At 43.4% G+C, this 72,089-nt stretch overlaps 1 protein-coding gene across 1 annotated transcript; it reads left to right on the top strand.

Annotated features, from left to right (window-relative positions):
- The first annotated feature begins 9,106 nt into the window (after positions 1–9,106).
- Positions 9,107–50,703, top strand: LOC147900230 (uncharacterized). Its single transcript, XM_087376955.1, has 4 exons — positions 9,107–9,704; positions 48,607–48,729; positions 49,767–49,886; positions 49,976–50,703. The coding sequence occupies exons 1-4, from the start codon at positions 9,668–9,670 to the stop codon at positions 50,038–50,040; spliced, it is 345 nt and encodes a 114-aa protein (XP_087233081.1). The 5' UTR covers positions 9,107–9,667; the 3' UTR covers positions 50,041–50,703.
- Positions 50,704–72,089: the final 21,386 nt, after the last annotated feature.

Consider the following 72,089-nt stretch of genomic DNA (forward strand, 5'->3'; position numbering starts at 1 on the left):
ACATTTCCCAAAAAAGACCCCAAAATGCAAAATGCCTTGCTGTTGGCAAGCCAAAATGAACATATTCTAACTACCAAGAAGTTGTGATCAAAGTATTTGTGCATAGTACACAAATATTGTCAAGTTTTATCAAACATTTTGGCAATATTTTATTTTAAAACACAAGTGTCATTACTAAGTGATCAAAAGGTTCACTATAGTTTTCTTTGATAAGTTATAATTGCTTAAAAACCTTTAACTAGGAAAGAACGCATACAACATGGAGAGCTTAGGTCTATTTGTGAAAGGACTATCTACGTCATGCATCTTCATGTATTATGTGGGCCAAATTTATACCCTCACCATAATGTAGGCCCCCTAAACTATCCCATAAACATTTCTTTTCCTCACTCAAGTGGTAGCCCCCCTTCCCATTAGCATGCTATTTGAAAATTTGTCTGGCTCACATCCCAAAGAAAAAGTATTTTAAGGAAGGTGAGCTCCTTTTAGAACTTTGAATATGCAAGAACAAAGGACCTTTCCCATCCTTTATAGCATGGCGGAAGCATCCCACCATAGAAGGGCTTAGATATTCAAACTTGCTAGAATCAATAAAGGTTATTCCTTTGGAACTGAGGCATGAGCGGTGTTAAATTGCAGCTTTGCATGTGCTAACATAGCAAGCTTGTTCAACTTATTTTAAGTACGTAAGGAATATATTTGATGGTTATTTGAAATAAAACCAAGGAGCTTTGCATGTGCTAACATAACAAGCTTGTTCAACTTATTTTAAGTATGTAAGGAGAATATTTGATTGTTATTTGAAATAAAACCAAGGAGATGTGTAATGTTGAATGCTATTTGCATTAAACAAAGGCTTTAAAAGGAATATTTATAGCTGAATGGTCTCCAACTTCAGATCTTGAGGTGCTAGCCCGGTGCGTGGTTGACACGCAGCCTCATAGTGGGGATTAGGGATTGCCGGCTCCCTCAAGTGACCTTGCAAAGATGACCCTTTTTGGTTGGGGCTATGAAGACCACTGCCATAGCCCAATGTGATCCCTCAAAAGAGGTGTCGAAGCAGAGAGCTCGTTATGATAAGACAGAGGTTCCAGATCATCCATCCTATGTGAATATCATCTCGAAAAAACTGTGTGCAAGTTTCATGCCTTTGGATGATGAGGAGGTCAATAGGATCTTGGAGGTCCTTGGCATGCAATGGAGGTGGGCAGAAAATATTGGTTTGAATCTAGTCGTAAGAATATATCATCATGTGAGCCTCAGGTCGAGGAAATCAAACCAAATCTAGAACATTTGGCCAGGGGGCCTGTGTATTTATTTTTAACCAGGTGCATCCCCTCAATGGATGAGCTTTGTCAGCTTCTTGTTTTTTAGTGCTAGCTTCCAGCGAACGCTTATTCAACCAAATACATGGGGAAAGGATTCTTCCTAGTGTGCTATCTGTTGAAAGCCCTACACAATGTCATTTTGGATAGACCTTATATCTTCGTTGAAGCATCAATGTCGGTCATCCCATGGAGCCCTTTGTTCTCGGTGGATGAATTCAACTGCCTGGTATTGGTAGAGTTTCCTAATCTTCCACCCTGGCTAGGTGAGTTGCAAGAGTAGCTAGCAACGTCGTTGGGTAAAATATTTGCTTATCCCTCCCTTAGCACGTTCATTGGCTAGCAAGAAATGAGTATGGATTCTTTGCGACAGCAGAGCCCAAGCTTTTAACCCAACTACAGCGAGATTGTTTTTCCAAGTGGACACACACCGGCTCAATAAGTCAAGTTTGGCTACTTCTCCAAAGCCTAGTTTGTTTGCAAGAAAATAGGCCACTTTGCCATGTCTTGCCCAAAGAATGCTGTGAACTTAGCGCTGGCACAAGGGGAAGGATGTCGATCATGGAGGGTCAATTAGAGGAAGTGTTGATGGATGTTCTAGTTCCTACATGCGACATGCAACAAGCACCTTCCCTATAAATGGCAAAAGTCATTGGGACATCCGAAGTGATTTGTGTAAAGTGTAGTGTGCGAAGAACACTGGTGCACCGTCGAAAAAAAAGGTAGGACCACTATTGCGAATAGTGTTGATGTTTTAATGTGAGCCTGACTGCCATTAGATAATCTGTGTCGGGAGGCCCTCGAGCAAAAGGATCATGTACTCACAACCAGTGTTCACAAAAACCTATAAACTATGAGGATCACTCCTATTTTGGTTGATCTTTGAAGATGTACAAAAATGTTTTAATTTAATATAATCCTTTTTTTTCTCCCCCCCCAAAAAAAATCCTATTAACTATTAAAAAAACCCTATAAACCATATACAATGAACCTGCAACATTTTCATTCTCACCTGTAAAAACTATTTTCTCAATTTTGTAAAATATGCAAAATTTTAGGTAATATAGTTATATTTTATTTTAAAAACAGCAAATTCTCAAGAAAAACCTTCAAATTTTGGAAACCCAAGTTTTTTAATTTGTTGAGAAAAATGTTTTCTATGAACATTGCTCACGACCTTAATTATAAAGCCAAAGACTATGCTTTAGGCATGCGAAATAAAGGAGGGTGAAATTGCCAAGATTCGAAGTCATCAATCATGGTTTACTATAGGCGACTATCCCTAAAAAAACATTTCTAGGCTATGAGGAGAAATCAAGAATGAGTGAAAGGCTGGATGCAAACCAGCTGTGTACTAGCTCCGATTTTGAGGGGGCATGAAATGGAGTAATATAGTTCACACGAGGTTGTACAAGGTGCGAAATAGTCACCGGCTCTTATGTCTGTCATACCCTCTGCAGAGGATCTGCAACTCCCCAAACCTCCAAGTTCCATTTGTTGGATGTGGTGGCCTCACCCTCATGTGTATGTAGAGTGGCTCATGGAAAATGGTGAAGGGCCGTGCTATTGACACATGTACAAAGGGGGGTGTGGCATCCCATAAGTCATTGCTACCTCAAGAGGACCTTTGATATATTAACCTCTTTAGCCCTCCATAGTCATCCCCTCTTGGGGCTTTTTGGGAGGCTATGGAGAATTTACGTGTGGCTATGGGGTCGGCTTGGGGACCCTATACCTGATGCGATTCCTGAGCCACGTGATCCTTGCTGCATGACCCAACTCCTGTAATCCTTCCTGCATGACTGGCTATTTTGCCAGTAAATGTTGATCTATCCATGGGTGCTACTTTCTACACCCTCAAAATTGAAGGTTCATTTTTGAGCATCTGAGGGCCCTCAAATGCACCCTCCTCTTCTTGCATGTGGCCAAACGTGCAACACCATCAATGGCACTCTGCATGCTACATGAGCACTAAGCCTAATTAATAGAGTCCAAAATTCTCAAGATGTCTAGTCTCCATGATGACTCACGTGTCGTGGGGATCTTGAGGAAATGCCGATGGAGCCTCCACTCAAAGCTACTCCTTGCGAGAGCAATGCGAAGCACGAGCCGTCCGCCAGTGTCACTCAACGGCTCCCATATTCTTGCAATGTGTTTCCACGAGAGGAGGGAAAGGGGAGAGGGGTGAAGAGAGGGAGAAGGGGAGGAGAAGTGGAGAATGAATGCGGATGGAGTGGCAAAGGCACCACAAAGGAAACAAGAGAACACCCAAAAACACTCTTGGAAGAGAAGAGAGAGCTTGTATTCCAAACTTGTGCATCCAATAATGAAGACCAAAGTCAACCACTTGGCCTTTTATACATGTTACCTTTTGAAGGGAGGGTCAACCCTATTCCTTGTACCTCTCTCTCTTTCTCTCTCTCTCTCTCTCTCTCTCTCTCTCTCTCTCTCTCTCTCTCTCTCTCTCTTGTTACAACCACTTGGGCCCATATGGCTCCAAGGCACAATCCTAGATCTATGGACTTGCCAATATCCACCATCAAATGGCATTGCCACCTAATGTAGTTAACACAAGATAACCTGGTGTCTGACTTTTGGCACATGGTAGATATCTTTCGTAATGAGTTGAGTGCAATTGTAGGCGATGAAACTACACAAGACGGCGAATGGGTGGCTTGCATGGATGAATTGCTTGTAGGTGTGGATGCACGGGTTTTTTATTACCAATAGCAAGTGCTGGGTAGAATTTTTCAAACTTTGGGACTAATGGGACAAGCATAGCCAACTACACTATTCATGCAGGTAGAATTTTTCAAACTTTGGGACTAATGGGACAAGCATAGCCAACTACACTATTCATGCAGGTTCTCTCTCGCCGGATGTAAACGCAACTCTTCTCAAGCTTTTTTTCCAAAACACAAACATGCTTAAAAGTTCGTGATTAGAGACCTATCATATGCTAAACACTTTCTAAAAGGTCATTGCAAAGGCCCTGGTGCTCTGCATTTGTGAGGTGTGCATGGAAGTGGACGACCAAGAGCAGTGCCAGTTCATTAAGGGGCGAGACATATAAGAGAATATTCTTAATGTCTCACCAGCCTTGGATTTTTCCTGCAACTCAAGCCAAAGTGTCATGCTGATTGGCTTCGATCTTGATAAGGCTAGTAGTTAGTGCTTACGAGACTAGGTTTTAAAGAAAACATTATGTGAATGGTATCTACTCTTTTTTGTAATGCCTCTGCGGTCCTATGTCTAAATGGTGGAACATTTGGCTGCTTTGAGCTGAGGCACTCAGCTCACCAAGGGTGTCCTCTCGTGCCCCTTCTGGTTCACTATTGGCTCAATGCCCTTGCTTTTTTGTGTCAAAAAGCATGAAGTTCGTTCAATTCATGGAGTCAACCTCCCCTCAAGTAAACATTTCTCAACTCAGATGTTTGTAGATGACACGGTGTCTTTCTTGGTTGAAGATAGGTAGACTGTCTTGAAGCTGTTCATGATCGTGCAACTATTTTGTTTAGCATCAGGTCTAAGATGTAGCTAGCCCAAAGAATCAACATGGGGCTGCCGCCGCCTAGTTGGCTTACTATTTTACAGGTTCAGGTAATTTAGACAGGGAAAGTGATAAGGTATCTCAAGGGCCCATTGGGTCTGGGGATCACCTAGCGGCAATGATTTGATTGGTTATTGGATAGAATCAAAACCAAACTAAGGGCATGGCATTGACTTGCGCTCAAATGGAATGCTAGAATTCTAGTAATCAAACACGTCCTTTCTGCTACTATTACATATGTTTCATCAATGTGGCAAGAGCTTTTCTCTAGGTGGAGGAAGAATCTAAATGAAGGATGCATCATATCCCATGGGAGCCATTGAAGGCTTTTGAAGGCTCAAGGTGGCCTGGGCATCCTTGATGCCTGACTGTGCAATGTATCACTCCTTAGTAAGTGGCTTCCATAAGTGTTTGAGAATAAGTCTCCTTGGTTTGAGATACTAGTATGGTTTATTGAAAATGTCAAGAGTGAAGGTGCTGGCACCTTCTGTCCAGAGGATTCCCTCTCTGAGTGATTGGGTCCCACTTGATCTCTAGGTTGATTTTTACATGAAAGGAAGAAAGGAAGGCATGTGTTGTGAGCCTCTCCAAATCCATTTGGCAGAGTGTTTCCTTCAAAAAGAAACATTTCGCCCTTCATGACTTACCCAAAGCCCACAAGCTATACAGGAAAGCCTCAAAACATAAGTAGCTATTTGGGATGTACGTATATTAGACTGGCATACCACAGATAACTTGGTAGATTTAATCTAAATCAAGGGGAAGCTAGTTTGCTCAATGCCGTTCTTGTGTGGATCTCAGAATTATGACCATCCAACTACATATCGTCATCAGCTTGGAGGCTAGGAAATACTAGGTTGAGTAAGATCTCTATTAAACTTGTCTATTGTCATCGAATCCAAGATATGTCCTTAGTTTCGGACCCAAATCGCAAATGGGCTCTAAGACAAGGGACGAAGTGGTGGAGTACAAGATTCCAGGAGATATGGAGCATGGGTGTGCCAGGCACTCTCTGGAAGGTGATTCACCAATGGCTATCGGTAAGAGGGAAGCTGTCAAAGTTTATGTAAGTGTCACCAGTTTGCTTGTTGTGTGATCAGGTAATAGAGGTGGTCGGCCATCTAATGTGGAATTGTTGTATTGCAAGGGGTGTGTGGGCAAGAGTTGAAGCGCCCATCTGTCGTTCAAGCCTCATGGCCAGGTTTCAGATTAGAGCAAGATGGGCGTTTATCCTAACAAGGGAAACTACCCTCCTCCCTTCCTATTTAGCTACATGTTGGCCTTTCATTAGAGCTGTTGTGATGATGGTGCTATGGGAAACTCATAATTCAATTGCTCTTAGGTCTGCACTGGGAATTGGGTTCAAAGCATCAATTGTCATCTTTTAGGTTCTAACCGTAGGGATTACTAGGTGGCAGAAATCCATTACCAATAGGAACCTTTTAGTGGTTGGGGCCAACGTATGAGTTGGCTCACCTTGGGCTCCTTGTAGCATGGCAAAAACTTCGAAATTTAGGCCAAATTTTGTACAGGTCTCTCTATTTTGGGCATGACCATCCCCTTTAATATATGAAAACCACTTTTTGGGAAAAAAAGCAATATTCACACACAAAATGGTATTGCATTTCTAGTACAAGTTGTAACAATTTGCGGCCATGTCAATTGAGTTATGTGTGTTAAAATACCTTGAAGCAATGAGAACAAAGTATAAGCTTGTAATATGTTAACGCTTTAAATCAACTCCATAGAGTAGTTACAAGTATTTTGAGGATCAATATCTGTTAGTGTGATGATAACTTAGAAAGGATTAGCCATATTTATTATGATATCTATTAGTGCGATGATAACTTAGAAATGATTATCCATATTTATATTAGTCTTTAAAAATCCACAGAATATTGACATTGTCCCTTTGTTTCTGTGCTCAACAAAAAATGGAAATCTAATTAACATTAGTTGAGCTAGAGGCAAAGCGAGGAAGCTACTAAGCAAGGGGTAGCATTAATGAAGGGGGAGTTCAAAACAAATCCGTTCCTTGTCTGTAACTTGGCTTTGCGTACCTTCCCTCCCTCCATCCCTCTCTCTCTCTCTCTCTCTCTCTCTCTCTCTCTCTCTCTCTCTCTCTCTCTCTCTCCTCCTTCGCTTAACCCCTCACCGCATTGCGATGCTCTTCCACTCAGCTTGCCTTGTCCTCCCTTTGCCCCCCTCTTTTGCTTATCCTTATTTGCCTCTCTTTGCCTCATCCTCCCCCACCACACCCTGATCCCCCCCATCTTCTTAGCCTCTCAACAGCTTGCCCTACTCTCTCACTCAGCCTCTACCCTTATCACCTCTTCCTTCCCACCTTTGTTGCTTTTGCTTAGCTTCATTTACCTCTTGTCCCTCTAGTAAGGCTCCCTCCCTTTTTTGTCCCTTTGCCCCATCATGCCTCTTCCAAGGTTGGATGCATCTATAGACATGCATCCCTTGTCCCGAGATGTTTTTGCCCTCTCCACACAATGGCATTTTGCTTCACCTTTCGTGTCATAGCCACTACCACATTATATGTGAGGTTATATTAGGGTTGGTTTGGTTAGCCATAGGTTAGGTATTGTAATCACATGATTCTTTAGTGGGAAATTAAAAAGTAGAGCCATTATATAGCGAGAATTCAGCCATAGACTTGGCTAGGTTAGTAGTTGCAATGCACAAGATTCTTCAATAGGAAATTAGAAAGTAGAGCCATTATGTACCATTATATATTGATAATTTGTTCTTCATGCCAACATACATGGATTTTGGCTAGGCACATCATAACACTACTTATAGTGCACAACATCTCAAAGTCTGTAAAATGAGAACTAGACAATTTATTGTCTCTTGGATAATGTATTGCCTAAGCATCACTTTCAGCACACATATTTAGCAAACCCTTTCATTATTTATAATCTTAACATTTTACTTTTTGAAGGTCACTTAGCCATGGCACACTAACAATTTATACTCTTAACACATTACTTTAAGAAGGTCACACATTCAAGGCACACTAATGTTAAAAAAGGGCTCGAATCATAAGCATGAGACTTGAATTATAAGCATAAGGCATGAGGCTTGAAAAGCCTTTCTTTTGGAGACTAGATTGTATAGTTTCTTGGACATTGATCAACAATGGGGGCGTGATGAAGGTGATGATTATTTCGGTGATAATTTTATAAAGTTGAGTGTTGATGGTGAAAGGGTTTTCCTTAACGATGACATATATGACAAGTATTGTTTGTAGGGCTTAAAGACATGGGCTCTAGTCAATTTTGAGGTTAGTGCTTGTTGGGCCTTGGAGGTAGCACTAAGGAAGAAGAGAGGAATATGAGTCATGGGTTTTAGGCAAGGGAATAAAATATTGTGTGCTCTTTAAAGAGTACCTAGAGCTTGGCCAACTTTATGACATTGTGTAGGAATCCTTTGGTAAACTTTATGACATTGTGTAGGAATCCTTTTACCAATTGCTATCAACAAGAATGCTAGCCTTGTTTTTGTTTGCTATCCTTTTTTTGCAAAACATCCTATACCCTTACCTCGCACCCACTTCCCAAATCAGCACATGTCATCTATGAATATAGCTCTTTTAATTCACCTTTAACATCTGCAAACGTGCATCACACACCTTAATTTCACTCAGAGCATTCCATTTGTAGTATACTTGATAAAAAAGTCATCTAGCCCACCAACCTTTAATCATATGTAATGGGTGTGGGACTACAAAATTGCCTTGAGGATTGTATCTTGACTCATGTTGAGGGGTATGATGAGTGTGATCTAGACGACGACGTCATGGGAGGTCTATTATGGGTGGGTGCAGGGGATGCCAAGAATCGGTGGGTCAAACCCACCACTCCTAGGAAAGAACCCAGGAAGGAGTAGGGAAGGGCCATGGGGAGGACCTTCTGGGGAGGAAGTCGGCGGTCGGGAGCCAAAATCCGACCGGATTTTGATCAAGAAGGGCCGACACATGGCCTTTCCCGATCGTCAAGGGTGATGTGGAGGCGACTGGTGGCATTGAAATTTGGGAGGGGCGTTGTGATTTTCGAGGGCAGATTCTACAGTTTAGGGGCGTATGATACGATAGGTGAGAGAACCCAGAAAAGGAAGTGCAGACACTGAACTGCAGAGTGCACACCTGTGTGGAGAGGGGGGAACCATGGTTAAAGGGGGGGGGGGTTTGCTATACTGGGAGGTAAAGCCTGGAAACGGATAACAGAGGCTGCAAAATGCAGGCTTCTTCTGGCTCGTCTTCTTCCTTTGTCTTCCTTCCATTTTCCAAGTACATCTTTTCATCCTTATTCTCCTCGAATTCTGCATTTCCTTGATCCTCTCTGCTCCTCGATTCGATCGCTCCGCAGTTGCACTGGATCCATCGATCCTTCCCCGACCTTCACTCCTGCTTATCCCTTCAATTTGCGTCGGATTCGGATTCATCTGTGCACTGCCCTGGCTTTGGCAACCCTGTGGATACAGAGAGCTGTTGAAGACTCCTTGATAGAGCCTCTTTCCAGCGCGCCGACACCGAAATGATCTCCACCGGTGGAGATTCGTGAGCACCTGGTGGGCTGAAAACTTTTTGAGCTATTTAAGAGCTATTGTCGCCTCTACAATTGACACTATTACCTCATCGCCCATCTTAGCGCTCGCTGCTTCATTCCTTCTCTGTTCTTCTGTCTACACGAAGCTCTTCCGCGTCTCCTTGCGAGGGACTGGCAGCAGCTGACTTCGGTGCAGTATGTGAAGAGGTGTACCGCAAGATCTGCCAAGGTGGAGAATGGGCTGCATTTTTTCATCCGACAAGGGTGTTGACGGTGAGCTTTACGTTTTCCCTCGCGCTTTATTGTTTCGCCCTAATTCTTGATCGCTTCTTTAGAGCCTCAGAACAGCATTGATGGGGGTTAGGTGACTAAGGAATTCTGGAGACTGTATGGCGGTGGAATGTCAACGAGTTTACAAGGGATAAGGACAATCTCAACTCTGGCTGCCAAACCGTTTGCGGAACGATCATCCTTGTTCCGGTTGCAAACCTTCCTAAAAGACTTTTACCAATGACTTGGGCATCATCTTAGCTTAGTAGACTCCTGGGGACGCACGTTTTTTAACCTACCTAACGGCTGCACATGATCCCTTCGTACTGCGTCTGCATTAGCTTGATGCCGAACTTAAATAATCAGGCGATTGGGTTAGATATGTGGTACGTTGAAGTAGACGTGTCTGGTGTTGAGATGCTATCTTCAGAACAGCGTCTTTTTTTGATGGTGGGGTATTCGGTGATCCATGAGTTTTAGGTGACTGCATTTACAACAAAAAGATGGAAATAACATGGCCCAAAGCATTCGTATGACATGTAAGTAAACCAACATATCCAGCTTGAATCACATAACATGAGTGCAGTGTAGAGACTTCCGTTTGACAAGGCTTTAAATCTTTGGAGCAAGGATATTAATGATGATCCAAAAATATATCATAACCAAAACGTAACCTAAAAATTGATAACTCCCTGATATTGGATTTTTGAAGCTACCTCAGCCTGAGGAAAAATCACAATCAGAATTAAAATGCAAGCTGAAATTCATATTTAAAATCCAATTGAGAAGGGAAGACCTGCTGTTCCAGGAATTTTATTTTCTTCAGACAAAGGGCATCCCCATCCTGGAATGCTTTTATTCAGACAAAGGGCATCCCATCCTGGAATGAACCGCCTTTGACGAAGGCAGCTGACTGGTCACTGGACCTGTATCCAGAACAGGCAGACCAGTCTGCCTTGAATCATCAGCCACAGCAGCTTTCCAGAGCCTTCGTCCATCAGCAAGCAGCCCAGCTGTCTGCCTCTTTACGAGGGGGTCTAGTTGCACAGAGTATCGAGTCAGCACACTCACTCGCACTATTCTCCCTCCATTCCAGTCAGTCTTTTACACTTCGACACTTTTTTTTTCAAAGATACACTTCGACACTTGGTCAGTTATGTCCAGGCTTATGCAAGATCTTAGCATACATCAGTATTAGAGCTTTAAACTTTTCCTTCCCTAAGATTGTGAGTAGCAGTGAGGTTCTAGAGTGGCAGTGAGACACACTGGATGTTCGCTAAGGGTAGCATCTTCTCCCTCTCTCTAGTCTCAATGATAAAGCTAACAAATCTAGTGGGACCTAGAGGTCTATGGTATCAACATGCTCTTGCAAGACTGTTAGAAGTTGCCCCATCTGTGAGCCCCCGTATGAGGACATCGGCAATAGACTTGTGTAATGTAGGAATGGGGAAGGGACAGATTTAGAAAAGGGGATAGAACTAGCGGAAGGAGAGAGAGGAAGGGGAAGGGAATGGGAGATGAAGGAATGAGGTAGGAGGGAAAAAAGAAAGAAAGAAAGATATATTAACGTCTAGGAAGGCCTCGCGGGCCTATGGGACAAAGTGACACCAAAAGGGAAAAACTCATACAAGCCACAAAGGGCTGAGGCAAAGGGCGCGCTAAGACCCTTTGCTGAGTACTGTGCTGAAATAAAAAGAGCTCAATGAGAAGAAGTGTGTGTGTATGAGAGAGAGAGAGAGAGAGAGAGAGAGAGAGAGAGAGAGAAAGATGTATTAACATCCGCGGGAGACCTCTATTAGAAATCGACCAACAAAGGGTACACACAGCGGAAGACTGATAGAATAGCCCAGGAGCTCACATAGTATGTGTGAGGTGTGGAATCACAAACTTTTTAACTTAAAGTGCATCACATAGATGTGCAGACTCATCAATAGACAGTGAACCAGCCAGATATAGAAACCATCAAAATAATATATTTCCATCCAAAGCTATGGACACAATACAAAAGAGAGAGATCGAGAGTCCCACCGATGGTGTGGTCCTCTGATCTTACCACAAGGTACTTCTACTATCTGCCGGATATCTCTAGATTCGAGCCCGCGTGCTCCACATTGAGCATCTGTAGACTTTCTGTCCAGAATGTTCTTCTCTGCCTTACTGCCTGGATACATAGGTGGGCAGCCTCCTGTGAGCTAGGTCTGCAGCTTCAAGGTCTCCTTCTCCTCCTAACTATAGGCCCAAAGGTAGCCCTGCTGCTGCTCCTGCTGCTGGTGGACTGGCTGCTCCACAAGATGATTAATGAGGGCCTGGAGGCCCACCTTTTATAGGCCCCCAAGGGCTGCTGCAAAAAACCGACCAGGCAGCCTCATTCTGGCTGACCAGTCAGCTGCTGGTCCAGCCCTTTAAGCGCTCTCAAACCGGGGTCCTTTGACCCACTCTTCTAGGGCTTTAGCCCTCCTTTCAAGGCAGGGTCCCAGCCCCCTTTGTCTGCATATATAAGGCCTGGTTGGCTGGCTCTGACCAGCCCAACCAGCCCCTCCATGTGGCCGACCCCACTGCTGGTCTGTCACGTTCTTTCGGGCACCATGTTCTACCCACTCGTGTGCGCCTCAGCTCTGTACTGTTCCGTACTACTGCTGACATCATCTGTTAACCTCATAGCCACTTCTCTTGGGTCCTTGCTGCTGTCTTCTGCTCCGCCTTATGCTCCTGCAGATGAGCCAGGTACCCTCCTCTCTTCTTTTGATGTGAGGTGCTGCCCATGTGGCAGCCCCTTCTCTTTCTTTTCTCTTGGGCACATGCCCTAGGTCTCCGTCCCCCATGCTCTCATATGGGGGCTTACAGATGGGGAGGTGACCTTTCTAACAGCCTCGCGGCCTATGGGACAAAGTGCACAGAAAAAGAAAACTCATACAAGCCTCAATGGGCTGAAGCAAAGGGTGTGCTAGGGCCCTTGCTGAGTAGTAATCTATGCTAGCAAAATCACATTAAAAGTAGGGGATAAGATTAGAGATTACATTAAAAGTGAATACAAGAGTGGTGGATTTGGACTTATTTAGTCCCCCCCACAATCGCCTCTACTCTCACTAGAGTACTCCATTGGTCCCCTTAGCCCCCCTTCATTACAGCCATCCCTTCCCATAGGATTTCCCCCTCAAAATTACATGTTTCGATTGTCACACAAGGGTTTTTAGACAACAAATTGATGCTGATCAGCCTGTAAAAAGATAGGGGTGCTCTTGGACGATGCTCTGTGGCTGCCATGATTGTTCATCCTCTGGTGGTTCTTCATATGATGAGGTACTAATGTATACCTTGTTGCAAAGTACTCTATCTCTGAAAACTACAATGCGCTTGGAGACATAGAGGATATGACCCTCCTCATCCATATGTTAGAAAGGTCACCTCCCCATCTGTAAGCCCCCAATGAGGAGAGCGTAGGGGAGTGAGACCGAAGGGCATCTGCCAAGAGAAAAGAGAGGAGACGTGGCTGCCATGTGGGCAGCACATCAAGAGATCCACCCGGAGCTTCAGAGGCTGCATCGAAGGAGCTGATGTGCAGGGGAGATGGCGGGGCATCTTGCCTTGGATCTGGCCTGGCAGGAAGCGACTAAAGAGCAGCGAGATGGCGCAGGACTGGAGCTGGAAAGAGACCCTGGCAGGGCCAGCTATGGAGCCCTTTTATAAGGGCTGGTTGGGCTGAGCCAACCGGTTGGTTGGGCCAGCTAACCTGGTCGGCTCACAGTCCAAGTGGTCAGCCTGCATAGGGGCTAGACCCCTGCGTGGAAATAAGGGCACATGGCCCTAGTTTTGAAGGCCCCAGAGGGGGTGGTTTTATGGCAGACAAGTCGGCCAGCAAGGGGTTCTATGCCCCCTGCTGGGTCGGTTCATTTGGGGCAGGATTGCCCTATAAAAGGGAGGCCCTTGGCCTCACTTCAGCCATCCAGCACAGAAGCAAACAGTGGAGCATAAGGAGCAGCAAGAGCCTCACCTTTGGGCCTACATCTAGGAGGCAAAGCAGGGCCAGAGTTGCTGCAGAATGAGCTGATTTGGGGCCGTAGCCTAGGCTGTCTACTAGGGCAGCAAGGTGCTGAGATCTATGAATGGCATACCACCAGGTGGCGCTGTGAAGCTTGGGATCTGCTGCTGGGCCTTGGGCTACGCTATGATGCAGGCGCGCGTCTGCGACTCAATCCAGGATCAGACCTAGCACCTGGGAACGAAACTTGCTCCCATCGGCTCCCTCAGAACTGAACCCCTGGGCCCCTTATATAGACTCGGGCCCCAAGAGCCAAAAATAGCGAAGACCTCCAACTAGTTCGTGCCCTTGCCACTCAACCCGAGAATCAAGCCTGCCTAACTCTAAGCCTCCCCAGGCTACCTGTAACCTGAGCTAGTCTCGTGTACCGAGTACACGTCAGATACCAATCCGTGCACATGACATACTTCCCCTCCTCTAAGAACTCACTCTTGAGTTCGCTAAAAATCCCGGGAATGTTCTCTGGAGGTTCTGTAATGTCTCCCATGTTGCATCCTCCTCAACACGATCCTTCCACTTGATCTTGTATTCCGTGATAGTTCTATTACGAATCTGTTTTTCACGAAATTCAAGAATACACTCAGGTTCGTGGGGAATAAAAGTCAAATCTGTAACTTCTATTATTTCTTGAGGAGAAACAAGTTGATCATCCGCACCCAATACTTCTTTCAGTCTATTGACATGAAAGATTGGATGTACTTTAACATCAGGAAGCAATTCTAGTCGATATGCAACTGGCCCAATTCTTTTAATAACCTTGAATGGACCACAGTCTCTGGGGGAATTTCGGAACCAAACCAGTACTTAGGCTCTTGGATTCCTTGGGAATTCGCAAATATACCATCGTTTCTTCATAGAACTCTCTCGGTGAACGATGTCTATTAGCATTAAATCTGTCTCGATCTTGGGCACTTCTAATAGACTCCTTGGCAAACTGCAACATTTCTTGCATGTCTTGCAAGAAGGTCTTTGTAGCATCATTTTGGATTCCCTTTAACCCAACCATAACTGGTGACTTAGGTTGAAACCCATACATAAGCATAAAAGGACTGTAACCAGTACTTGAATGCTTTGCACTGTTATAAGCAAATTCTATCATAGGTAGATAATCTTCCCATGAAGATTGTCTCTTAGAAACATATGCCCGAAGCATATCTTCAACCAATTGGTTAACCTTCTCTGTACTGCCATTGGATTGTGCATGATCTGAGGAACTCATACTTAGAGTAGTTTCTAACTTCTCAAAAACAAGTGTCCAAAAGTTACTTGTAAACTTTGAGTCCTTGTCACTGACTATGTTAGAGGGCAAACCATACAGCTTAAACAAGTGGTCCACAAACTCGTGAGCCAGCTGAACAGCTGAAAAGCTAAAAAACAGGGCATGCCATTAGCATCATCTAGACTCACAAGGGATGCAGTCACAAAAGTATCTATGATTGATTGTTGTAAACAAAATTGTTGTCAATTTGCCGATCGTCAAATGATATCCAAATTACACAGAGAGCATTGGGGCCAAAGTTTGGAGGCTCGCAACAATTATGTATATGACACTCTTGGGGTTGCTTGTCGAAAAGATGACAATGGTTAGTTCAAATATCTCTTTTCATTGAATGGTATTCAAGTTTGTTATAGAGCATGGTATGAAATGCATGGTATTCCAAAAACAACATTTTATCGATACAGGGACCAATTTGAAATTGGTATACGAAGGTGCATGCATGGTAATAAAGGAATTGTGCGGAGAGGTTGGGACCAAGCAAAATTGGGTAGAGCCATAATCCAAGATTTTGTGGATAACCCATCCGCACAGGGATATCTTTTATGTCTTCCATAGGTGGAGGGGGATTTGCTAATTCAATCCATCCTTTGAAACTCTCCCATAGATTGGGACAATTTTGTAAGAGGATTCCACTGGGAATGGACACAGGGCAACTTAGAGCTAGAGAGTGTCGCACCTTCAAGTTGGCATGGTGGTACATTATGTTGTCGATCTTGTTGCTGGAACAAAGGCTCGAGTACAGTGTTGATACTTGGTGGATCTAAGTTAGGGATTGGATCTTGTGCTTGCTTCTCAGCCTCGAATTGAGCTTGTTATTTTTGCACCCATTGTTGAAGTGCCTTAAATCGAGCCTTCTCCACTTCTGCATTAAGGTATGAAACTTCTTTTATGTTAGGATCTGGAGCTGTGTTGATGTGCTTGGCTACTCATTGCTTGGCGGAGGTATATTGTTCTTTCTTTTGGAGAGGTCTTCTTGATTGAATTGGAATCGTAGGTTCCTTGGTTTCCTCTTTTTGTCGGCGTGTAATTACATTCATAGATTGTGATAATACGGTTGCGAGCCCTACACTTTGATGCTCCACCCCAATAATGCCAATTGGGATATCAGGCTTAGCCTCATTTTGTTGTGGGACCTTATTTTTCATGAGACAATCCATACAAGCATGGCCAATACCACAATCTCTGAAGAGTGGTTGGAAAGTAGCAGGGTGACCATGATGAGGGAATTCTACGATCCGGTGATTCTCTTCACAAACCATAGCACTTGATTGGCACTGGATATGTGTTGGTCCGAGCTTGATTCGCATTGACTTGGATTAAACCTTCTACTCCTTCCACATGAGTACTCGAATTGTGAATCCTCTTCCTCGGCTTAAAGTTGTTGTAAACGGTCTATTAGATCATCGGAACGAGGTAAAGGATATCGATTCTTAATTGTCACTTTATTCAATCGTTTATAGTCTATATACATTCTCCATGTAGAATCTTTCTTCTTTCTTAAGAGAACAGGTGCTCCCCAAGGTGATTTACGTGGGTGAATATAGCCCATATTCAAGTAATCCTGTAGCTGTGAAGCTAACTCATCCTTCTCGAACTGGCTCATCCTATAAGGTGGAACACTAATAGGTTGAGCCCCATGTACTAAGTCTATGCGATGATCTACTGCCCGTTCTGGAGGTAAACCTTCCGGCAGTTGAGCAGGGAATACATCCATGAAATCATCTAACAACGTTCTTGATTCACGGTGTTCAAACACACTTAAATCATTCTTGTTACTAACAGAGACAACAAATGAAGAAAGCGGAATCAAAACACACTGATAGACATCATAATGAGAAGTATTTAATATATTTCAAAGCTGCATCACAGATACAATAGGTCCCTGAGAAGAGGGAATATTATCACACTGAATACAAAATTGGGTGTCCTTATCCAAAAAAGAAAGTGTATGTTCCTTCCATCCAATCCGAATATCGTGGGTTTTAAACCACTCTATTCCGATTAACAAATCCACATGCTCGAAGTGCACGACATAGCACGTAAGAGCCGCTGTGTATTCTTGAATCCAGATAGAAAGGGCTTCAATCTTGCGATCCCAAAACTGCTTCCCAGCTGGAAGCTGCACCTCATAGGTGTGATCGCTAGGTATCGTGGACAGCCCGATCTTCTGCACAAGTTTGTAATTAACAAAGTTGTGAGAGCTGCCCGGGTCAAAGAGAATGTGAACTCTTTGGTCCCTAACTTCTCCATAAACTCGGAAAAGATCATGGGAACCAAATAACGAAGTATTAAAAGTGCCATTATAAGAAAGTGGGCAGGTAATGACATTTACAGAAATACCTGTCATCGCAACTTGATTAGCTCCCTTGGCTTTGGTACCCGGACCCGCTTGGAGCTTCGATCCCGGTGCTTGCGCTTAGGTCAATCATTCTTAGTGTGGCCCCGCTCCTCGCAGAAGAAGCAACGTCCCTCCTCCTTGAGCTTCAAGGTACGAAGGAAACGGGCACGACTATTCTTCGCCTGAGTCAAATGTTTCTTGGAGGCGTTGTCTATAGACTTTGTCTCCCTGGTACCAGTGGTAGACTGGAAGAACTTCCGCTTGTTCTTCCCACCCGTGTCGGCAACTAGGGTTCCCTTTGCACTGGCCATGGTATCATCATAAATACGCGTGTAATTCATGGCCTCTTGCAACGTGGTACACTTGTTGTTCTTGATTTGTAACTTGTACGAGTCAGGCCAACCATCCACAAAGAAACCTAACAAGGTCATTGGATCCATCTTTGTAGCTCTGGTCTGCAAATCCCGAAACCTTTGAAGATAAACCTTAAAAGTCAAATTCAGCTTGGACATATCGAGGGCTTTGAGCTTGCCTACGATATCGTAATCTTCCTCCTCCTTCAGAAACTCTTTCCTGAAGACCCCTTCGAAATCTATCCATGTTGCAGGCTTGGGTTGGAGTTACAATAAAGCCTTTCCTGACATAAACCCGGTTGCAAGGTGTATTTTCTTGTCATCTGGATAAGGGTGAAACTGGAAGTGTACTTGCCACTTGTGCAACCAAGTGTCAACAACCTCCTTGGTACGAGACTTTTGATCTTCGAGAAAAGGATTTGGAGTGATGTTCGGGCCTAACACTGAAGCCATGGCATCCACATGCGTGAGCGCCTGAACAGTGCTAGTCAAAAGTGTGAATGTAGTTTGAATCCCTTGGAGTTGCTGCGTCAACCCCGTTTGATTCGTATGAACTTGCTTAAACTTTCCATCAAGAGTAGTGGTGAATTCACTGAAGGCTTTCTTCGTAATCAGATCATTGTAGAGACCCTGGTCATCCTCCGCATGGTAGTTCATACCCTTGCCACTCAACCCGAAAATCAAGCCTGCCTAACTCTAAGCCTCCCCAGGCTACCTGAGCTAGTCTCGTGTACCCAGTACACGTCAGATACCAATCCGTGCACATGACAAACAGTTATCCACGTAGACCACAAAAGTAGATCCATGCAAACACTGTCTCTACTTTTTCAACATAGTGTACAACTCTTTTTAATGCATTGTCCACTTACAGTATGGTTTGATACTAGTCACTGACATTTGTTTCAGCCACAAATGGTTTACCCAGATCCATGATTTGCAACATATGAGTTGAGGTAACCACATGCTTGAAATACACATCAAGATCCTTAGTCCATATAGTGGGACGGTACTTATTCTTTCACTCCTTTAGATGAGTCTAATAGGAGAATATCTCCAAATGAAGGTGTGAAAGAAATTCATTAATTCGAGAAAGGATTTCACCTCGACAATCGTTCTCAAAATAGGCAACTCATATACCTTCTTAGCTTTCTCATAGTCAAGTAGGACACCATTTAGCGAAATGGCATATCCAAGGTAAGTTCTTGTTTCAAGAATTCATATTTGCTAGAGCTGCTCTTTCTAAAAGGCTGGACAGCGCTATCCATCAATGGGAGTCTTAATTCACGATGTCATCCAAAAAGACCACAATAATCTTTCCCACGTATGGATGAAACAAATTGTTCATTATCTAGCAGTTGAGGAGCGCTCAATTGATCTACACATTAGCACTGGCCCTCCCTCTATATAGAAGGAAACCTGCTATAGATAGCACAATGCTATGAATAGCTCCCTCCATATAAAGCGAGGACTATATATGAATCAATCTCTATATATAGCAATCTTGGCTAAAAATAGCCATCCAGTCCTATGCTATCCCGTAACCCACGTGAACATGCTATCCAACCCTAGGTACACCATGCACATGACGTACAACCAGAATCATAGCACAGGTGCCTCGATCCTCCCGACCACCCTCGAGCATGTGGGCTATAGCTCAACTCATCCATAGCGTCCCATACCACCTGAGCCCGTCCAAAGGACCTTTGATACACCACCTATGATCCGCCATGTAGATGGCGAGAGTCCCGGCCTGGGTACAAGTTCCATCCATCAGTTGAGGAGCGCTCAACTGATCTACACAATAGCACTGGCCCTCCTTCTATATAGAAGGAAACCTGCTATAGATAGCACAATGCTATGAATAGCTCCCTCCATATAAAGCGAGCACTATATATGAATCAATCTCTATATATAGCAATCTCGGCTAAAAATAGCCATCTAGCCCTATGCTATCCCGTAACCCACGTTAACCTGCTATCCAACCCTAGGTACACCATGCACATGACATACTCCCCTTCCTCTAAGAACTCACTCCTGAGTTCACTAGAAAGCCCGAAAACTCTCTGTGAAGATGAGTCAATGCCAATAACTATACTCTGACTATCAGTTTGAGTGTGCTATACTTTCCATGAGATTCAAATCAAAGAAAATCTAAGGCCAAAGCCACAATCTTTGATAACTAACCCAAGGAAAGTAAATCTCTCAATCTAAACAAGGTTACGTATCGTCGAGCATTCTCCTCGAGAAATCCAATAACGCCTGAGTCCACAGAGTTAATTCCGTTGACATATCCGTACCCAAGCATGGTAAAATCTGTACCTGAAGGTAAATGATCCTATCAACCTTATCTATTGAGTATCCTTGAACTCAAAATCTTAGGTTGAGATCGAGGAATCATTGTTTGAACAACCCCATCAATTGAACCCCTCGAGGCCAATTTTTGGGTTGCAATTTCTATCAACCCTAATTCTTGAATTACTTAGTATTCAGAAAATCCCTCAACGGAATACCCTTGTAATTCAAATTCTTGGGTTGAAATACATGACAGACTTTCCATCGCAGAACAATTAGGTGTCCGTTCATAACTCATGATGGAAGAATCTTCATGGAAGTATCAATGGGCAAAATCCTGACCAAAGGTATGGTAAATGCCCCTACATGAGGATAATCAGTTAATTCAGTTGGCTATATCCAGTCAATGGTACTGTTCTAGACATGTATATAGTCAACCATCATAGGAATAGCATCCTATGTGATCCAAAGACTACGGAAATATACAATGCAAAATTGTTAGAAACTCACTGTGCCCACCTGTGAGCCCCCGATTTGAGGGGACAAGGGGCAGTGAGAGGTAGGAGGGCTGGGGAAAGAGAGAGACTCAGGCTGGCATCATAGGCAACCAGCACACGGGCTGGTTGCTGCGTGCAACAGCAGGAATATAAGGGGCCTTAGGCCTCACTTGGAGGCTTCTGCAGCTGTGCAGACTGGCTGCACAGGGCACCCTTAAATAGGGGCCTGTGGCAGGCCAAGTCGGCCCAACCAGGGCCACTGACCAGGGCCAACCCTGGTCGGTTTTCTAGGGCCATCTGGTCGGCCACCAGACAGGGTACTGACCCTGCTGGTCGGTCAACCCAAGGGGCCTGGGCAGTGCCTATAAAAGGCCCACTCCTTCATTGTTTCCAGCATCCAGTGCAAGACTGAAAGCCTCCTTCCAAGGCTGTGCTGTGCACTCAGTTCTGGAGCAGTTTGTGTGAGAGAGAGTCCTTCAGTATTCTCCAGCACTTTGCTGTATTTTGTATTGCTCCCTGTGAGCTGTTTTTTCTGCCCACCATCCGGTGAATGAATATACTCTCTCTCTCTCTCTCTCTCTCTCTCCGTCCAAGTTATTTCTGAGTGAGTGTTTATTGCATCTGTGATCATCTATCTGAGTTGAGTGTGTGTAAGAGTTGGAGAGATCTTGGGTAGAGGTTTGAGTGATTCATTCCCTCCTATTTTCAACATGGTATTAGAGCCATAGGCTCTCAACTCTTCTTCATCAAAGCACTCTCTGAAGGAAGGAGTCCCTTGGCAGAAGGGCGATTCTGTTTTCAGCTCAGGCTAGCACGGGAGGTCAGTACATCTTTTTTGCTTCAGTTTTTCGGTTTGCTATTCACCGTGATGGATCAGCGTTCAGAAGCCTCTACACCCACTGCTCGTCCTTCCTCCTTCTCCAGTCATCTTCCTTCTTCATTTATTCCCAATTTTGGTGAAGCTGGAAAGCTCGATGGGACGAACTATCCAATCTGTAAAGTCAAGATCCGAAGCCATCTGTTGGCACGGAAGCTGTGGAAGATAGTGATTGGGACCGAGGAGAAGCCGGAGGACATTGTGGACAAAAGAGGTGAAGTTCTAGTTGAAGCAGATGCGGATGATCTCAGTGCATGGGAGGAGAGGGATGCTCAAGCCTTGGGCAATGCTAATTGGCACGACAGCAGATGCTGTGATTCCTCATATCCAGTTGGCAGAGACGTCTTCAGAGGCGTGGGCCATACTGAAGGAGCTGTATGAAACGGATAATACAGCCCGTATCATTACTCTTCAGCATCAGCTTTATAATCTTGATATGAATGAGGGTGATAGTGTGCATGATCATCTGACAAAGTTGAAAGTCGTGCGGGACCAGCTCGCAGCGGTTGGTCAGAAGGTGGACTCGAGTCAATTGGCGTTGCTCACACTCCACAAGTTGCCACGGAGTTTCAAAAGTTTTGTGACTACGGTCACTGCGGGTCAACGGACTAAGCCAATCACCTTTGAGGAGCTTGGCCCACTCCTACTTTAGGAGGAGGCTCGAGAGAAACTCTTTACATAGACCGACGAGAAGGCATTAGTGGCCAAAGACAAGCTTGGAAAAGGCAAGCCAAAGGAGTCCAAGAAGTCAGAGGACGCTGACCGCAAGAAGAAAATGAAGTGCTATTAATGTGAAAAGCTTGGTCACTCCGCCAAAGAATGCCGAAAGAAGAAGGCAGATCAGAAGCGGAAGAGAGAAGCCAGGAACAAAGAAGAGCCTAAGAATGATTTTGCCAATGTGACGACTGGACAGCTGTTTTTAATCAGTGAACATTGTTCAGCATATGCAGTCAGTGAAGGTAAAGAGGGTTGGTATGTTGATAGCGGTGCTTCCAAGCACATGTCCAACAGATTCACAGAAGGACTTGGTTCAAAACCATGGAAAGTACACACCCGGATTCCAAAGTTTCTGTCGGGGATAGCCGGACGTGTCCTGTGAAGGGCATCGGTAGCATTCCTTTCATTACAACCGCGGGTGAGGAGAAGGATATCTCTGGAGTACTTTATGTACCCAACCTTTGCAAGAACTTACTGTCTGTAAGTCAGATGGACAAAAACAACATGGCAGTTCTCTTTCAAGATGGCAAGGTCACGGTGACATCCAAAGCAAATGGACAGATGGTGGCTCAAGGAGTTGAAGAGAACGGACTGTACTGCCTCAGTGCATTGTTGGTTCATGAAGACAACGGAAAGTCCAAACTTTGGCATGAGCGCGTCGGTCATGTCAGCTATGGAATCTTGGCTGAAATGTCAAAGTCGAAGATGGTGGATGAACTTCCACCAATCACAAGCAAGGATAATGTCTGTAGGGCTTGTCTAGAAGGCAAGTAGCACAGGGATAAGTTCCCACAAGAGGCCTCGTTTCGGGCCAGCAAACCGCTTGAGTTGGTTCATGCCGACATTTGTGGCCCAATGTCTACAGCATCGTGGGTAGGATCCAGGTACTCACTTCTCTTTGTGGATGATTTCAGTAGAATGACCTGGGTATATTGTTTGGCTAAAAAGTCTCAGGCTTTCGAGAAGTTCAAGGACTGGAAGGCCAGAGTTGAAAAGGAGACAGGGGAGGATGTCAAGACGTTCCGCACAGACAGGGGGGAGATTCACCTCAAATGAGTTCAACACATTTTGTCGCAAGCATGGGATCAAGCGACAACTCACCACAACACATACTTCTCAGCAAAACGGGGTAGCCGAGAGGAAGCATAGAACCACCACAGAGACAGGGCTTGCTATGCTCCGAGGGAGGAACCTTTCTAAAGCGTATTGGAGTGAAGCTATCAATACAGTCGTACACATTCTCAACAGGACCAAGACGAAGGCCGTCAAGGACAAGACTCCATATGAGGCAATTTATGGTAAGAAGCCCTCCATCACTCATCTTCGCATTTTTGGTTCTAACGCATGGGTGCATGTGCACAAGGAAGACAGGAACAAGCTTGATTCCCAGAGCAGAAAATGTATCTTTGTTGGGTATAGCGAAGAATCCAAGGCCTATCGACTCTTCGACCCAGTAAAGAAGCAGATCCTTATCAGTCGGGATGTTGTCTTCGAGGAAAAGGAACCTGAACCCCAGGAGGAGTCTCAGATTGAGGAGGAGGAGATTATTCAACCCCCGAACCCACCCCGCCCTAGGTTGACCATCCAAGAGGTGGCAAAATCGGAAGCTGATCCACAAGATACTGAGGAAGAGCAGGATGTTCCAGAAGCAGTTCCAGTTCCTCCTCCCACTGAGAAGCAGAAGAGGTTGCCCCAATGGTACCTAAGGACATTGGAAGAGTCTCGGGTCACTGAATTACCTGAGAGTAGCAGTTCCGGATTGCGTTGGTCCCAACGTCTTCAAAAGACCCCATCCGTGAATTTTGCGTTGGTGGCTCAGCTTGACGAGCCAAGGACCTTCGAGGAGGCGAAGACAATTCTTCCAAACACGTGCTCTTCACACTAGCAAAGAGAATCTGGTGCTGCGTGGAATCAAGGAAGAAGGCGGGTAGAGGACAGCAAGAAAGATGATGGAATTTGAGAGGCTGATCTCAGACAGAAAGAGGGTGGGAAATTCACCTTCATGTGCTGAAGTGCTGAAGTGAGAAAGAGAGAGAAATCCCGGGTATATAAATAGCCAGGAAGGGCCACCAAAAGCTAGGCGAATTTAGGGTGGGTGCTTGATTTAGAGCAAGTTCTTTCCTTGCTAGAGAAAAACAAAAAAGCAACCTGCTTTTTAACCCAAAAAACAGTCTCGCTTTTAATAGATACTGTCCTGCTTTTCTCCAGCCAGCCAAAAATAGCCAAAACGCGCTAAAATCAGGCCATACGCTCCTTCCCAAAGCCAAGCGCCTGCCCCAATCATATCGCCCCTGTCTCTGATGCCCGAATCTCCTAGACAAGCCGCTTTCTAGGCTTATGAACGCCCTCTCTTTCCTCCTCCTCCTCAACTGCAGCAAATCTAGGTCTCTAGGGTAGGAATCTCATCCTTGAGAACCTAGAGCGAATTCTTTCCCTTACCAGCCCACTCTCACGTGTCCCCACACAGCCAATCACATCAACAACCCAAGCGTGGGAAGTTATAGGTGAGAAACGATCCATCCTCATATCTCTTGCTGAAAGCATCAAGTCTTCTCATCGCCTACCCTTCTCAGGGAATCACGATTTCCAAACACGTAGCAACGGAGAGAGAGCACACAGCCTATGGACTTCTATTTCTTCCACAACTCTCCCAATCATGAGCGCACATCATCAGCCAACGATTCAGCCCATACATGAGCGGAAATTGAGATCTGCAAGAGCAATCTCAAAAAGCGTACCTGGAAGACATCCTTTCTGCATACCTCGCATTGAATTCAATTGTGATAGGACGGCTCTGATACTAGATGACACGACCCTGCAGGATCTGATCCTATCATTGACCTATAATGTCGTCCTTGATACAACCAGAATCATAGCGCAGGTGCCTCGATCCTCCCGACCACCCCCGTACAATGTAAGGGCTTGAATAAAGTTATGGAAATTCTCATTGACAAATTAAGACACGCATAGTTTCTAAGGTTGTCCTTGGTTTTCCTAAAATTCTTAGAGGTACTCTTTGAGGCACTTGCTTGCAAAGCTTAAGAATATTGTGGTAGGAGCTAGATGACTCCAAAACACAATGTATTTGAACCACAAAACGTTGTAATTCAATCCTTTCATCACTAAACCTAGCAAGAGCTTAGCAAACCACACATTTTGGTTTGATACCATTAAGAAGAAGTGAGAGTGAGGAAATGTACACACAACAGCTCGACTCATCCATAGGCCCGTATCTAACCCAGGCGTCCCATACCACCTGAGCCCGTCCAGAGGACTTTCGATACACCACCTATGATCCGCCATGTAGATGGCCAGAGTCCCGGCCTGGGTCCAAGTCCCATCCATCAGTTGAGGAGCGCTCAACTGATCTACACAATAGCACTGGCCCTCCCTCTATATAGAAGGAAACCTGCTATAGATAGCACAATGCTATGAATAGCTCCCTCCATATAAAGCGAGCACTATATATGAATCAATCTCTATATACAGCAATCTCGGCTAAAAATAGCCATCCAGCCCTATGCTATCTCGTAACCCACGTTAACCTGCTATCCAACCCTAGGTACACCACGCACATGACAAAAAACTCATAATGGCCGTCTTATTTAAATATCCATATTTGATGACTTCATAAAATACTTGGCTTCATAGAGTCAATCGATGAGATTGTTTATCCTCGAAAAAGGAAATTTGATCTCACTGAGAGTGGGAAATGCATTGAATGCAAATGGGATTGAATTCACTGTGTAACTTATTTGCTGGTTTCTCCAATTAATAAAGAAATACTGAAAGGGGCACCAAGGGTTTGGGGTCAATCTGTGTTGTTATTCTTGAGCAGGAGCACTCTAGCTCCCAATTTGTGTTTGAGTTATTTGCTCAATATTTTAATGTGAAAGCATTGGCTGGTTAGTTGTCTAATACTGCCCTCTTGTTGGCTTTGAGGCCAATTTCATGGTTCTGTTGCCGGGGCATCACAATCTTTCTTAAGGAGGTGAGCCTATGATTGTCTTTGGTGAAGTATTGCCGGCTGGGTTAAATTACCCAAAATTTCATGCCTTTCCTAGCTCTCCAGCCTTAGATTAGACGATTTTGAGAGGGGTCTAGTTTTAGGTGCCAGAAAGGTGTTTGGCAGGCTGATATGCAGTACCACCTCAGCAAGACTGCGTCACGGGGTTACTGGTTTTGAACATTGTAACGATAGAACACGACATATGGAGGCAAGAGGAGTTTATTAATTGTAAGGGTGCAAAATAACAATGATAGCAAACTACGAGGATTCAGCCTTTTATGGTGGGTTGAAATAAAAACTAAAGTTTAGGATGCATCTCATGTTCGTGCAGCATGTGGTGCCAAGTTGACCCTTGAGAACTCAACAACACACAATGAATGTTTACATACACGAATCCCTAGAACGGACCCTAACTACGTTAACATACATGCGGTGACTAACTTATGACACTAATTGTGGTTAGGAGTAAAAACCTCACAAAGGAAAAAAGTGCCGGCAACCCTCATTATGTTGACCATTGCCTATGCGAAAAGCGTCAAACTTTTCAAAAGCTAAAGTTTTGGTGAAGAGATCTGCCACATTCTGATGTGTAGCAAAATACAAAAGCTGATCTCCCCTACATGTAGCCGCTCTTTGACATAGTGATAATGTATCTCAATGTGTTACATATGTGCATAGTGCATGAAACTTAGGATTCCGCACCACTGCAATGGAACTTTGATTGTCAGTGAGAATTGGAGGCTTCTTCAATGATGAATTAACAAACGTCCCATTCAAACACATTCCGTCGTGGTTGTGAAAGCTGTCCTGTACTCAGCTTCATATGGTGAGGTAGCAACCGTTGATTGTTTCTTGCTCAACCAAGAAATGAATGAATGTTTGAGGAAGAAACAATTATCACTAGTTGACTGCCTAGTGTCAAAATCACCAGCCCAATCTGATCCGTTGTAAGCGTGTAAATGCCATCCCGTCCCATTGGGAAACAATAATCCAACCGAGTGTCTTGTAGGTATTAAGAACTTGCTTCACAACCTACCAATGTGAGGTCTTTGGGCTGTGCACAAATTTGCTCTACAAAACTAATGGTTGAGATACATGACGTCTTCTGGGAGGCCCTCGTTCAAAAATGCAATCTTGATATCTAACTGAGGAATAGGGTAACCTTTAGGAGGGGAGCATAGTTATGGAAGTGTAGGTCATCGGGCGAATCTTTTCCCTAGCGAGTTATGGAAGTCAAGGTCATTGGTTGAATATTTCCTAGGGTAGAGTTACAAATATTAGCCCATGCTACCATTTTCATGACTTCAATGCCATCCACATGTTTTTTATAAGCTAGAATTTAAGGATTCTAACCTTATAGATGGCTCTAGATGACTTATGCTAATGGATTTGAGTACTTGGAGGGCTAAATTTGGACCTCATATGAGGAAGTTATGTTAATTTTTGGGGCCATATCAGGAGTTATGAAATTCGCCTTTGCCCCAGAATCAAAGAAAAACAAACAATTCTGATTTCTGATTTTTCCCCATGCTCTGCACATCTCAGTCTTTTTCGTTTCCTCTTCATCATGTGCATGTGGCAAACTCCCAATCACATCTGGAAGAAGTCCTGCGGAAGGTTTAGGCCTTTTGCCCTTCCGATGAGCCTGTTTATCACCATTCTTATCATCATCTGACCTGTCTCTTTTCTTGAATGGGCAATCATAAGAGCGGTGTCCCTCTCCTTTGCATATAAAACATTTGTTTTGCTCCATGAGTGACTTTTTCTCTTCATCAGATAACTTGGTACGGGGCTGTTTATTAGGCTCTGTCCACGCCTTTGACCAGCTTTGAATTGGGCTTTTCCTCCCTTTTGAAACGGTTGTTTGCCATAATTTTTATTTTCAGATTTGATGTCCTTATCTTGGTGTTTGGCAGCCCGTTTGTTGTCTTCTTTCTTGCTGTCCATAAAGCCCAAATTCTTCTCCTGCATCCATGCATATGCTGTCCTTGCATTCTCAATCAATTGAGTCATAGAACCCACCTTGGTTTTGATGCAATAATCACGTAGCTCACTAGGCAATCCACAACAGTACTTCTCTATTTGCTCTTTCAAAGAAACATGCCTGTAAGAGCTCAATGGCAGCAAAACATCCCAAAATCTCTGGGTGTAATCATCAAGATTCTTGCAAAGTTTGTATGACAAGTCATGCCAGTGTGAGTACCTCAACTTCAAAAGTTGGAGTAAGCCAAGTAGAAAAGAACACTTGCTTAAATTCCAGCCAAGTAACAGGTGCTTCTCCATGAAGCATAAGGTTGGTGTACCACTTAAGTGCATTGCCTTTCAAAAATGTAGCGACCTTCCTCATCTTGGATGCTTCTGTAAACAAACCCCCAAGAAATGCAGCATCAAACCGTTGAAGGAATGTGAGGGCTTTGTACCTATCCTATACTCCATTATATGTATCAAACTTGACATGAGAACCACCATCCTTAAATTCTTTATACACATGTGATATTGGCTGTCCCAAAGATGGTTGTATATTTGCAGCATTTCCTTCACTAGGGAGAGCCATGCTTGGCTGAACATTAGGCATGGGAGCATATGCTGTGGCTTGCATGCCTGGCTGCATTCCCACATTGTCATACATGGCTTGCTTTCTATGCCCAATTGGCGATGGAATCAACATAGCATCAAAGATAGAATCTGTACCAAAATATTCAGGTTGCTGCCTCAAATATGGCTGAGGTGGTTGAGCCACATTTATGGACTGCACATTATTATTTTGAGGAGTAGAAGTACCCAAACCAAGGCCTTGTGCTGGCTGCTCATACTGTTGCACTGGCTGTACCTTTTGTACCTTTTTTTCAAGTGCTCTTGGCCACCATTTCCGGGCTTACGGCCGCCATACCGCACCGACTAACTGCGAAAGCTCCAAAAGGCGGGGGAAAAGAAACGGCAAGGCGAGGGAGGGAGGAATGGAGGCGGAGGAGGGGAAGGAAAGGAGGGAGGGAGGCGCAGGAGGAAGCGGGGGGAGGAGAGACGGCAGCGGGGAGAGAGAAGAGGCGAAGGAGGGGAAGGAAGGGAGGAGGGAGGGAAGGGAGGGGGTGGCAGCGGGGAGAGAGAAGAGGCGAAGGAGGGAAGGAAGGGAGGAGGGAGGGAAGGGAGGGGGTGAGAGTGAGGAAATGTACACACAACAGCTCGACTCATCCATAGGCCCGTATCTAACCCAGGCGTCCCATACCACTTGAGCCCGTCCAGAGGACTTTCGATACACCACCTATGATCCGCCATGTAGATGGCCAGAGTCCTGGCCTGGGTCCAATTCCCATCCATCAGTTGAGGAGCGCTCAACTGATCTACACAATAGCACTGGCCTCCCTCTATATAGAAGGAAACCTGCTATAGATAGCACAATGCTATGAATAGCTCCCTCCATATAAAGCGAGCACTATATATGAATCAATCTCTATATATAGCAATCTCGGCTAAAAATAGCCATCCAGCCCTATGCTATCCCGTAACCCACGTTAACCTGCTATCCAACCCTAGGTACACCACGCACATGACAAAAAACTCATAATGGCCGTCTTATTTAAATATCCATATTTGATGACTTCATAAAATACTTGGCTTCATAGAGTCAATCGATGAGATTGTTTATCCTCGAAAAAGGAAATTTGATCTCACTGAGAGTGGGAAATGCATTGAATGCAAATGGGATTGAATTCACTGTGTAACTTATTTGCTGGTTTCTCCAATTAATAAAGAAATACTGAAAGGGGCACCAAGGGTTTGGGGTCAATCTGTGTTGTTATTCTTGAGCAGGAGCACTCTAGCTCCCGATTTGTGTTTGAGTTATTTGCTCAATATTTTAATGTGAAAGCATTGGCTGGTTAGTTGTCTAATACTACCCTCTTGTTGGCTTTGAGGCCAATTTCATGGTTCTGTTGCCGGGGCATCACAATCTTTCTTAAGGAGGTGAGCCTATGATTGTCTTTGGTGAAGTATTGCCGGCTGGGTTAAATTACCCAAAATTTCATGCCTTTCCTAGCTCTCCAGCCTTAGATTAGACGATTTTGAGAGGGGTCTAGTTTTAGGTGCCAGAAAGGTGTTTGGCAGGCTGATATGCAGTACCACCTCAGCAAGACTGCGTCACGGGGTTACTGGTTTTGAACATTGTAACGATAGAACACGACATATGGAGGCAAGAGGAGTTTATTCATTGTAAGGGTGCAAAATAACAATGATAGCAAACTACGAGGATTCAGCCTTTTATGGTGGGTTGAAATAAAAACTAAAGTTTAGGATGCATCTCATGTTCGTGCAGCATGTGGTGCCAAGTTGACCCTTGAGAACTCAACAACACACAATGAATGTTTACATACACGAATCCCTAGAACGGACCCTAACTACGTTAACATACATGCGGTGACTAACTTATGACACTAATTGTGGTTAGGAGTAAAAACCTCACAAAGGAAAAAAGTGCCGGCAACCCTCATTATGTTGACCATTGCCTATGCGAAAAGCGTCAAACTTTTCAAAAGCTAAAGTTTTGGTGAAGAGATCTGCCACATTCTGATGTGTAGCAAAATACAAAAGCTGATCTCCCCTACATGTAGCCACTCTTTGACATAGTGATAATGTATCTCAATGTGTTACATATGTGCATAGTGCATGAAACTTAGGATTCCGCACCACTGCAATGGAACTTTGATTGTCAGTGAGAATTGGAGGCTTCTTCAATGATGAATTAACAAACGTCCCATTCAAACACATTCCGTCGTGGTTGTGAAAGCTGTCCTGTACTCAGCTTCATATGGTGAGGTAGCAACCGTTGATTGTTTCTTGCTCAACCAAGAAATGAATGAATGTTTGAGGAAGAAACAATTATCACTAGTTGACTGCCTAGTGTCAAAATCACCAGCCCAATCTGATCCGTTGTAAGCGTGTAAATGCCATCCCGTCCCATTGGGAAACAATAATCCAACCGAGTGTCTTGTAGGTATTAAGAACTTGCTTCACAACCTACCAATGTGAGGTCTTTGGGCTGTGCACAAATTTGCTCTACAAAACTAATGGTTGAGATACATGACGTCTTCTGGGAGGCCCTCGTTCAAAAATGCAATCTTGATATCTAACTGAGGAATAGGGTAACCTTTAGGAGGGGAGCATAGTTATGGAAGTGTAGGTCATCGGGCGAATCTTTTCCCTAGCGAGTTATGGAAGTCAAGGTCATTGGTTGAATATTTCCTAGGGTAGAGTTACAAATATTAGCCCATGCTACCATTTTCATGACTTCAATGCCATCCACATGTTTTTTATAAGCTAGAATTTAAGGATTCTAACCTTATAGATGGCTCTAGATGACTTATGCCAATGGATTTGAGTACTTGGAGGGCTAAATTTGGACCTCATATGAGGAAGTTATGTTAATTTTTGGGGCCATATCAGGAGTTATGAAATTCGCCTTTGCCCCAGAATCAAAGAAAAACAAACAATTCTGATTTCTGATTTTTCCCCATGCTCTGCACATCTCAGTCTTTTTCGTTTCCTCTTCATCATGTGCATGTGGCAAACTCCCAATCACATCTGGAAGAAGTCCTGCGGAAGGTTTAGGCCTTTTGCCCTTCCGATGAGCCTGTTTATCACCATTCTTATCATCATCTGACCTGTCTCTTTTCTTGAATGGGCAATCATAAGAGCGGTGTCCCTCTCCTTTGCATATAAAACATTTGTTTTGCTCCATGAGTGACTTTTTCTCTTCATCAGATAACTTGGTACGGGGCTGTTTATTAGGCTCTGTCCACGCCTTTGACCAGCTTTGAATTGGGCTTTTCCTCCCTTTTGAAACGGTTGTTTGCCATAATTTTTATTTTCAGATTTGATGTCCTTATCTTGGTGTTTGGCAGCCCGTTTGTTGTCTTCTTTCTTGCTGTCCATAAAGCCCAAATTCTTCTCCTGCATCCATGCATATGCTGTCCTTGCATTCTCAATCAATTGAGTCATAGAACCCACCTTGGTTTTGATGCAATAATCACGTAGCTCACTAGGCAATCCACAACAGTACTTCTCTATTTGCTCTTTCAAAGAAACATGCCTGTAAGAGCTCAATGGCAGCAAAACATCCCAAAATCTCTGGGTGTAATCATCAAGATTCTTGCAAAGTTTGTATGACAAGTCATGCCAGTGTGAGTACCTCAACTTCAAAAGTTGGAGTAAGCCAAGTAGAAAAGAACACTTGCTTAAATTCCAGCCAAGTAACAGGTGCTTCTCCATGAAGCATAAGGTTGGTGTACCACTTAAGTGCATTGCCTTTCAAAAATGTAGCGACCTTCCTCATCTTGGATGCTTCTGTAAACAAACCCCCAAGAAATGCAGCATCAAACCGTTGAAGGAATGTGAGGGCTTTGTACCTATCCTATACTCCATTATATGTATCAAACTTGACATGAGAACCACCATCCTTAAATTCTTTATACACATGTGATATTGGCTGTCCCAAAGATGGTTGTATATTTGCAGCATTTCCTTCACTAGGGAGAGCCATGCTTGGCTGAACATTAGGCATGGGAGCATATGCTGTGGCTTGCATGCCTGGCTGCATTCCCACATTGTCATACATTGCTTGCTTTCTATGCCCAATTGGCGATGGAATCAACATAGCATCAAAGATAGAATCTGTACCAAAATATTCAGGTTGCTGCCTCAAATATGGCTGAGGTGGTTGAGCCACATTTATGGACTGCACATTATTATTTTGAGGAGTAGAAGTACCCAAACCAAGGCCTTGTGCTGGCTGCTCATACTGTTGCATTGGCTGTACCTTTTGTACCTTTTTTTCAAGTGCTCTTGGCCACCGTTTCCGGGCTTACGGCCGCCATACCGCACCGACTAACTGCGAAAGCTCCAAAAGGCGGGGGAAAAGAAACGGCGAGGCGAGGGAGGGAGGAATGGAGGCGGAGGAGGGGAAGGAAAGGAGGGAGGGAGGCGCAGGAGGAAGCGGGGGGAGGAGAGACGGCAGCGGGGAGAGAGAAGAGGCGAAGGAGGGGAAGGAAGGGAGGAGGGAGGGAAGGGAGGGGGTGGCAGCGGGGAGAGAGAAGAGGCGAAGGAGGGAAGGAAGGGAGGAGGGAGGGAAGGGAGGGGGTGAGAGTGAGGAAATGTACACACAACAGCTCGACTCATCCATAGGCCCGTATCTAACCCAGGCGTCCCATACCACTTGAGCCCGTCCAGAGGACTTTCGATACACCACCTATGATCCGCCATGTAGATGGCCAGAGTCCCGGCCTGGGTCCAAGTCCCATCCATCAGTTGAGGAGCGCTCAACTGATCTACACAATAGCACTGGCCTCCCTCTATATAGAAGGAAACCTGCTATAGATAGCACAATGCTATGAATAGCTCCCTCCATATAAAGCGAGCACTATATATGAATCAATCTCTATATATAGCAATCTCGGCTAAAAATAGCCATCCAGCCCTATGCTATCCCGTAACCCACGTTAACCTGCTATCCAACCCTAGGTACACCACGCACATGACAAAAAACTCATAATGGCCGTCTTATTTAAATATCCATATTTGATGACTTCATAAAATACTTGGCTTCATAGAGTCAATCGATGAGATTGTTTATCCTCGAAAAAGGAAATTTGATCTCACTGAGAGTGGGAAATGCATTGAATGCAAATGGGATTGAATTCACTGTGTAACTTATTTGCTGGTTTCTCCAATTAATAAAGAAATACTGAAAGGGGCACCAAGGGTTTGGGGTCAATCTGTGTTGTTATTCTTGAGCAGGAGCACTCTAGCTCCCGATTTGTGTTTGAGTTATTTGCTCAATATTTTAATGTGAAAGCATTGGCTGGTTAGTTGTCTAATACTGCCCTCTTGTTGGCTTTGAGGCCAATTTCATGGTTCTGTTGCCGGGGCATCACAATCTTTCTTAAGGAGGTGAGCCTATGATTGTCTTTGGTGAAGTATTGCCGGCTGGGTTAAATTACCCAAAATTTCATGCCTTTTCTAGCTCTCCAGCCTTAGATTAGACGATTTTGAGAGGGGTCTAGTTTTAGGTGCCAGAAAGGTGTTTGGCAGGCTGATATGCAGTACCACCTCAGCAAGACTGCGTCACGGGGTTACTGGTTTTGAACATTGTAACGATAGAACACGACATATGGAGGCAAGAGGAGTTTATTCATTGTAAGGGTGCAAAATAACAATGATAGCAAACTACGAGGATTCAGCCTTTTATGGTGGGTTGAAATAAAAACTAAAGTTTAGGATGCATCTCATGTTCGTGCAGCATGTGGTGCCAAGTTGACCCTTGAGAACTCAACAACACACAATGAATGTTTACATACACGAATCCCTAGAACGGACCCTAACTACGTTAACATACATGCGGTGACTAACTTATGACACTAATTGTGGTTAGGAGTAAAAACCTCACAAAGGAAAAAAGTGCCGGCAACCCTCATTATGTTGACCATTGCCTATGCGAAAAGCGTCAAACTTTTCAAAAGCTAAAGTTTTGGTGAAGAGATCTGCCACATTCTGATGTGTAGCAAAATACAAAAGCTGATCTCCCCTACATGTAGCCGCTCTTTGACATAGTGATAATGTATCTCAATGTGTTACATATGTGCATAGTGCATGAAACTTAGGATTCCGCACCACTGCAATGGAACTTTGATTGTCAGTGAGAATTGGAGGCTTCTTCAATGATGAATTAACAAACGTCCCATTCAAACACATTCCGTCGTGGTTGTGAAAGCTGTCCTGTACTCAGCTTCATATGGTGAGGTAGCAACCGTTGATTGTTTCTTGCTCAACCAAGAAATGAATGAATGTTTGAGGAAGAAACAATTATCACTAGTTGACTGCCTAGTGTCAAAATCACCAGCCCAATCTGATCCGTTGTAAGCGTGTAAATGCCATCCCGTCCCATTGGGAAACAATAATCCAACCGAGTGTCTTGTAGGTATTAAGAACTTGCTTCACAACCTACCAATGTGAGGTCTTTGGGCTGTGCACAAATTTGCTCTACAAAACTAATGGTTGAGATACATGACGTCTTCTGGGAGGCCCTCGTTCAAAAATGCAATCTTGATATCTAACTGAGGAATAGGGTAACCTTTAGGAGGGGAGCATAGTTATGGAAGTGTAGGTCATCGGGCGAATCTTTTCCCTAGCGAGTTATGGAAGTCAAGGTCATTGGTTGAATATTTCCTAGGGTAGAGTTACAAATATTAGCCCATGCTACCATTTTCATGACTTCAATGCCATCCACATGTTTTTTATAAGCTAGAATTTAAGGATTCTAACCTTATAGATGGCTCTAGATGACTTATGCCAATGGATTTGAGTACTTGGAGGGCTAAATTTGGACCTCATATGAGGAAGTTATGTTAATTTTTGGGGCCATATCAGGAGTTATGAAATTCGCCTTTGCCCCAGAATCAAAGAAAAACAAACAATTCTGATTTCTGATTTTTCCCCATGCTCTGCACATCTCAGTCTTTTTCGTTTCCTCTTCATCATGTGCATGTGGCAAACTCCCAATCACATCTGGAAGAAGTCCTGCGGAAGGTTTAGGCCTTTTGCCCTTCCGATGAGCCTGTTTATCACCATTCTTATCATCATCTGACCTGTCTCTTTTCTTGAATGGGCAATCATAAGAGCGGTGTCCCTCTCCTTTGCATATAAAACATTTGTTTTGCTCCATGAGTGACTTTTTCTCTTCATCAGATAACTTGGTACGGGGCTGTTTATTAGGCTCTGTCCACGCCTTTGACCAGCTTTGAATTGGGCTTTTCCTCCCTTTTGAAACGGTTGTTTGCCATAATTTTTATTTTCAGATTTGATGTCCTTATCTTGGTGTTTGGCAGCCCGTTTGTTGTCTTCTTTCTTGCTGTCCATAAAGCCCAAATTCTTCTCCTGCATCCATGCATATGCTGTCCTTGCATTCTCAATCAATTGAGTCATAGAACCCACCTTGGTTTTGATGCAATAATCACGTAGCTCACTAGGCAATCCACAACAGTACTTCTCTATTTGCTCTTTCAAAGAAACATGCCTGTAAGAGCTCAATGGCAGCAAAACATCCCAAAATCTCTGGGTGTAATCATCAAGATTCTTGCAAAGTTTGTATGACAAGTCATGCCAGTGTGAGTACCTCAACTTCAAAAGTTGGAGTAAGCCAAGTAGAAAAGAACACTTGCTTAAATTCCAGCCAAGTAACAGGTGCTTCTCCATGAAGCATAAGGTTGGTGTACCACTTAAGTGCATTGCCTTTCAAAAATGTAGCGACCTTCCTCATCTTGGATGCTTCTGTAAACAAACCCCCAAGAAATGCAGCATCAAACCGTTGAAGGAATGTGAGGGCTTTGTACCTATCCTATACTCCATTATATGTATCAAACTTGACATGAGAACCACCATCCTTAAATTCTTTATACACATGTGATATTGGCTGTTCCAAAGATGGTTGTATATTTGCAGCATTTCCTTCACTAGGGAGAGCCATGCTTGGCTGAACATTAGGCATGGGAGCATATGCTGTGGCTTGCATGCCTGGCTGCATTCCCACATTGTCATACATGGCTTGCTTTCTATGCCCAATTGGCGATGGAATCAACATAGCATCAAAGATAGAATCTGTACCAAAATATTCAGGTTGCCGCCTCAAATATGGCTGAGGTGGTTGAGCCACATTTATGGACTGCACATTATTATTTTGAGGAGTAGAAGTACCCAAACCAAGGCCTTGTGCTGGCTGCTCATACTGTTGCACTGGCTGTACCTTTTGTACCTTTTTTTCAAGTGCTCTTGGCCACCGTTTCCGGGCTTACGGCCGCCATACCGCACCGACTAACTGCGAAAGCTCCAAAAGGCGGGGGAAAAGAAACGGCAAGGCGAGGGAGGGAGGAATGGAGGCGGAGGAGGGGAAGGAAAGGAGGGAGGGAGGCGCAGGAGGAAGCGGGGGGAGGAGAGACGGCAGCGGGGAGAGAGAAGAGGCGAAGGAGGGGAAGGAAGGGAGGAGGGAGGGAAGGGAGGGGGTGGCAGCGGGGAGAGAGAAGAGGCGAAGGAGGGAAGGAAGGGAGGAGGGAGGGAAGGGAGGGGGTGAGAGTGAGGAAATGTACACACAATAGCTCGACTCATCCATAGGCCCGTATCTAACCCAGGCGTCCCATACCACCTGAGCCCGTCCAGAGGACTTTCGATACACCACCTATGATCCGCCATGTAGATGGCCAGAGTCCCGGCCTGGGTCCAAGTCCCATCCATCAGTTGAGGAGCGCTCAACTGATCTACACAATAGCACTGGCCCTCCCTCTATATAGAAGGAAACCTGCTATAGATAGCACAATGCTATGAATAGCTCCCTCCATATAAAGCGAGCACTATATATGAATCAATCTCTATATATAGCAATCTCGGCTAAAAATAGCCATCCAGCCCTATGCTATCCCGTAACCCACGTTAACCTGCTATCCAACCCTAGGTACACCACGCACATGACAAAAAACTCATAATGGCCGTCTTATTTAAATATCCATATTTGATGACTTCATAAAATACTTGGCTTCATAGAGTCAATCGATGAGATTGTCTATCCTCGAAAAAGGAAATTTGATCTCACTGAGAGTGGGAAATGCATTGAATGCAAATGGGATTGAATTCACTGTGTAACTTATTTGCTGGTTTCTCCAATTAATAAAGAAATACTGAAAGGGGCACCAAGGGTTTGGGGTCAATCTGTGTTGTTATTCTTGAGCAGGAGCACTCTAGCTCCCGATTTGTGTTTGAGTTATTTGCTCAATATTTTAATGTGAAAGCATTGGCTGGTTAGTTGTCTAATACTGCCCTCTTGTTGGCTTTGAGGCCAATTTCATGGTTCTGTTGCCAGGGCATCACAATCTTTCTTAAGGAGGTGAGCCTATGATTGTCTTTGGTGAAGTATTGCCGGCTGGGTTAAATTACCCAAAATTTCATGCCTTTCCTAGCTCTCCAGCCTTAGATTAGACGATTTTGAGAGGGGTCTAGTTTTAGGTGCCAGAAAGGTGTTTGGCAGGCTGATATGCAGTACCACCTCAGCAAGACTGCGTCACGGGGTTACTGGTTTTGAACATTGTAACGATAGAACACGACATATGGAGGCAAGAGGAGTTTATTCATTGTAAGGGTGCAAAATAACAATGATAGCAAACTACGAGGATTCAGCCTTTTATGGTGGGTTGAAATAAAAACTAAAGTTTAGGATGCATCTCATGTTCGTGCAGCATGTGGTGCCAAGTTGACCCTTGAGAACTCAACAACACACAATGAATGTTTACATACACGAATCCCTAGAACGGACCCTAACTACGTTAACATACATGCGGTGACTAACTTATGACACTAATTGTGGTTAGGAGTAAAAACCTCACAAAGGAAAAAAGTGCCGGCAACCCTCATTATATTGACCATTGCCTATGCGAAAAGCGTCAAACTTTTCAAAAGCTAAAGTTTTGGTGAAGAGATCTGCCACATTCTGATGTGTAGCAAAATACAAAAGCTGATCTCCCCTACATGTAGCCGCTCTTTGACATAGTGATAATGTATCTCAATGTGTTACATATGTGCATAGTGCATGAAACTTAGGATTCCGTACCACTGCAATGGAACTTTGATTGTCAGTGAGAATTGGAGGCTTCTTCAATGATGAATTAACAAACGTCCCATTCAAACACATTGAGATATGGAGAGGGAGATAGAGTAGGGAGTAGGAGTTGACTCACTGCACACACACAATAGTGGGGATAATCACAATGAGTGAGTGGTACCTCCCCAAGCACACACTTTATATATTATGGATAAGGTAGTAACCCTTAAGTACAGCTAAGTACAAATGTGTACTTAGCGTACTTAAGTGTCCTACACTAAAGTACAACATAAAGTACTGTTTACATAGGGTGGCCAGCGCCTTTACCCCAACAACCTCCCACTTAAAGGCAATGTGCCCTCAAGGAGAGAAAGAATAAAAAACAGCAAACGTATACAATGTACAAGACCAATATGCTGGCCTCAACCAATACCCATAAGAGATCTGCAGTGTGCAAACCTCTCTGCAGCTAACCCTTTGGTTAACAGATCTGCCGGATTGTCATCTGTATGCACCTTAACAAGCTGAATTTGCTTGTTCTCAAGCACCTCCCTGATGAAGTGATATTTCACATCTATGTGCTTCGTCTTTGCATGAAAGACAGGATTACGTGCCAACTGTATGGCACTCTGACTGTCACAATGCAACAATGGAATCTCCAATGGATAACCCAAATCTGCCACTAGCCGAGATAGCCATATATCCTCCTTGCACGCCTCAGTGGCTGCAATATATTCAGCTTCTGTAGTAGACAAGGCAATGCATTGCTGCATTCTAAATACCCACGACACTGCACCTCCAGCGAAAGTGAAAACATATCCGGTAGTAGACTTCCGGGTATCAGGGTGACCGGCATAATCAGAGTCTGTATAACCCTGCACTTTTGCATCTTGACTGCCGAAACATATACACAAGTCCTGTGTACCCTTCAGGTATCTCATGACACCTTTCACTGTATCCCAATGCTTCTTGCCAGGTTTAGCCATGTATCTGCTAACCACTCCCACTGCAAACGCAATATCGGGCCTGGTTGCAACCATAGCATACATGAGACTGCCACACGCTGATGCATACGGAATCTTTGACATCTCAGCTCTCTCAGCATCTGTCTGAGGGCTGTCCAAAGCACTGATTTTCACATAAGGAGGCAATGGAGTACCAATACTCTTCCCCCCCTCCATGTGAAATCTCTGCAAGACCTTGCCAATGTATTCCTTCTGAGACAAGTATAGCAACCGCTTTTCCCTATCCCGAAGTATCTGCATACCCAATATATGGTTGGCATCACCAAGATCGTTCATATCAAAGGTCTGGTGCAATCTCTTTTTCAAGGCATTCATCTCCTTATGAGATTTTCCAGCAATTAACATGTCATCCACATACAAAATGAGGATCAGTAAACTGCCATCTGAAGCTTTCTTGGTATACAAGCAGCGATCAATGTCACTTCTCCTGTAACCCTGGGTTCGCATGAATGTATCAAACTTATGATACCATTCCTTGGGTGCCTGCTTTAGACCATAAAGACTTTTCTTCAGTCTGCATACAAGCTTCTCTTTGCCCTTCACTGTAAAACCCTCTGGCTGCTGCATAAAAATTTCCTCATGTAAATCACCATGAAGAAATGCTGTCTTGACATCCATTTGGACCAAGTCCATATCTGCATGTGCAACCAATGCTAATACAGTTCTGAGTGTTGGCATCTTAACAACAGGAGAGAATATCTCGTCAAAGTCAACACCATATTCTTGCTTGAACCCCTTGGCAACCAGTCTGGCTTTATGCCTTGGCTTTTCACCAGGTGTGACCTTAAGTCGATAAACCCATTTGCATGGCAGTACCTTCTTACCAGTAGGCAAGGATACCAATTCCCAAGTGCCATTCTTGTGAAGGCTGTCCATTTCAGACTTCATAGCAAGATCCCATTGAACCTTGTCTGCCCTCTGCCTAGCCTCTCTGTAGCATGAAGGCTCTCCACAATCAGTGAGCATCAAATAATCAATGCCTGGAACAAATCTTTCTGGCTGCCGCGTCGGTCTGGTTGACCTTCTAACCCAATGACCATCGTCTTGAGCTGGCTGTCCAGCCTGTTCATCACCCAGATAAGGTGGCTGTCTGATGTCTCCTGGCTGCATTTGCATGTCAGGAAGATCACCTAACTGTGCCTCATCCATTGGGATGTCTTCTGCCATACCTGGCTGTCCATTAGGACCTGCTGCAGCATCATTTAATGGCTGGTTATGCTGCTGTTGTGGCTGATTTACAGCCTGTCTGTGTTGCCCATGATGCCTGTCATCATCAAGAGTTACTTTTAAAGGTCCCTGCTGTACAACAAGTTCCTTGAACATGATGGTTTCATCAAACACGACATCATTGCTGCGTATAAGCTTTCTGTTCTTGGGATCCCAAATCCTGTAGCCCATCTCACCTTTGTCACCGTAACCTAGGAATATGCATTTAAGAGACTTTGGATCCAGTTTAGTTCTGTCCTCCCTGCGTACATGCACATACACGACACAACCAAAGACTTGTAGGTGTTTGTAAGACGGAGGCTTACCCGTCCATGCCTGTTCAGGCACACCGCCACATAGTCTCTTGTTTGGTGACCTATTAATAAGGTGCACAGCTGTCTTTACAGCTTCAGCCCAAAATGTGTGGGGCAGTGCAGCATGTGACAACATGGATGTGACTTTCTCTTGAATGGTCCTGAACATTTTTTCAGCGGTACCATTCTGTGGAGGATCATATGGTGCAGACAACACCCTTTGAATACCCTTTGCCTCACAGAATTCTTGAAACTCTTTGGACAAATACTCTCCACCATTGTCAGATCGTAAAGCTTTCAGTTTATTGCCTGTCTCATTTTTGACCAGTGCAACAAACTTAGTGAAAGCCTTGAACGTATCACTCTTCTTTTTGAGAGTGTAAACCCACACTTTGCGGGTGGCGTCATCTATGAATGACAGTATGTACTTAGAACCTCCTAAAGAGAGTGTAGGCATCTCACACACATCTGTATGTACAAGCTCCAAGAGCTGTAATTTCTGATCTGACCTTCTCTTATGAGGTATTTGTACTTGACGACCGTAGAGACAAAATTCACATTTCTTTAAATCTGAAAATTTTAGACTCGGCAAGTAACCAAAATGAGCCAATTGCTCCATTCCCTTAATACTCATATGGCCAAGCCGGCTATGCCACAATGAAATCTTTGGCAGCTCGGCGGCATTTACATCGGAATGCGGACAATGTCCAGCATGAAGTGAATACAAAGTATCAACCTCAGGACCCCTGGCAATAGCCATTGCCCCTTTGCTGATTTTCCATTTCTGACTGCCAAAGGTGGTCTGATAACCATCGTCATCCAATAAACCTGTGGAAATCAAGTTCTTCTTCACTTCAGGGACATGCCTGACTCCTTTGAGCATTAACTGTTGGCCATTTTCAAGAACAAGCCTGACATCACCTATGCCAATGATTGAACATGCATGGTTATCACCAAGAAAGACAACTCCCTTCTGCCCTCCTGCATATCTGACAAACAGATCTCTGCAGGGTGTAACATGAAAGGAGGCACCTGAATCTATAATCCAGGAAAGCATATCTGATCCATCACCAGCATGAAGTGTATGAGCCTCCAGTGAAGAGGTGAAACATATCTCACGTCCACTGTCACTGTCACTAACATAAGTAACATGCAGCTCCTCTTTTTCCTTGCCCTTAGACTTGCCTTGAGTCTTGCCTTCTTTGGCTCTCAGGTCGTTCTTCTTTTGAAAAAACTTTTTCTCAATATGTCCCTTCTTGCCGCAATAGTTGCATACAAGATCACTTTTAGAGCGGGACTTGCTCCTCTCTCTTTCTTTGTAGTTTCCACGTGTCTTGGACCTGCTGCGTGCATTCAAAGCATTCGACTTCCCAACAGCATTGTTCTTTCTGTTCATCTCTTCCTGTAGAAGAGCACTCTCCACATCTGCAAATAACAGAATGGTATTTGAGTTGCTGGTAGAAGTCCTGAATGTGTCCCATGACTCAGGTAGAGAACATAGGATGAGTGTAGCTTTCAGCTCATCATCGAGCTTCAACCCCTGGTTGATCACCTGGCTGAATATGCTGTTAAACTCAATAATATGAGTGGACATAGGTGTCCCCTCCTTCATTTGAAGACCAACAAGCTTTTTCAGGCAGTAAGCTTTTCCCGTGGCACTTTTCTTGGCATAAGTATCCTCAAGACGTTGCCACATCCTCCACGCAGTAGGTTCATCCCTGATGCCTACAACCAGTGAATCAACAACTGTAAGCATAATGGTCGACATGGCCAAGTTGTCCATCTTCTCCCACTGCTCATCAGTAACGTTGGAGGGCTTAACACCCTTCTCCTTTATAGGCTTGTACTGGTCCTTTTGCATCAGCACATTGTAGCATTGTGTCCTCCATATGTCGTAGTTTTTAGCTCCTTCGAGCTTCTTTATCTGGAACAAGGACGACACGTCGCTGCCGGAACTCATGGTAAAGAAAGTAGAGTTTGTTCCTCAATGGAACCGCCTGACTCCCTGAATGAACGTGCAATCACGCACAAATAAATAATCTCCCGCAAGCGGAAGCTTCAAGATAATTCCCTTACTGTTTATGTGGCATAAACCACTTCTCCCACGTGCTGCAGAAACAGTACAACAACCTGTTTTTCACTTCCAGAGCGCATAAAATGCGGTACAGCTGTACTAAAACAGCGTACAAAACAGCCCAGTAACTATAGAGATCAATAATGAGGCATACAATGCTGATATAACAGCAAGTACAGACTTGAAATCTGCGTTATGACAGTCCCAAAACTGTCGTACAATCTTCAGGCCTGCATGTGGCACGGTTCCCCCAAAAAATCCTGATTTTAAAGTGACGTTTATTGACTTGAAACAGGCCTGATACTGCAATATACAGTATAGGACTGGAAGCCAACAAAAGCCCCTTGTTTGAATCTGAATTTCTGAGAAATTTGTCACAATCTTGCTCTGCACCGCTTCCCAATGTCGAATGAGTGGAGCAGTTGCTTCCCCCCAAATCGAAATACAGAGTGTAAAAGCCCCAAATAATCAGTCACTGCATGTGCTCTAGGAATGCATTTGTTCTGTGAAATGTCGTTCACAATCTTCCAAAGAAATCATGCAACTGCCTGCAATCACTGCATGTGCGGGTACACACTGACAAAAGCATAAACCTCTGCCCAAGTGTCAAGCATACACACTGCAAATCTGACAATGCATACACTGTGTCAACCCTCACTGGCCAAGTGAATAACCTGTCTCAACTCTGTTTGCGGCATAAGCTAAGCCTCAGAGTTGAGTGATGCCTTGCCACAGTAGCACCTGTACATGCATTTGCAGTACTCGATGCGTAATGGAATGACAGTAAGCAAAGGGTACAATGCGTAAGAAAAGCAAAGTACCTGGCAATTACAATAATACACGCACACTAGTGCGTCCTTTTTCTTCGAAAAGAGTGAAAACCTGCAATTTCAGTTTGAAATCTGCGTATGACAGGAAAAAATACAGCAAGTACAGTTGTACCTGCATACCTTTGCTGCGTCGCAAAAATCTGCACAGGGAAGCGTGCCCAAACTGAAAAAATCCAAATAATGGATGATGTGACACTCCTCCCACACGAGTTGAGGAAAGACGCGCAGGAGTACAATGCGTACTTCCCTGCAGCGTTGTACACCTCCAACCTGCGTATGGGAAAACGTGCCCACCTCGAAAAACACAGAAAATTACAGATTTTGGTGCACACGAAAATGCGTGCCACCGTGAAACACAGGACTGCGTTTGCGCCGCTACACTTGTACCCGTGCAAAATATTTCACGTCCTTGAACGCTGCGTGTGCCCGCAATTTACGTTGCACCCGCGTTGTACTTGTACGCTGCGTGTATCACACTGTACCAATTTGTGCGAAAATGGCTGTACTTTGTCGGAGATGAGTGCAGCCGTTGCTGCTGTTCGTCTGTCACGAAAAGGAGCCGGAAGAAGGGGGGGGCTGGTACGGCGATGTGGCCGACGGATGTCGGCGGCCTTTGGCCGACTGTGGTCGGCTGCGGGGCTGCAGCTGACCTTGCTCGACTGCTGTCCTCGCCCGGCTGTAGCTCGCCCACCTGCAGCTCTTACGCTGCAGCTCGCCCTTGCTGCTGCGCCTTGCAGCTTTGCTCGCCCGCGCCTTCGCCGCCGCTTCTCCGCCTTGCACACGCTCGCCCAAGCAATGCCGCCCGGTTCGATGCGTGTTTGATAGCTGCGCGTACAGCCTTTGCTGCGCGCCTTCCTCGCGATGAAAGAGAGTGAGCTCCCTGTTCCAGCCCGTTGGTTGAGAGAGAGAGAACCCGCAATGCCCGTGAGGATGGAGAGGATGAAGGGAGGAGCCTTAGCTCTGATACCAGTTGAGATATGGAGAGGGAGATAGAGTAGGGAGTAGGAGTTGACTCACTGCACACACACAATAGTGGGGATAATCACAATGAGTGAGTGGTACCTCCCCAAGCACACACTTTATATATTATGGATAAGGTAGTAACCCTTAAGTACAGCTAAGTACAAATGTGTACTTAGCGTACTTAAGTGTCCTACACTAAAGTACAACATAAAGTACTGTTTACATAGGGTGGCCAGTGCCTTTACCCCAACACACATTCCGTCGTGGTTGTGAAAGCTGTCCTGTACTCAGCTTCATATGGTGAGGTAGCAACCGTTGATTGTTTCTTGCTCAACCAAGAAATGAATGAATGTTTGAGGAAGAAACAATTATCACTAGTTGACTGCCTAGTGTCAAAATCACCAGCCCAATCTGATCCGTTGTAAGCGTGTAAATGCCATCCCGTCCCATTGGGAAACAATAATCCAACCGAGTGTCTTGTAGGTATTAAGAACTTGCTTCACAACCTACCAATGTGAAGTCTTTGGGCTGTGCACAAATTTGCTCTACAAAACTAATGGTTGAGATACATGACGTCTTCTGGGAGGCCCTCGTTCAAAAATGCAATCTTGATATCTAATTGAGGAATAGGGTAACCTTTAAGAGGGGAGCATAGTTATGGAAGTGTAGGTCATCGGGCGAATCTTTTCCCTAGCGAGTTATGGAAGTCAAGGTCATTGGTTGAATATTTCCTAGGGTAGAGTTACAAATATTAGCCCATGCTACCATTTTCATGACTTCAATGCCATCCACATGTTTTTTATAAGCTAGAATTTAAGGATTCTAACCTTATAGATGGCTCTAGATGACTTATGCCAATGGATTTGAGTACTTGGAGGGCTAAATTTGGACCTCATATGAGGAAGTTATGCTAATTTTTGGGGCCATATCAGGAGTTATGAAATTCGCCTTTGCCCCAGAATCAAAGAAAAACAAACAATTCTGATTTCTGATTTTTCCCCATGCTCTGCACATCTCAGTCTTTTTCGTTTCCTCTTCATCATGTGCATGTGGCAAACTCCCAATCACATCTGGAAGAAGTCCTGCGGAAGGTTTAGGCCTTTTGCCCTTCCGATGAGCCTGTTTATCACCATTCTTATCATCATCTGACCTGTCTCTTTTCTTGAATGGGCAATCATAAGAGCGGTGTCCCTCTCCTTTGCATATAAAACATTTGTTTTGCTCCATGAGTGACTTTTTCTCTTCATCAGATAACTTGGTACGGGGCTGTTTATTAGGCTCTGTCCATGCCTTTGACCAGCTTTGAATTGGGCTTTTCCTCCCTTTTGAAACGGTTGTTTGCCATAATTTTTATTTTCAGATTTGATGTCCTTATCTTGGTGTTTGGCAGCCCGTTTGTTGTCTTCTTTCTTGCTGTCCATAAAGCCCAAATTCTTCTCCTGCATCCATGCATATGCTGTCCTTGCATTCTCAATCAATTGAGTCATAGAACCCACCTTGGTTTTGATGCAATAATTACGTAGCTCACTAGGCAATCCACAACAGTACTTCTCTATTTGCTCTTTCAAAGAAACATGCCTGTAAGAGCTCAATGGCAGCAAAACATCCCAAAATCTCTGGGTGTAATCATCAAGATTCTTGCAAAGTTTGTATGACAAGTCATGCCAGTGTGAGTACCTCAACTTCAAAAGTTGGAGTAAGCCAAGTAGAAAAGAACACTTGCTTAAATTCCAGCCAAGTAACAGGTGCTTCTCCATGAAGCATAAGGTTGGTGTACCACTTAAGTGCATTGCCTTTCAAAAATGTAGCGACCTTCCTCATCTTGGATGCTTCTGTAAACAAACCCCCAAGAAATGCAGCATCAAACCGTTGAAGGAATGTGAGGGCTTTGTACCTATCCTATACTCCATTATATGTATCAAACTTGACATGAGAACCACCATCCTTAAATTCTTTATACACATGTGATATTGGCTGTCCCAAAGATGGTTGTATATTTGCAGCATTTCCTTCACTAGGGAGAGCCATGCTTGGCTGAACATTAGGCATGGGAGCATATGCTGTGGCTTGCATGCCTGGTTGCATTCCCACATTGTCATACATGGCTTGCTTTCTATGCCCAATTGGCGATGGAATCAACATAGCATCAAAGATAGAATCTGTACCAAAATATTCAGGTTGCTGCCTCAAATATGGCTGAGGTGGTTGAGCCACATTTATGGACTGCACATTATTATTTTGAGGAGTAGAAGTACCCAAACCAAGGCCTTGTGCTGGCTGCTCATACTGTTGCACTGGCTGTACCTTTTGTACCTTTTTTTCAAGTGCTCTTGGCCACCGTTTCCGGGCTTACGGCCGCCATACCGCACCGACTAACTGTGAAAGCTCCAAAAGGCGGGGGAAAAGAAACGGCAAGGCGAGGGAGGGAGGAATGGAGGCGGAGGAGGGGAAGGAAAGGAGGGAGGGAGGCGCAGGAGGAAGCGGGGGGAGGAGAGACGGCAGCGGGGAGAGAGAAGAGGCGAAGGAGGGGAAGGAAGGGAGGAGGGAGGGAAGGGAGGGGGTGGCAGCGCGGCGCCAAGGCGGGGAAGGGGAAGGAGGAGAGGCGGGGGTGTGGCAGCGCGGCACGAGGCGGAGGCGGAGAAGGAAGGAGGGGAGGAAGGAGGGGGGGGGTTGGCAGCGCGGTGCAAAGGTGGGGAAGGGGGAGGAAGGGAGGCAGGGGTGTGGCAGCGCAGCGCGAGGAGGAGGCGGAGAAGGAAGGAGGGGAGGAGGGAGGGTGGCGGCAGCGCGGTGCGAGGCGGAGGAGGGGAAGGAAGGGAAGGGGGGAGGGGGCCACGCGGCGCGAGGGAGGTAGACGGGAGCGGGGGGGGGGGGTAGGAGCATTCGCAGTAGCTGAAGCTCTCTCCAAGAGTAGCAACCTCAAAACGAGGTAGCCGATTAATGGATTAGTTAACTTAAATAGATTAGTTAATTAGGTTAGCCTAATGAACTAACACCTATTATTTTTCCCACTAAATCTTGCAAATTCTTGGAGTTCTGCATATCAAATGCAATTGTTGAATGCAGAAGTAATTGACAAACAAAATTACAAACCTGGTGGAACAAATCCCATGGAAATCCGATGCTAGAATGTGTAGATAATGAATTTTTTAATTCATTAGACCCATTAGTTAGTTGAAGTATGCCATTACAAATGCTACAATTAGAGAGCCCATAGTAGCATTTCATCCTTTTTGCTTGTTCTTGATAGCTTGCTTAAGGATTGGCATTTGATTTCATATTCTAAACAATTCATTGGAATTTTGTAACTTTGCGTAACGAATCATTGTATTTGTTCGGTGAACAAAGCTTTTAAATTTGTGGCTTACAGTCAAGTTTCTTAATCGTGCCTTAGCATGACCTCTTCCCCTCTTTTTCAAATTTAATCTTGAAACTTGAATCTCTGAGTATGATTTCTCTTGTGGTAGGCCTTGGAAAGAAGCTGAAAAGACCAAGGCCTTGGACACATTCGGAACCCATCACACGAGCACAATTGAAGCAAATGCGTGATGAGTTTTGGGATACAGCTCCTCATTATGGGGGCAACAGAGGTAATGCTGTCAGCATTTCTTTCTAGTTTTGTGGTTGATAACTACTGTAATTCTGTCTTAGTGTAATTTTGTTTCTAGTTTTTTGGTGGACCAAGGTCCCATTGTATAGAGGGAATCATGAAACTCCTTTAGATACCTTATAGTGATTATGTCTTTAGGCCATTGGTTAATACAAAACTGATCTCTTCATTATGCTCCTCTTTTTGAGTGTTCTTATACACATCATTTTCTGTTAACCTTGTCATGGCCGAGCCTGCCCTTCTCATAAAGAGTTCTGACAAGCTTAACACGATAATCTTTATACACACAAGTGCTCGTGTGTGAGACAGAGAGAGCACGTGTTTATGTTCTATTCTACACCCACCATAGGATGCTGACATCATGTTCAATATGGCCGTTGCCATCTTCCCTTTGCTTTGGTGGTTTTTAAAATGAATAATAATCAGTGTCTACACCCAAGGTGGTCCTAGCTTATTATCCTTTGCTACAAGTTCTTCCACCATGAAAGAAACACACTAGTAACTGTAATTTGTCTTTGAATGCTTAGGGTGTTGATCACATTATGCTTATTTCTAACATGATGGCTCAAATTGCCAAACAGAGGTTCTTGAGTCAACATTACTGGTTTTTAAAATGAATAATAATCAGTGTCTACACCCAAGGTGGTCCTAACTTATTATCCTCTGCCACAATTTTTTCCACCATGAAAGAAACACGCTAGTAAGTGTAATTTGTCTTTGAATGCATAGGGTGTTGATCACATTATGCTTATTTCTAATATGGTGGCTCAAATTGCCAAACAGAGGTTCTTGAGTCAACATTACTGGCATCCGAGCATGGCATGCACCTTGATACATGTAGTGTCTGTGCACTTTTGGGTGTTGATGGCATATACACATGCACCTGCACTCATATGAGGCACTCTAGTGTAGCATTCTTCATGGAAATCTTGTCAAGAGGGAGTTTGTGATTCCTTTATTCCTTCTCCTTTTTTGTGAGTCTATGCACTCTTCTGATGAGTGCTTTTTGTATCACAGAGATCTGGGATGCTCTTCATGCAGCTGCAGAGGCTGAGCTGAGTCTTGCACAGGCGATAGTAGATAGTGCCGGGATCATTGTCACCTCAGAAGACATGTCTACTTGCTACGATGAAAGAGGTAGTCAATCAACCTGATGCCCATCTTATTTCTTGGTGATGTTGCTTATTACCCAAAGTTAATGCTTAATCATAATTTTATCTGTGCAGGGGCGAAGTACGACTTACCAAAGTACGTTTTGAGTGAGCCTGTTAATATTATTAAAGACGATTGATTGATCTTTCTGATGGGACGAATGGAAGAGTTCACCCTTTCCTGTGACATAAACAGTAGAGTTGTCATATGACAGGGGTTCCTCATATCTGGTGTTTTGGGTTCAATCTTCAAGTTTTATGTCTTCGACAGCTATGTAACCTAATTCATAGGCAGAATGTATCAAATTATGTGATTCATTGTGTAGAAATTATTCTAGTTTAGTACTGTGATGCTGCAATTAAAAGCCTAACTGAAACAGCAAAAGGCTTTAATCATCATTGGAAGATCATCGGGAAGTTCCGACTCTTGCGATTTGATGGTTCTTTACGTGTGAAGCAAGAAGAATTGCTTCTCTAGGAGAATAAAGGATATTACAGCATTTTATTACATTTGTCCGCGCTGCCAGAAAATGGTTGTGGCCTTGAAGCTCATTGCTATAGTGCAGGATATATGGTGTCTAGAATAAGCTAGCAGCTCTATCCGAGTAGCTGAGTCAATTTTACAGGATTGTCACGACATTTTCAAATTTTCCCAATGGAGTAAACGGTGGATATATTCTGGGTTTTACACCTGCGAATCCTTTAACAAAGAATCAATGTGCAAACTAGATGCATCACATGGGCAATTGGCTTTATCTGAATTGTTTTAATGTGAAGGCAGAGGCAAGTTTCAGATGTTAATTGAGTTTGTGAGTTTTTCCTTTGGATCATGCTGGTCTATCCACCAGAGGTACATTGGAACTACAGCCTTGAATAGTGGTGAGTTGCAACTGCCACTTGCTGCGTGTCTACCGAGTTATTTTTATTTTTATTTTCCTAATTTACTTTCAATTTTGTTTAAAGTCTCTTATAAGCTCCTTTCTTCCTCTCCTTTTTTCTTCGTTTGCTTTGTGAAAATTTAATATGTGACAAAGGTTGTACAAGTTTTTAGGTGCGTAGCATTTTAAGTGCGTTAGGTGTGATCTTCGGAAGAATTTTATTTTTTGAAACTTAAGGTGGGAGCTCCGATAAACAGTGATTTTCAAAATTTGTGAGAAGCGAGAAGGGGAGGGAAAATATTCACATGACATGTAGAGCAGCATAGGATATACATAGATGACTTGCAACATGCAAAGATGATTGGAAAATCAATTGAGAATGACGAGTCATTGAAGTAGAATTTGAAAGGAGCAAGTTTTCAATGGCGCAAGTGAAGGCATTTCTATCTCCACCGACATGTATTGGTTAAACCTTATGGAATCATCAGAACACACTAATAGTAATGTGAGCAACTTGCCAATTTATTCAAAAGAATCACCTACCAATAACTTGTGCTCAATGGAAAGTCAACAAGAAAACAAGGAGGAAAAGAAGGACCTAAAGAATGTATAATCAATTGACCTAAAGAAGGACCTAAAGAAGTGAATATATAGTCAATTGACAATCTTGAACTAAACCTAACAAATGTAGCACGCAAGGTTCAAACACAAAAATCTATTCAATAGGAAAAACCAGGATGTGGCATTAAAGAACATATATGCTAATCGGGCTCTTTTAGTACAAAAGTTTTGCATAAAAAAATATTGCGGTAAGTATAATCTATAGAGAATGTTTTTATTTGCCTTCGATTCTTGAATCTTTCTTGACAGATGAATCAATAAGCTAGACCCATACTACAAGTCGTCTCAACTTGCCAAAACAAGATAGTCAAACACAAGGCCTATTAAAGTGAGAACTTACATCCTAGGTACAAGATAAATAAGAGAACATGCCAATCATCATCAATATGAAAACTTTGGTACACATGGCATTTAATACACTCAACATCAAGAAATAGAAACTCTAGTAGCGTTCAACAAGGTAAGGATTACTTTGAAACATAAAAAGCAATGCAAAGGAAAATGGTTAGGATCCATGATATGTTGACAGTGGAGCATCATCTCATATGAAAAGACATATCGTTAAAAACTTTACAATGATGATCTACATATTTGACAGTACCCCATAGCCCATTCAAGGAGAAGGCAAGGTACCTGTGGATAAACCATGGGATGCCAAGGATTGATAAATAATTTACTCTATGTTCCCAAAGTTAGCATGAATCTCTTACCACTTGGATAAATAATAGAGCTTATCTTTGATGGAAATGAACTGATAATCAAAGATGAATCCAAAGGAAAAAGAAAACACAAACACAGAACTAACTCAAAACAAAGGTAAGCCATACACAAATGTTGAGTTCTAGTTTTGTTCACAAGGATATCAATTTTTTGGAAAAGTAGTCAAAGAAGGTAGATTATTCAAAATGCTAGCATCAATATCAAATCATCATGCCATGTTATTAGAGTGTCAACCATTGCAAGTTTTACAATTATGGCATATAATATATGGATATATCAACTTCAAAACTTTGACCTAACCCAGAGAACAAAATATGGCAATTGATATTGCAAGACTTAGATTCCTTGGAAAGTTTTGTGAAGCATATAATATATGGATATATCAACTTCAAAACTTTGACCTAACCTAGATATCAAAATATGGCAATTGGTATTGCAAGCTTAGATTTCTTGGAAAGCTTTGTGAAGCATGTTGCCCTGGAAAGTAGGCTATCTTTTGTCGAAGACCAACCAAAGAAAGAGGTACTCTTTATTTAATATACTTTGACGTTTGGGGTTATTATAAACCAAAAGTGTAAATGCTTCACTCTATAATGTAATGTTCATTGATGATTATTGAAACCAAAATAGAATATTCTTCAACCAAAAGTGCATATGCTTCACTCTATAATGTAAATTTGGTTGATGATTATTGAAACCAAAATAGAATATTCTTCAACACACAAAGCACCAATTGATCAATTAAAAGATACAAAATGACAACAAGAGATGGTGATTTTGACTAGGTACAATCTTCCCCCCTAATCAGTGGCTTATGCTTCTTCATTTATACTATATGAGATCTTTTCATTTAAAACATACACAACCAAAAATAACATATCCAAACTATCCCTTGTTTATTGAATACAAGGGATTCTTTTACATAGACCCTTAAGGCTTGATTTATCCAAAAAGTATTTATGTCCTAATAAACAAAATATATCCCATGGCATATAATAATAATAATAATGTAGATATGAAAATTGACCCATGGCTATATAATGTGCATTGTGTGACACCTCAATTGGTATCCTCACACCACCTCCAATCCTAATCATAAGCTCCATCACCTGTAGGTGCAATCATATTAGTAAGAAGAATCAATTGAATGAATCACCCTTGAGTCACCTAATCAATGAATCCCAATATAATTGTGATTAATATACAATAATCAAACACAAGACTAATAATCCTAGTATGTACACAAAATCATCCATGATACTAAACACATCTAGCATGGAAAAATATAGGCTTAGTAGGCATCCCCAACTAAGACACACAAAGTATCATCTAGAATGTCCATTGTTTCTAGTGCAAATGATGGATGGACCCTAATCAAGCTTTAATCAAGGCTTTTTCCTAGCCTTTTATGTGCAAATATTACTTTAAAATTTGTGATACTTTACTATTTATTTATGTATGATAAATATTTTTTGAGTCATTGCAAATGATGAAGAGGCTATTACTGGGCAATCGACTAAGTTGACTAGCCTGAATTCAAAAATTCAATTGGCCACAATTGTTGTGCTATACTATGTAAAATTGTGAGTATGCAGAGATGCCTTCGCTCATTGAGGTGGCTGGGTTGCATGATGTATGAAGAGGAGAGTCCTGAGTCCCAAGTTTATTTGAGTTGATAGGTACTTCGAGTGCACTACAGAGATGGGGAATGGGCTCCCACTAATCATTGGTAGACACGAGGACTTTTGGGCTTTTTTGGAAAGCAAGAAATAGCGAGATCCGTTCTGATGGTGGACATGAAGAGGGAACAAAACCAATATAGTTGCTTAACTATGACATCTGTGTTTCGAGGATTCGCTTGGCAATGCTAGGTTTTGTGAAAATACATTGATTAGACAATCAATTCTTTTGCTAGCATTTCCTCCATGATGAGAAACCCACAATTGATAGATCTGTATATTTGATTTTTCAAGAATTAATAAGAAATTCTCTTCTCTTGAAAGAAAGTAAAACAAACTTTGAGATCTTTGTGCCAATGCCTACAAGATTAGTAGAGCGAAATCCATATACTTGCATTAATCTAGGAGTACAACTTGATGATATGGATTTATATGCTATCAAAGAAGTCTCACACATTCAACCAGCTTTGAATGCAAGGGTAGAACTTGAGATGAGATGGAGACTGGATATATTTTTGATTAACAAAGGTAGAGAGTTTATGTCAATGAAGTTTCATACATATTGTAGATGGACCAAGCACAAATTTGAGGATGATTTGGAAATAGACAATAAGGTGAAAGAGTCAATAGCACAAATTGAGCATACAAAGAGGCATAAAAAGGCATGCGGCAACTCAAGAAGGCAATGGAATGATAGATAGCCTTATTGAATAATAAGAATCCCTATATCAAAATGCTCAAGCCTAAATAAATCTATGGAGGCCTAAGAAGACCACTTGAGAGAGCCCTCCAAAGAGATAGGACCCAAGTGCAACTCCATGCAAGGGGAATCACAAGGTGTGAAGGATTCCATAAGAAACAAAGAACCCACCCATGAGTTATGAATAGATGAGGGGAAGGACGTGCTCCTAGCTACAAGCAAGGGAATGCAAGATGAAGCCCTACACACCAAGCAAGCCAAAGTCCAGCCACAACTTGTGCAATTAGCTAGGGTAAAGATGGCATTTTCACCCATCGAAAAGTAAAATTTAAGGATTCCAAAGGAGTAGAGATGAGGATCCTTTTTTGCATTCCAATGAGGGTGTTCAAATGGTGGATGTAGCCCCAAGGTAGACTATATGAACTATTTCCCTTATACCCTTGCCTTGCGTTTTGCATAAAATGTGTGGTTTGCAATAGGGGTTTAGCTAGTCATTGGTGGGATATATTTGATCTTGGGAGGAGATTACAGGAGACCTTGAGATGATTTTGAAGAGAAATTAATAAACTAGATGTATAGAAAAATCTTCATAAATTGAAACTTGAGAACATTGAGTTGATCCAAGATTTCATGAATTCATGTCCCCAATTGATAATTTTACCTTGGTTTCACCAATTTTCATTGTGCCAAAGAAGAATGGGAAGCTACAAGCACATGTGGATTATTGAAAGTTGAATAGGATATATCCTTTCCCTTTGTCATTTATTCCTTACAATTTTTTATAAGGGCGTGTTGAGCCCTTAAAGATGACAATGGGAAATCTATAGTAAGGCTTTCATGGTAATTGTGGGACAACTTTACCACATGGGGATTGGCTAGGTAATTTGTTGGTGTGTTGAGTCATGGACAAACTTTAGTGTTGTAGGAATCCCTTCAAGATTGGGGGTCATTTACTAGAGAGGTGACATCCCAACAAAATTTCCAAGCTGAATTGTGATCAAGGGTGCATGGTGCTTTGCTTGCAAATGTGACAATTGTAAGCAATTGGGCAATCCAAAGCTACAGACCGTATGCCACATAATCCAATGTTATCTTTGGAGCCCTTCCACACATGGTAGTTTGAATTTTTTGGTGTGTTTGAGACTGCTACACAATGGACTAACAAAGAAATTTCAGAAGGGGAATATGGACTTCGGCCACTTTCTAAAAGCTTGCCTAACCTAACTCTAGCAATCTTTGAATATAGTTGTTTGAAGTCTTTAGGGAATGCCCATCCTCTTTAATACACATCCCCTTGGAAGCTTTTTGTCATATCAAACACTACATGGTCAAGGCTCATAGTCACACGAGGAAAAAGCTATCCTTATTGTTGTCTCTATAAAAACATGGACTTAGGTAGTACAGAATGTGTGTGTAGAGTAGCGGCAAAGCTCTGGTTGTACTTGCATAAGTCTAGGAATAATCTCTTTTAGGAATCCTCAACATGCAAGTTCTACTTGCAACTCCTACATGCATGTTCTACATACAAGTCCTACATGTGATTCCTACATGCATGTTCTACATGCAAGTCCTACATGCGATTCCTACATGCATGTTCTACATATGAGTTCTACATGCATCTTGCAACATGTGAGTTCTACATGCAACTTGCAACTCCTACATGCAACTTCTATATGCAAGTTCAACATGTAGAGAGAGAATGTCTTATAATTCCTACATGCAAAGAGACAAGCTCTCCAACTTGTATAAATACCCCATAATGAAATGAAGCCCACACTCTTTGGGGCATTGTGTTGAGTTCTACTTTGGTATTCCAAGCAATTTTCTCAAGTGTCCATGCTTCCTTGCACTCCACTTCCAAAAGCATGTCCTAACCTTGCCACTCCTCCTCCCCTCTCCTCCAACCTTACAACCCATCCTCTCCCTCTCCTCCTCCTCCTCCTCCTCCTCCTCCTCCTCCCTTCTCCTCCTCCTCCTCCTCCTCCTCCTCCTCCTCCTCCTCCTCCTCCTCTCTCTCCTTTCCCCCCATGCTCTTACACCTTCCTCCTCTCCCACTCCTATGCTCCCCCTAAGCCCTTAGTTCCTCAACCCTTGACCTCCATGATCTATGAGGGAGACAAGTTCTTCTCCACCATGTACTCTACTTTAAACCTTGGATCTTCCTTCTAACCCTTAAACCTCTTCTAAAATCTAGAACCTCTCTCTGAACCTTGGAACCTCCTTCTAAACCCTTAAACTCCTCCTAAACCCTTCAACCCCCAATGAAGACGAAAGCTTAGATCGCCCCAACCATGATGAGCATGATCCTTTCACACATGCTTGCACTATGTTCGCTTACCACACTTAAGCATACATCTCTCACCAAAATATGATTCGAGGTCCTAAGCTACACTTATACTACAAACGATGACATCGATATATCTATACGTGACAAAAAGCCTCGGAACCCTGCATACTGAGAATACCCTGCTCTTCCTACGGAAGTCGTGGGAAAGAGTCAACATTTGGTGCCATCGTCGGGGAGACTAGCGTCTCAAGTAACGAGTAAACATACACAAGTATGTGTAAAAAATAAACTCCTATGAACTTTCACGAACCGAACACTCAAGGGCAAGGAGAGTTTTTAAAAAATCTCCAACTCTAGCCAAACATATCAATCCCAAGCATCAACCTTGGGTTACTACCTTAAGAAATTTTCTTTCTTTCTTAAAAATAACCCACTTGAAGAACAAATTAGCTAGGTAATGGACACGAATACATAGAGCTTTTGAACATTTCACCTTTTTACAAAAGAGCGATCCGAGCTAACCATGAAAAGTTATGGCTCGGGAGGAGTTTAGGGTTTGACCCTAACCCTACGCCCATTCCTATAAAAACCCACTCCACCCCCTCATTCTTCTTCTTTCACATCTAGCCTCCATGTCTTCCCCATTCAGAGCCCTATGCAAGACCCTCCTCCATTAGGAAAAAAGGGAGCTCATTTTGGGGCCTTTTAGGGTTTAGAAAAATAGGCTCTTGACCAATCAGAAGAGGGCCAATGTAACATTGGAAAAATACCAAAAACCATGTAAAAATATGAAATAAGTCATATTCAAAATCTTTTTCTTTTATTATGTCTGACATACATGATCTTCAAAAGATAATTTTTTGCATATAATTTGGTGATTCTGACATCGCCAGCGTGTCCATCCAACTGGCCAAATCACGTTTTTGAGCAAATCCCCTATTTCGAGGATTTTTACCCTTTTTTGAACCTCTGGGCATCGGTTTTCGGTGTCTCCAGGGTTGATATGGGGGTTTTGGCCCGCTCTAGATGCGTTGGCAATGTTAGAATCACCAAATTCTATGCAAAAAATCAAGGATCTTATATATATGCACTTAATGTGAAGCTTGCATACTAGACTGACATTTTTGTAGTAAGTATCTGTATTTTATGGCATTTCCCATATTTTGAGTGCAACAAAAATAGGTAAATAGTGAATTTCCTAGAGGGCCCTAAAATGAATTTCCTTATTTCCTAATGCCCTCTCCATTGACCACCACCCTACTCCCATCCTCACACGGTGAGTTATTTCGAGCCCTTCTCGCAGCAATAACCTAGCCATCCACACACCGTCCATTCACCCTCAACAATCCTGTTACATCGAGAAAGACTTGGAGAGCATTAAGGTGACCATTTCTTCCTCAATTGGATTTCCGTCCATCAAGTTTCCTCCCCCACCATTACCCCTCCTCCAGCCCTCTCTCCACCCCCCTTCCATCCCCCCTCCACCCCCCATCCATCCCCTCCACCACATTCCCCCCTTCCCCCCCCCTCCATCCCCTCCCCCTCCACCCCCCCTGCATCCCGTCCACCCCCCCCAACCCCCCCCCCTTCCATCCCGTCCCCCTCCCCCTCCCCCTCCACCCCCCCCTCCCTCTCCCTCCACCCCCCCCTCTCTGTTCCCCTACCCCCCCCAACCCCCCCGTGCCATCCAACCTCCCTTCCTAATCCTAAGTCCTAATAGCAAGGGCTTAATCCCTTGCTTAAAGGCTACAAGGCAGCCTAAGGCACCCGCCAGAGGCGGTGGCAGCCAGTCAAGTGGCGCCTCGTGCTTGCAACCTCCTCTCCAGGGCCTCCTCTCCCTCCCTCCCACACCTACTCTCCTGCAAATCCTCTCCCCCCCTCCTTCGGTGACCCACCTCCATCTTGCATCTCCACCTCCCACCTCAGCCGATGCCCGACGCCCCCCTTTTTTTATGTATTAAAAAAAAAAAACCCTAACCTAACACTAACCTAATCCTAGCTAGGTTAGGTTAGATTTAACTTAGGCTAGTTTAGCATAGGTTAGTGATACTTTAGGTTAGTTGGGTGGGTTGGTTAGGAAAACTGTAGTTAGTGGAGGAACTTACCTCGATTCGATTAGAACACTAGTTAGGTTAGTGTCTAACTAACAGTTAGACAAACTGACTTAGGATCAACTGGATTGAACTAGTTAGGTCAACTGAGCTAGGTCAATTACTCTCCCTCAATTAGACTTTAAGTCCAACTTAAACCTATTGACCAAGGCAACCCCCCCCACACACACACAAAAAGCATCATAACTCGTCTGTTTGGCGGCCAAACTGGACCCGTTTAAACCACAGCTTCACACACAAAAATGCCACGCTACACTGCATTTTTCTAGTACATTGCACACCATTTTGGCATCCCTAGAACTCGTGAATTTGTGCCCTTGTGTGGGCCTCTTTTTGCACTAATTCTCTTGTATATTTTCGTCGTGACCACTGATTGATGATCCATCTGCACCGGCACATTTCCTTACACACGTGGGACAATCCTAGGCACATTATTAACACAACAGTCCCTATAACACTAACACATCTATAACCCAATAACACAACTACATCAACACTCGCACTTGCGGCAGAGACACTCATTGCACCTCTCGCCAAATCTGCATGCAGCTACATTTCGGCCAATGCCTCTGACACCAACACTCACCAAATCTGCATACAACATTGCAACCAATGCCTCTAACAATCCTCTACCCCGATTATCCCCCTGAAATTTAGGAAATCCCTTTAACTCCTCCATGACACAACATGGCCAGGCACCATCGCGATGATGGGGATATTGACCTCCATGCGAAGGGGAACAATTCTTTGCAACAATTTTGGCAAAACAATAATAACAATCAAGGCAGGCGCCCCCTAGGAAAACTCGAACTTTCCAAATATATTGGTAGGGGCGATCCAGCCCGATTCCTCCAACATTTTGATGCTGCATGCCGAGCGGGTGGAGATCAATCCAATAAAACCAAGGCCGCTTGGTTCCCCATGGCCTTAACCGATGAAGCCTCTAAATGGTACCTAGACTCCTAGTGGAAGAAAGAGCCACATGGGACCTACTTCAAACTGAATTCAAGAGGCACTTTCAAACAGAGAGACTACAAGATGATCTCGCTCTCCAACTAAGCAAGCTCGAGCAAGGTCGTCGAGAAGATGTACGCACGTACCTGGGCAAGATGAAACAATTAATTGCCAAATGTGACCCACGCCCAGATGCTAAGTACCTCACAGCCTGGTTCATTGCAGGTCTAAGCAAGAAAATCCGCAAAGACATGAAAAAGATTAGCAGTTATGAAATGTTCAATGTTGCTCATGTGGCAGAGCCATTGACATCGAGGATGGCATGATCGACTCTGACACTAGTAGTGATGATAGAAGATCTAGTGCACGAGATAAGCACTCTAAAAAGGGAAAATCCAAGACCACTACAGAAAGGTCTAATGAAGATTGCCTAGAGGTCATGACCATGAAGCTAAAAGAAGAGATGATGCAAGCCATGGAACAAAAGCTTCACATGTCTCAGCCGTGCCACCTCAGACTTATCCATGGAGAGAAAATGTATGGTGCCCACACTGCATGGCCAATCATACAAAAAAAGAATGCTTGGTCCTAAGAGCCAGGATCACTGCACAAGCAAATCCACTGCCAAGGTTATGGTGCCATATCTACATCATTGGTGGCCGTGATGAAAATAGTTGCATCTTCAACATGCACAACAACCCACCTCAACCTCAACAGTACCAACCGGCACCCATGCCAATGTACAGGCAACCAACACTTGCACAAGTGCCCCTAGCTTTGAGGCTGAATCATGTTCTCGTTCGGACACAAGTCCCACAATTACTTAGGAATCCAAATCCATGACCATATCCAAGAGCGCCCAATCCAGCTCCTCAGGCAATTCCAATACAACAACTGCAAGCTGATGAAGTGGTCTCGCCATTCAAGTATGAAGCCAAATACCCAGTGTACTATGTAGAAGGCGCAGAAGGTTTAATACCAATATATGCCAATCAAGTTCAACCCAACACATATCAAGTGCCAATCAAGTGCTACGGTTGTGGAGAAAATCATCAGATCGCAGAGTGCCCTCATCGTGGTAGCCCCACTACTTTCCAACCACTCTATAGAGATTGTGGCATAGGCCATGCATGTATGCATTGTCCCATGAAAAATAAGGTCCCACAACAAACTGACATCCCAATTGGCATTATTGGGGTGGACCATCAAAGTTTGGGGCCAGCAAGCGTAATATCACAACCTGTGAATGTAATTTCACGCTAGCAAAAAGAGGCCACCAAGGACACTAATATTCCAATTCAATCAAGACGACTTCTTCAAAAGAAAGCACAAATGCCTCTACCTCCTCCAAGCATTGAGCAACCAAGCTCATCCACATCAGCTCTCGAGCCTCAAATAAAAGAAGCTCCATATCCAAATGCAGAACTGGAGAAGGCTTGATTTCAGGCCCTTCAACAATGGGTACAAAAGGAACAAGCTCAATTTGAGGCTGAGAAACAAGCGCATGATCCAATCCATGACTTGGCCCCACTGAGTATTGAAACTGTACTCAAGCCTCTATTCCAACAACAGAATCCGCAACTTAATGTACCACCATGCCAACTTGAAGGAGCCGCACTCTCTAGCATTCTAAGTTGCCCTATGTCAATTCCCATTGGAATCCTAGTACGGAATTGCCCAAATCTCTCGGAGAGTTTCAAAGGCTGGATTGAACTCGCAAATCCCCCTCGACCTATGGAAGACATAGAAGATATCCTTGTATGGATGGGTGAGAGAGATAACATACGTGACATCACTGTGCCTTTGATCCACCAAGCATATAATGAAGTCCACCAAGCCATAGTGGATGGTGGAGCAGGTGTAAATGTCCTATCCAAGGAGCTCTACGATGAGTGGGCCTCCCACCAATGCAAAAGGCTAATTTTAACATACGCCTTGTCGATGATTCACGGGCAAAACCCTTGGGAATAGTGAATGGCGTGTCAACAAAAGTCATAGGAGTCCGCTTTTCCCTTCAATTCACAATCTTGGGATGTCCTTGGTTGTGGGAAGCATCAGTCCTCCATGATTGGGGAAATGATAGACAAACAATCCAAAATCGCGACACTGTAGTTCGGGTGAATGTGGGGACAAGAGCAATAAAACCAATCATGCCTAGAGTGTTGGATGAGACCTCTTCAACGACAATCTCAAGCAAATCATCTCCCTTGCAACAGCATGCCATAGCGGGCGATACACAAAGCAATGTTAATAATTGGATACAAACATTGGCAACCGTTGAGAACTGCCATTCATTAGACCCCATCTTCTCACAAATAGATGCTAAGGTGATACAGGTAGATCCTCAACTCACACATGAAGAACCAATCAATCTAGAGGTGCCATTCTTTATGGTTGATCTCAAGTGGGATACTGAACCTAAAGAAGGTACCCATACCAATGATGACTCAGATTTTCCTTGGGACCTCGAAACTGAGGCTGAGAATGCTCAAATTGAAGATCAAGTCTTTAACAATGACTTAGCCATTCTACATGCCCTAATGGCAGTCGAGCTGCCAAAATTTGAACCTCCAAAGTTGAATAACAGCAGAAGATCTTGTAAGAAAGCTGAAGGAGGAAATCACAAAAAGCCCAAGGCCGAATGTATCTTGCAAAGATAGCTCCCTTAAAATCTGAGCCACCTCCTCTTGAATGGTTCCCTAAGGGACTAGAAGGAGTATGCATAACAAATGAACCTTTACTTGGGAGCACCTTACCGGTGGAAAAGTTACCCCACAGTTCTCAACATAAGAATTTTTGTAAGTATAAGCCAGATGTGTGGATGAAGATCGATCAAGAGACTTCAAAAAAAGAAAGTCACCAAGAGCCTCACAAATTGATTAATGATACTATGCCACCAAGCACATGTCAGGCTAGTTCAACACCATCAAAAATCTTCAAGAAGTGCCGGAGTACTTCAAGAATTACATAAGTGGCAGTGTCCCCATAGCAATGCCAAGACCACCAAGAGAATCTGAAATTCAAGAAACTAATAGTATTGGAGAAACTCTAATCTATGAGGGACCAGCAAAAACTCCAACAATAAACCTCACCCTTGAAGGAGAGGAAGAAAATTTGGTTTTCATAGGGAAACATCTTTGACAGGAAGATGAAACCAACCTCAAAGCACTCCTAATGGAATACCGTGATTGCCTAGCATGGTCATACGAGGAGATGAAATGAATTTCATTAGACTTGGCAGTACACACGATACCTATAAGGGAAGGTGCCCACCCTAAGGTATGTGGACCTTATCGAACATATCCAAAGTATGGCACCATGGTTTAAGACGAGCTAGAAAAAGTCTTAGATGTCGGATTCATCTATGAGAGAGAGCACACTGATTGGGTTTCATCCATCGTCGTCGTGCCTAAATGCAACAAGAAGCTCAGAATATGCATAAACTTAAAGAATCTGAATGCCGCCACAATTAGGGATCATTATCCCCTACCCTTAACAGAAACAGTGTTGGAAAAGAGGGTAGGTTTTGAGATATATAGCTTCTTGGATGGCTTTGGTGGCTATAACCAATTGCAAATTGCTCCTAAAGACCAATCAAAAACATCACTTGCTATAGAATGGGGTATTTTTTCCTATAGAGACATGCCATTTGGCCTTTGTAATGCCCTGGCCACATTCCAGTGAGTCATGTTCACAGCTTTCAAGTCATTTTTGGAATAAGTTTTTACAGATGTTCTTGGATGATTTGTGCATCCACTCAAACAAAAAAGACCACTTCAAATGTCTTGAAGTAGTTCTAATCAAATGCAGGGAGTGTGGCATCTCCCTAAATTCAACAAAATGCCAATTCATGGTCACCCACAGTGTTGTTTTGGGACACATCATTTCTCAACATGGGATTGCAACTGACATCATGGACAAAATCAAAATCATCATGGAATTGCTTCCTCCTACAAATCCAAAGGTGTACAGGTCTTTATGGGACATGTTAGCTATTATAGAAGATTTATCTTACAGTATGCCATGATAGCCAGACCACTTTACAAATTATTAGTGGAATTCTTATGGACAGAAGAGTGCAACCAAGCCTTTGAGCTTTTAAAGTGGCACCTAATCACAGCACCCATCCTTATATCTCCCAATTGGAATATTGATTTTCATGTTCATACTGATGGATCCAAGTCTGCAATTGGGACTATGCTTTGTCAACCTGGTAAACATAAGAAAGACTACCCATTCTACTTTGCCAGTCGACAACTCAATGATGCAGAGACCAACTATACCACCACTAGAAGAGAAGACCTAGCAATGGTGTATAGTGTTAATAAATTTTGGCACTATCTATTGGCAAATGATTTTGTCTTCTACACCAATCATCAAGCATTGCTTTATCTTGTGAGACATCCGTGTACAATAGGAAGAATAACTAGATGGCTCCTCTTGCTTCAAGAATTCAACTTCAAAATAGTGGTCTGCAAAGGTGCCCAACACTACATTGCCGATCACATGTCTCGTGTCAAGTCAGGAGAAGAAGCCACTAGAGTAGAAGATGACTTGCCAAATGCTAGACTATTTCAGATAGATGCTATTCCAGATTGGTGTGGAGATATCATTGGGTACTTAATGGTAGGAAGACCACCCCTAGAAATGAAAGCAGTGGATGCCAGAAAACTAATTTTAAAAGTTGCACCCTATCAACTCATTGCAGGACAACTATACAAGATGGGAAAGGACCAGGTTTTAAGAAGATGTGTAATGCCTCATGAGATCATGCCAATCTTGAGTGAAGTCGATGAAGGCATTGTGGGAGGACACTTTCAAGGGGAAGCCACAACAAGAAAAGTCCTCCTCCTAGGCTAATGGTGGCCAACACTTTGGGTAGATGCCTATGAATATGTCAAAGGTTGTGATGTATGCCAATAGACCACTAAACCCCAACACAAAGACTTCAATCCCCTAACAACAGTTGTTGCACAAAAACCATTTGAAAAATGGGGGATTTACTATGTGGGTCCCATCCATCCAACAACAAAGGGAACATAGGCATGCTACATCATTGTGGCCACTGATTACTTTACCAAATGGGCTGAACCTAAAGCAGTCAGAAAGGCAGATGCCAGAAGCATAGCAAGATTCTTATACGAGAATGTGATCACTCGATTCAGACGCCCCATTGAAATTGTGTCGGATAGAGGCACACATTTTGTTGTGAAGAGAGTGGGAGAGAAGTAAGGAGTCTCACTTGCAGCTTTCTCACATACACAATGGGGGAATACACACAAAGGTGGAGGCTGAAAACAATTTTCCTCTTCTTAATTGTGAAAGCCAAAAGAACTCTCTCTAAGTACAAAAGGAATAGGTGAACCCTATATGTGGGTCTCAAACCAAACTCAGCTAACCTAGGTGGCATACTAACTGAGCCACTAACTAGAGTACATAAAAATAGCTTTCATCTAGCTATTATTCATGGGCAGTCTTCCAATCGCATTTGTAGCTATAACAAGTCGGTGACATAAATGCACAACGATCACCCTGGCATATCACGAGTGGAGCTCGATATCTCAACATTTGTCAGTGAGGTAATCCAAGAACTCTTGTCTAGCTTTATGGTAATACATAGAAAAAGCACACCCTACTAACCCCAAGGGAATGGATAGGCCAAATCCACCAACAAAATATTATGCATTATCCTCACCAAGGTAGTGTAACCACAGCGTTCTAATTGGGCAGAGAAAATAAATGTATCCTTATGTGCATACCAAACCACACTCAATGTCAGTACAGGGAATACACCATTTCAATTGGTGTATGGCCTTATGGCCCCACTAGAATTTGTAATACCAAGCCTACACATCGCGGTACAGGAATGCATAGGAGATCATGCATCCTTGAAAGAAACTCTATCGATTGGAGAAGCATCCAGAGACGAGATTAGTTGCCTACCATGCCATGAAAACATAAAAATGCAGAAGAAAGGCATGGTTTGATAGAAATCTTAAAGCCGAAGACATCAAGGAAGGTGACCTAGTCTTGTTATACAATGCCAAAGTACATAAGGAAAAAATCAAGTATCTAGGTCAAGGACCCTACTGAGTAAGAAAGATGAATGCCATCGGAGCTATGCTACTAGAAACATTGGGTGGAGTCCAATTCAACATAACCATTAGCGGGAGCCAACTGAAGCACTACTACTTCAACACGTAAACCATTCTTGATAAAAATGAAGATTTGGGAAACCCATCTTCCTTAGTTAGGATTAGATTGTATCACGAGCACTCACTTGCATATGTACATCTTCGCACATATAGGTAGCATCCACCGATTTCAACCTAGGGCTTAGAAGTGATGCTTGAGTCCTAGCTACCCTATGAAATCCCAGCAACAACCAAAAATCATATAGTTAGTCTCTACCTAGTTACTAGGTCACATGCACTCACACACTTTCGCTTAGATACATAGTCAATTGCATGAATAATTGTGCCACACACTTTCATTCCACACTCTCAAAACATGTGTAAAAATAAGATCTCTCACAAACACACACAAATGTCATACCTGCATGCCAACTAATCCTATGATCAATGGTACGCCATATGAACATGGATGCAAGTTCAGAAACAATGCCGCCACTAAAGAGGATGTGCAGAAAGAGCCCATTGCCTCAACCACAATACCCCCTCCAGAGTTTGTAGCCATCTAGTTCCTCTCAACCACAGTGACCATAGGCATTTGTGGTTCAAAGCAATAGCTTTGAGGAGGACTCTGTGCATGACATGGAAACCCAAGAAGAACAAATGCCACCCCAGTCACCACTGGCCTACACAACCATTGACGAGGCCCAGTCATTGGAACTTGTGTGGCCACTACTGTGGTAAAATGGGTCATATGGTTAAAGACTGCTATAAAAAGCAGAATGACATCATGACTGGAAAATTGCAGCAAGGCAATTATGCATCCTCTAGTAGACAGGGTGATGACAGAAATGAGCATCTGTTTATGGTGCAGCACATGACCAATTCTGTGACAAGTGTAGAAAAAAGCAATGATGTGTGGTATGTTGACTCAGGTGCATCAAACCACATGATAGGTCATGTAGAATGGATGCAGGATGCAAGGAAAATGGAAAGACCAGGATTTGTGGAGACTGGTGATGATACTGCACATCCTATTGTGCAAATTGGTAAAATTCCTTTGTCCATGCAGGATGGAAAAAAGAAATACCTGTCTGATGTATTTCATGTCTCGAATATCACTAAGAACCTGGTTTCTGTTGCTCAAATGGTTGAGCAAGGCTTGTAGCTCAAATTTAATCCTCATGGATGCTTTGTTGAGGATATGAAAAATAAAGGTTGCTTGATAACAAAAAGGAAGAAGAAGGGTAGGATGTTTACGTTGGATGTGGACATGCCTGAATTGAGTGCAGCAATGTTTGCACATGGGACTAGTGTAGTTGCAGATATTGATATCTAGCATAAACGCATTGGTCATGTTAATGTATAGTGACTTAAATTAATGCAAGCCCAAAATATTATTGCAGGATTACCTAAGTTCAAGGTTGCAGAAATGCATAAGTTATGTGAAGCCTGTCAATTTGGAAAACAAGCAAGGAAACCATTTCCTAGACATGTTCAAGAGAGTAAGAGGCCATTAGAATTAATCCACTCTGATGTGTGGACTACTAAAGCTGCATATATTGGAGGCTGTCATTATTTTGTCACTTTTATTGATGACTATAGCAGAAAAGTTTGGGTGTATTTTATGAAAAAGAAAAGTGAAGTGTTTGGGCATTTCAAAGCTTTTAAAGCTATGGTTGAAAAAGAAACAGGCCTACAAATAAAATGCCTAAGGTCAAATGGAGGGGGAGAGTACCTCTCAAATGAGTTTGCAAGTTTCTTGCAGGAGCATGGCATAAAGAAGCAATATTCATGCAGTCATACCCCATAGCAAAATGGACTTGCAGAAAGGAAAAACAAGCATATTGGAGAGGTATCTCGTGCCATGCTCAACGAAAAAGACCTGCCATATTATTATTAGGCTGAAGCAGTTGCTACAATAGTCTACATAATGAACAGGACTCCCACTATAGCAATACATGGCATGATGCTAGAGGAGAGGTATACTAGTAGGAAACCATATATTTCTCATTTGAAAGTTTTTGGTTGCATTGCCTATGTTCATGTGCCAGATGAGTTGAGATCCAAGTTGGATCCAAAAGCTGAGAAGTGCATCTTTATTGGCTATTCTCTGCAGTAGAAAGGGTATAGATGCTATAACCCTTCTACTCATAAGTCTACAGTGAGCAGAGATGTTGTTTTTGATGCTATGAGTAGTTGGTATAGACCAGTAAATGTGATTGATGATGTAGATGCACAAAATGGTAATGCTGGATGGAATTCACAACATCATTCACAAAATATTAGTGGACCTGTAGTCTCCTCTAGTAGTGGTTCACATACTTTGCCATGGACAGGTAGATTGAGATCAGGAGGATCTCCTTAAAGAAATGCAGATAGTGGTATGCAAGTATCATGAAAAGGAAAAGAGAAAGTAGATCAACCCATGGTTGATGTAAATGCAGGTCACTCTTATGTGGATGGTGAATCCAGTGGCTCAAAATAGAGCCTTGATGATGAGTTGGGTATTCCTTCTATTGTTACACATGGAGTAAGGAAGACAAGGGATGTTTTGAGAGCACCTGGTAGTGAGCCTATTTTGCACAGGTCTACCAGAGCTAGGTATCCAATGGATAGGCTAAAATATGATGGATTTATAGCCATTCACTATGCCTTATGGTCAAAGTGATACATGAACCAAAACCCACTTCTTTTGAGCAAGGCATGGGAAAAGAAAAATGGGAGAAAGCCATGGATGAAGAAATGGATGCCTTGGAAGCAAATGCTACATGGGAATTGGTGCCTTTGCCTAAAGACAAGAATCCAATTGGCTGCAAGTGGGTTTATAAGGTGAAGCACAATGCAGATGGTTCTGTGAATAGATACAAGGCAAGATTAGTTGTCAAGGGGTATGCACAAACATATGGCATTGATTATGAAGAAACATTCAGTCTGATTGCAGGGATGGCAACCGTAAGAGTAGTCATTGCTATGGCCGCATCAAAGGGATGGTCTTTACATCAAATGGATGTAAAGAATGCTTTCTTGCATCGTGATTTGCAAGAAGAGGTCTATATGGAGCAGCCACCAGGTTATGTTCATGCTGTTCATTCTAAGTTTGTTTGCAGGTTGAAGAAAGCCTTGTATGGCTTGAAGCAAGCACCCAGAGCATGGTCTGACAAGATAGGACAATATCTGGTCACTATTGGCTTTTAGATTTCCAAGGCAGATTTCTCACTTTATGTGAGAAAAACAGAGAAAGGCATATGCTGCTTGTCATTTATGTTGATGATTTGATCATCACAGGTGATAGTAATGAAGATATCCTTCCTGTGAAAATGCTATTGAAGTAGAAGTTTGAGATGAAGGATTTGGGAGAGCTACGTTACTTATTGGGCATTGAGGTGATTAGATCCACAAGTGGGGTATGGCTCTTGCAGAGGCAGTATGGATTGGACATGCTGTCCAAATATGGGATGACAGGCTATAAGCCTATTTCAGTTCCTTTGAAGTAGGATGTGAAGTTGAGCGCAGATGCAGGTGAGCTTCTGGAAGACCCTACTATGTACAAATGCATAGTAGGAAGTTTGATTTATATGACTATTACCAGGCCAGATTTGAGCTATGCTGTTGGGTTGGTAAGTCAGTTTATGCAGGCTCCAAGGAAACCACATTTGGATGCAGCTAGACACATACTGAGGTATGTGAAGTCCACACTGCAACATGGACTATTTTATGAGACTGGGGTTTAGATACAGTTGCATGGATACACTGATGTTGATTGGGCTAGTAGTAATTCTAATAGATGATCTACAAGTGGATATATGTTTTCTTTTGGGAGTTCTGTAGTCACTTGGAGCAGTAAGAAATAGCCTACAATTGCCTTGTTGAGCACAGAGGCTAAGTACAGGGGTGCAACAATGGCTGTATGTGAGGTAGCTTGGTTGCATCAGCTACTTTATGATATGCATCAGTCTACAGATGGGCCCGTTGTCATTTATTATGACAACATGGGCAGTATATACTTGGCAAATAACCCAGTCTATCATGCTAGAACAAAGCACATTGAGGTGCATTATCACTATGTGCGGGAGAAGGTTCTAGTAGGTCTTATTGATTAAGTTTATGTCAACACAGAGGATCAGGTAGCTGACATATTCACAAAGGCATTGGGTGCAGAGAAGTTGCGCAAGTTCAAAGACCTACTTAGTGTGCAGAAATTGGGATTGAGCTCGAGGGGGAGTGTTGAGATATCGAGTTCCACTCATGATATGCCAAGGTGACCATTGTGCATTTATGTCACTGACTTGTTAGCTGCAGATGCGGTTGGTACACCACCCATGAATAATAGCTGGATGACAGCTATCATTATGTACTCTAGTTACTGGCTCAATTAGTATGCCACCTTAGTTAGCTGAGTTTGGTTTGAGACCCACATATAGGGTTCACCTATTCTTTTGTACTTAGAGTTCTTTTGGCCTTCACAACTAAGAAGATAACTATTTTCAGCCTCCACCTTTGTGTATATTCCCCCATTGTGTATGCAAGAAAGTTGCAAGTGAGACTCCTTCCTTCTCTCCCACTCTCTTCACACTCTATCAAAGAGTCATCTTCTTAGAAGCATGCCATATATCTCTGTTCAAACATATGTTCAAACATATGGCGGATACAGGCTACCTAGAAATAGAGCAAAATTTGTATGGTTCCAAGGCTTTACAGCAGGATCGGCTAGCATGACACAAGTTCCATAGCCACCATTGGATTTCATGCATGGCATCCCAGCTACATGTCATAATAAGCCATAACCCAAGGACGGGTAATAAAATGGATCCGAGAGTATGTTGTCTCTATGCCAACATCAACTTAGGTAGTACAGAATGTGTGTGTAGAGTAGTGGCAAAGCTCCACTTGTATTTGCATAAGCCTAGGAATAATCTCTCTTAGGAATCCTCAACATGTAGGTTCTACTTGCAACTCCTACATGTATGTTCCACATATACAAGTCCTACATGTGATTCCTACATGCATGTTCTACATGCAAGTTCTACATCCAAGTCCTATATGTGAATCCTATATGCAGGTTCTACATACGAGTTCTACATGCAACTCCTACATGCAACATGCAACATGCAACATGCAAGTTTTACATGCAACTCCTACATGCAACTTCTATATGCAAGTTCTACATGTAGAGAAAGAATGTCTTACAATTCCTACATGCAGAGAGAGAAGCTCTCCAACTTGTATAAATACCCCATAATGGAATGAAGCCCACACTCTTTGGGGCATTGTGTTGAGTTCTACTTTGGTATTCCAAGCAATTGCCTCAAGTGTCCATGCTTCCTTACACTCCATGTCCAAAAGTATGTTCTTGCAACTCCTCCTCTCCTCTCATCTAACCTTGCAACCCATCCTCTCTCTCTCCTCCTATTCCTCCTCCCCCCCTCCTCCTCCTCCTCCTCCTTCCTCCTCCTCCTCCTCCTCCCTCCTCCTCCTCCTCCTCCTCCTCCCTCCTCCTCCTCCTCCTCCTCCTCCCTTCTCCTCTCTCTCCTTTCCCCCCATGCTCTTACACCTTCTTCCTCTCCCACTCCTATGCTCCCCCTATACCCTTAGTTCCTCAACCCTTGACCTCCATGATCTATGAGGGAGATGAGTTCTCCATGTTAGATATGCTCAATGCCCCACCCTCTTGGTAATCACCAGTGGTCCAAGGTTCTCAAGTTGTAAGGCCTCCATATAAGGAGAAGCCATGTGTGAGCCTAGGACACTGGATGGATCCTGACTTGCATGTCGAATAATGAGGTCTATCAATGAGACCATTGATGGTAGAAAGGTGATTGTGTGGGAGCCCCTTATTCTTGTTGGGGCCTGGGGGTCCCAGTGGGGCCAGTGGCCCCCCTAGTGGGCGTTTGGGTGGGCGTTTGGGGGCTAGAGCCCCTGAGGCGATGGTATAGGGAATATTTCTTGAATATTCCATTCCACCGACTATGTTGACTGGTCAGCTTCACCAACTAGGTTGGCTCGTCAGTTTCACCGACTACATTGATCCGACTACCACCCTCATAGCTATAAAGAGGCGACCTCCCCATTCCATTGTATCAGATTAGATCTTTGAGCAGAGATCTT

This window comes from Dipteris shenzhenensis, chromosome 7 (genome assembly GCF_047967505.1).
Source record: "Dipteris shenzhenensis isolate YYH24624 ecotype China chromosome 7, Dip_SZ_1.0, whole genome shotgun sequence".
Classification (NCBI taxonomy): domain Eukaryota; kingdom Viridiplantae; phylum Streptophyta; class Polypodiopsida; order Gleicheniales; family Dipteridaceae; genus Dipteris; species Dipteris shenzhenensis.

What these genes read in the sequence shown, in the direction of transcription:
- LOC147900230 (XM_087376955.1), top strand. Translation starts at nt 9,668, where the DNA reads ATGGGCTGCATTTTTTCATCCGACAAGGGTGTTGACG. An exon ending in ATCCGACAAGGGTGTTGACG is followed by an intron (nt 9,705 to 48,606) that starts GTGAGCTTTACG and finishes CTCTTGTGGTAG; the next exon opens with GCCTTGGAAAGAAGCTGAAA. An exon ending in TACTTGCTACGATGAAAGAG is followed by an intron (nt 49,887 to 49,975) that starts GTAGTCAATCAA and finishes TTATCTGTGCAG; the next exon opens with GGGCGAAGTACGACTTACCA.